The 72,089-nt window shown below is 42.2% G+C and overlaps 1 protein-coding gene across 2 annotated transcripts; it reads right to left on the minus strand.

The window, feature by feature from the left end:
- Positions 1–18,674: 18,674 nt before the first annotated feature.
- On the minus strand, positions 18,675–55,225 carry sfrp1 (Secreted frizzled-related protein 1). 2 transcript variants are annotated; one of them, NM_001140519.1, is given in 3 exon segments: positions 18,675–20,320; positions 42,563–42,643; positions 54,437–55,165. In NM_001140519.1, coding segments are annotated over 3 exon segments (933 nt in total). In that variant the 5' UTR covers positions 54,963–55,165; the 3' UTR covers positions 18,675–19,994.
- Between the last annotated feature and the right edge of the window lie 16,864 nt (positions 55,226–72,089).

Below are 72,089 nucleotides of genomic sequence, written 5' to 3' on the forward strand. Positions count from 1 at the left end.
ACATTGTTAATGTCGTAAATGTGTCCTCAACTGTCAGCTTCATTAAATAGTACCCGCAAAACACCAGTCTCAACATCAACAGTGAAAAGGCCATATCTCAGACTGGCCAATAAAAAAATGAGATTAAGATTGGCATGAGAACACAAACACTGGACAGAGGAACTCTGCCTAGAAGGCCAGCATCCCAGAGTCGCCTCTTCACTGTTGACGTTGAGATTGGTGTTATGCGGGTACTATTTAATGAAGCTGCCAGTTGAGAACTTGTGAGGCGTCTGTTTCTCAAACCAGACACTCTAATGTACTTGTCCTCTTGCTTAGTGGTGCACCGGGGCCTCCCACTCCTCTTTCTATTCCGGTTAGAGACAGTTTGCGCTGTTCTGTGAAGGGAGTAGAACACAGCGTTGTACGAGATCTTCAGTTTCTTGGCAACTTCTCACATGGAATAGCCTTCATTTCTCAGAACAAGAATAGACTGACAAGTTTCAGAAGAGTTCTTTGTTTCTGGCCATTTTGAGCCTGTAATTGAACACACAAATGCTGATGCTCCAGATACTCAACTAGTCTAAAGAAGGCCTGTTGTATTGCTTCTTTAATCAGGACAACTGTTTTCAGCTGTGCTAACATAATTGCAAAAGGGTTTTCTAATGATCAATAAGCCTTTTAAAATGATAAACTTGGATTAGCTAACACAACGTGCCATTGGAACACAGGAGCGATGGTTGCTGAAAATGGGCCTCTGTACGCTGTGGTAAACCGTGGGGTGTTGGGTTGAGCGTGCAGAGATTGACACAGAGACAGGGAGGCTTTAGTCCGCAAAAGCAACTTTACTAAGACAGAAAAAAAACATAACAAAGAAAATCACAGAAGTTTGGCTCGGTCCTTCTTCTCTCCTTTCGCTTAGTGTCGGTCTCTCCCCGTTCTCCCTCGCGGTGTGCCACCGTGCTCCTTTTATTTGGACTCCACAACTTGTTGACACTTTCCTCTAATTATCTCCACTTAGAGCTGTCGGTGTCGGGGTGCCCAGCTCCCGTATTCCCAGCAGAGGGAGCCAACGTCGCCTCACGTACCTCCCCTCTATTACCATCCACCGGGGTAGACCTCCTGGGATACCACAACACCTTAGCCCTGACTGGGAGGGAGGCATGCTCAGGGCTAGGTTTGCATCCCTCCTGGATAGGGCGTCCGCATTGCCGTGCTAGGCCCCCGACCTGTGGATGACAGAGAAAGAGAATCGCTGTAAGGACAGGAACCAGTGGGTGACACGGTCATTCGTGTCCTTACCTCTTGCAATCCACACAAGGGGGGCATGGTCAGTGATCAGGGGGAACATCCTCCCGAGGAGGTAATACTTGAGGGTGTCCAGTGCCCACTTCACGGCGAGGGACTCTTTCATGACAATCGAGTATTTCTTCTTCCTCGGGAGGAGCTTCCTGCTGACATACATGATGGGGTGCTCCTCGCCTTCCTGCTCTTGGGACAAAATGGCCCCTACCCCTGTGTCAGACGCGTCTGTCTGGACCAGGAGGTTTTTTGAGAAGTCCGGGGTGACGAGTACCGGGTGCGAACATAGCGCATCCTTCAGGGCCTGGAACGCCACCTCTGTGTCCTCCGTCCATCGCACCGTCTGGGGTAGTCGTGCCTTTGTTAAGTCTGTGAGGGAAGAAGCTATTGCGGCAAAGTTAGGTACAAGTCTACCGTAGTACCCTGCTAACCCAGGAATGACTTCACCTGCCTCTTGGTTCGGTGGACCAGCCATCCCCTAATGGCAGCGATTTTTTTTCTTGGGGTTTCACATTTCCCCTCCCGATCTGATAGCCCAGGTACTCCACCTCGGCGTAGCCCAGCTTGCACTTGTGGGGGTTCGCGGTCAGACCTGCATCCCATAGCGCATCAACCACGGCGGGATCGTCTCCCTCCTCCGGGTCAGACTTGGGCCCAGTGGACACCTCTCGTGGCGGGGGTTGGGTTGCACAGGCCACCATCCTTTTTCCTTTTCTTCCTAGCTCCAGTCCTCGCCTCCCCAGGCCCCTCCTTCCACAGTGCCTGGAAGAGAGGGCAGTCTCGACCGAGGAGAATGGACACGGGTATGTTAGGAACAGCTCCCACGCACATCTGGCACTCCCCATTTGGGGTGGTTATCCTCACTGGCACCGTTGGGTACCTCTTCGTGTCCCCGTGTACACAGGACACCGCGGTCAGCAATTCCTCCAGGCTCTGGGGGTTCTGCATGCTCACCATCTTCTTCATCTCGTATGGCAGGGCCCGAAGGTATTTATCCAGGATGAACTTGTCGAGCATCAGGAGGGACGGTACTTCCGTCAGTAGCCAGCCCTTGGTCAGGCGCACCAGGTCGCTCATCTGAGCACGGGGGGAAAGGGTGGGATCAAAGGCCCAGTCGTGGACCAGTTGTGCACGGCGTGCGAGATTGAACCCATAACGGATCAGTATCTCCTGTTTGAGTCCCTCATAATTCACGGCCTGGTCAGTGTTCAAGGCAAAGTAGGCCTTCTGGGCCTTCCCAGAGAGGTAGGGTGCCAACAGGCTGGCCCACTTGGGCTTGGGCCATCCTGCCTTCTGTGCCGTCCTCTCGAATGTGCACAAATACAACTCCACGTCATCTTCCTCCGTTAACCTGTCTGGGAACCTGGGACGCTTGTGTCCCACCCTAGTCAACAGCCAGTGGAATGCGTCGCGGGAAATACAAATACCTCATAAATGCTATAACTTCAATTTCTCAAACATATGACTATTTTACACCATTTTATAGATACACCTCTCCTGAATCGAACCACGTTGTTCGATTTCAAAAAGGCTTTACAGCCAAAGAAAAACATTAGATTATGTTAGGAGAGTACCCAGCCCAAAATAATCACACTGCCATTTTCAAAGCAACTAGCATGCATCACAAATACCCAAAACACAGCTAAATGCAGCACTAACCTTTGACAATCTTCATCAGATGACACTCATAGGATATCATGTTACACAATACATGCATTTTTTGTTCGATAAAGTTCATATTTATATATAAAAACAGCATTTTACATCGGCGCGTGACGTTCAGAAAATATTTTCCCTCAAATGCTTCCGGTGAATTAGCTCTACAATTTACTAAATTACTATTCGAAAACATTGTTAAAATGTAATATTGTCATTCAAAGAATTATAGATTAACATCTCGTGAATGCAACCCCATTGCCAGATTTAAAAATAACTTTACTGGGAAATCACACTTTGCAATAAATGAGGTGCTATGCTCAGAAAAATAGGCTAGGCGATACAGGTTAGCGCCATCTTGGCAACATCTAAAATCAAATATACTATTGTAAATATTCCCTTACCTTTGATTATCTCCATCAGAAGGCACTTCCAGGAATCCCAGGTCCACAACAAATGTAGTTTTGTTCGAAAAAGTTAATAATTTATGTCCCAATAGTTCCTTCTTGTTAGCGCATTCCGAAGGCTACTCATAATGGACTGAAGCGCGCGGGACGTGTCGTCACGAATGTGCAAAAAAAATATATTTACGTTCGTTCAAACATGTCAAACGTTGTATAACATAAATCTTTAGGGCCTTTTTCAATCAGAGCTTCAATGATAGTCAAGGTGGACGATTGCATTGTCTTACTAAACGTTTCGGAAAAACAAAAGGGTACCCACGGGCGCCCGTGTCATAGTAGTAATGGCCCTCCCTCTATGACCAACTTTCCAGGCCTCTCGTTCGGTCAGTTTTTACCGGAGAAGACTCAAACCACTTTGTAAAGACTTGACATCTAGTGGAAGCCTTAGGAAGTGCTAAATGAATCCTAACTCACGGTGTGTTTCATAGGCAAAGTGTTGAAGGTGATTCCACAAATCAGATTTCCACTTCCTGCATGGAATCTTCACAGGTTTTGGCCTGCCATATGAGTTCTGTTATACTCACAGACACCATTCAAACAGTTTTAGAAACTTTAGAGTGTTTTCTATCCAAATCTACTAATTATATGCATATTCTAGTTACTGGGCAGGAGTAGTAACCAGATTAAATCGGGTACATTTTTTATCCGGCCGTGCAAATACTGCCCCCTAGCCCCAACAGGTTAACTGAACCAGGAACTGATTCGGGCCAGACTCCTGAGCCCTCCCAACCTTCAACTGGGCTACCTCCGCTACCAGTCTGCGGTTTTGTTGGTGCTGCTCCTCCAGTGCTTGCTCCTGGAGAGCCTGTTGCTTCTGCTGGCTGAGTAGGAACTGAGCCACCAGCTCCTCCATGGTAATCTCCGTACACTCGACCCCATGGTACCCAAAGCTACCGAGATGCCTGCATTCTCCAACATATGTGGTAAACCGTGGGGTGTTGGGTTGAGCGTGCAGAGATTGACACAGAGACAGGGAGGCTTTAGTCCGCAAAAACAACTTTACTAAGACAGAAAATAAACATAACAAAGAAAATCACTGAGGTTTGGCTCGGTCCTTCTTCTCTCCTTTTTCTTGGTGTCGATCTCTTCCCGTTCTCCCTCGCAGTGTGCCACCGTGCTCCTTTTATTTGGCCTAAACGGCTGGTTGGCACTTTCCTCTAATTACCTCCACTTGTCGGTGTCAGTGTGCCCAGCTCCCGTATTCCCAGCAGAGGGATCCAATGTCGCCTCACGTACCTCCCCTTTATTACCATCCCCCGGGGTAGACCTCCTGGGATACCACAACACCTATGTAGATATTCCATTAAAAATCAGCCGTTTCCAGCTAAAATAGTCATTTACAAAATTAACAATGTCTACCCTGTATTTCTGATCAATTTTATGTTATTTTAATGGACAAAAAATGTGCTTTTCTTTGAAAAACAAGGACATTTCGAACGGTAGTGTACATCATTTTTGTCCTGTGTGAATCTGCCAACAGATTACAAATGGCTAGAACAAATCACTTTGGTGTCATATGTTAACAGAATGTATAATATAGCCTATTAAACACATGTTTCAAGTGAGAATTAGACAGGTCTGAAGCCTTCTTCAACAAAATGTTATTTTGTCATAAAAGCAGCGTGTAGTTCCAGTAGTTAGCTAGACCGCTACATGGCTAAACAGGTAATTAACAAGTGAAAACACTACCTAGATCTGAATGTTGCTCAACTACCACCAAGCTACTGTAGAATGAAGTTAAACTACTAGTTGAACTACATCTAGTTCACTAGTCCCCAACACTGATAATAACACACAAAGACATACTAGTGAATGTTAACTTTCTGAAATAATGTATCAACAGAATTGACACATAACAGGAAATAATCCAAATAAGATTAAGTCAATGACCAATCTGACAATAAACTATGCTACAGTATGGTACAGGGCAACATTTCAAGTTGAAGTATACATTTGTGATGAAATGGTGAAGTGCTTTGAATTTAAACTTCAGTTCATGAGTGGTCTATGATACAATAACCTACATATAGTTCATGACTGGTCTATGGTATAGCCTACATATAGTTCATGACTGGTCTATGGTATAGCTACATATAGTTCATGACTGGTATATGGTATAGCCTACATGTAGTTTATGACTGGGCTATGGTATAGCCTACATACAGTGAGGTAATTTTTCATTTGGGGTACCTGCGAATCATCTCTGTGTCATGTACACTCTTCACTGCTGCCTATGGAAATTCTACATCATGCCCTTTCATGATTACAGCTACTGATTCTGTTAATGTTTTTAAAGACCACCTATAACTTTGTCCTGTTCCAAAGAGACGCTGCCAAGATAGAAAAGTAAATATGTAATGTGCTGAATGTTCATTTCAGATGGAAAAAAACTATAAAGCTGTCTTTTTTTTCATAAATATATCAAGATAACAAAGCAACCAGGCAGCTGAAGTTCAAAGCTGTTTTGGAAGGTGAAGGTAGAGTAGACATGGAGACGAATCACTGTGCAGAGCAGAGCAGCCCTGCAGATGTGATGTTAGGAGAAGTAGACCTCTCAGTGTAGCTACCTCTCAGGAACAGAAAACTGAAACAAGAGAAAACATGGTATGCGTCCCAAATTGGATCCTATTCTCTATTTACTGCACAACAGCCCTGGTTAAAAGTAGTGCACTAAATATGGAATAGGGTGCAATTTGAGACACATCCATGGATATAAATCAGCACTGTTTCTGGAAACAGGAAATATACTGCTCAAAAAAATGAAGGGAACACTTAAACAACACATCCTAGATCTGAATGAAAGAAAAAATCTTATTAAATACTTTTTTCTTTACATAGTTGAATGTGGTGACAACAAAATCACACAAAAATAATCAATGGAAATCCAATTTATCAACCCATGGAGGTCTGGATTTGGAGTCACACTCAAAATTAAAGTGGAAAACCACACTACAGGCTGATCCAACTTTGATGTAATGTCCTTAAAACAAGTCAAAATGAAGCTCAGTAGTGTGTGTGGCCTCCACGTGCCTGTATGACCTCCCTACAATGCCTGGGCATGCTCCTGATGAGGTGGCGGATGGTCTCCTGAGGGATCTCCTCCCAGACCTGGACTAAAGCATCCGCTAACTCCTGGACAGTCTGTGGTGCAACGTGGCGTTGGTGGATGGAGTGAGACATGATGTCCCAGATGTGCTCAATTGGATTCAGGTCTGGGGAACAGGCGGGCCAGTCCATAGCATCAATGCCTTCCTCTTGCAGGAACTGCTGACACACTCCAGCCACATGAGGTCTAGCATTGTCTTGCATTAGGAGGAACCCAGGGCCAACCGCACCAGCATATGCTCTCACAAGGGGTCTGAGGAGCTCATCTCGGTACCTAATGGCAGTCAGGCTACCTCTGGCGAGCACATGGAGGGCTGTGCGGCCCCCCAAAGAAATGCCACCCCACACCATGAGTGACCCACCGCCAAACCGGTCATGCTGGAGGATGTTGCAGGCAGCAGAACGTTCTCCACGGCATCTCCAGACTCTGTCACGTCTGTCACGTGCTCAGTGTGAACCTCCTTTCATCTGTGAAGAGCACAGGGCGCCAGTGGCGAATTTGCCAATCTTGGTGTTCTCTGGCAAATGCCAAACGTCCTGCACGGTGTTGGGCTGTAAGCACAACCCCCACCTGTGGACATCGGGCCCTCATACCACCCTCATGGAGTCTGTTTCTGACCGTTTGAGCAGACACATGCACATTTGTGGCCTGATGGAGGTCATTTTGCAGGGCTCTGGCAGTGCTTCTCCTGCTCCTCCTTGCACAAAGGCGGAGGTAGCGGTCCTGCTGCTGGGTTGTTGCCCTCCTACGGCCTCCTCCACGTCTCCTGACACTACGCTGACAGACACAGACACACACTACGCTGACAGACACAGCAAACCTTCTTGCCACAATTCGCATTGATGTGCCATCCTGGATGAGCTGCACTACCTGAGCCACTTGTGTGGGTTGTAGACTCCGTCTCATGCTACCACTAGAGTGAAAGCACCGCCAGCATTCAAAAGTGACCAAAATATCAGCCAGGAAGCATAGGAACTGAGAAGTGGTCTGTGGTCCCCACCTTCAGAACCACTCCTTTATTGGGGGTGTCTTGCTAATTGCCTATAATTTCCACCTGTTGTCTATTCCATTTGCACAACAGCATGTGAAATTTATTGTCAATCAGTGTTGCTTCCTAAGTGGACAGTTTGATTTCACAGAAGTGTGATTGACTTGGAGTTACATTGTGTTGTTTAAGTGTTCCCTTTATTTTTTTGAGCAGTGTATATGCAAAGTAACACTAAAGTTACGGATGAATGAAAGACTGCACATCGAACTACTCCCATAGAAATGCACTTTTTATCTTCACTTTTGTATGAGTATTAGGTTTAGTATCAATAAAGATGTAAGATGGCTCTGCTCACCCCATAATGCAACAGCTGTTGGTGGTTTCTCTGTTGGAAGATTGTTTAGGAAATTCCCTTAAAATTGTTGACATGCAAAGCTGCGGAACACATTTGAGCAATAACTGAACTTTATGATGTCAACATGGGGTAGGCTGCTTGAACGTAATGAATCTGTCCTCATGTGGCTACTGTGCTCTCTGGACAAAACATAGAAGACTTATAGGAGATTATAAACATGTCTTCTACTTGTAGCTGCATTCATCAACTTCATGTGGGCTGTATGGTCTAATGTAATATGAAATAACTGGCTATATGTAAGGCAATAGCGTGGTGTGGTCAAAGTGTCTGCTGTGTCCCTGAACACAATAAGTGATAATGCAAAATGTGAAGGAATTAATTTATCTAGTGTGTAAAATGAACATGCCTACTCGGGAATACAGTACTTATTGAAAAATAAAAGATTTCAGATTCCAGAATACAAAAGTGATCCTTGAATTCTATCACCTGCTATGTAATATGCTACAGCTATCAGAATTTAGTTTTGCCTACAATGCCTCAACCTACCCAGTCCTTTTCAGATTAGTGGTCATTGAAGACAACACACACTCAGGTGTGCTAGACTCAAGTCTAGGTCTTGAGTCATGTTGGCTGCAGCAATGTTTACATTTGAAGCCTGGATAGCAGTCTGTTTCTGCTCTCTTGCAAACTCCTAATGGAATTGTCACACCAAACGCATGACAAGGAGTGACAAGGAGTGACAAGGAGTGACAACAGAGAAGAAATAGACTGGCATCCAGAATAATAAAAAAATTGCGTAAACAGATCTGGGACCAGGCTATTAAATTTGCACACAATTACATAAATAGAATCTCCCACCAACATCATATCATCTGACACTGCAGCTGCAAAGGAATTATTCAGATTTTCATTGCTGTAGTTTAGACAGGTTTGATGCATTTTTCACTGACAAATTATTCAGTCTCATATTTTTACTCAAATATTTGAATAAGTCAGTCTGGAATTTTGGGGGTGGTTGGTCACACTGGTGACAAATATAGAAGAGCTTCCAAAAATAAAATGACTCTGTTGACATTGGCATCACCGCACTTTACTCAGAGGTGCTTATTTGCATTTGCCTTGCCCAGTGCTCAGTGACAGTGAGGAAAATAATCACTGAGAGACTGTTACAGGTAACTTAATGTTGAAAGCTGACAAAGAGGAGTTCTATAAATTAATCAAACTTCACAGTGTCGAAAAATGAGGTGCTAATGTTTTACTTCACGAGGATACAGATTCTTCAGAGCCAACCATTTTAAATTGAACTGGAAGGGTGGAGTGTGTAGCTTACACTGACCTAATGTTTTATATTTTTACTGCTAATATTTCCTTCCCTGTAAATGACATGGCAATGTAACAATCTTTCATGTATTTCGGGAATCCTATCATGTGACAGAGCAGAAACAGGATGGAATGAAGGAATATAGTTACTGGAACAGCAAACCTACCATGACATCATACTCTTAAACTGAACGGCTATTACTCAAAAACACATGGCAGTTGGTGCAGTGAGTTTGCTTCAACATCCCCCTTCTCGCTGTGAACCATCTCAAATGCTAGCCTCATGTTTGAGAAAAACACCTCCCGTGTTTTAACAGAGGGCCATTCGTTGCTGTCTGCTTGAGCAAATGCAGAAGTTTAAAGGCATGATTAGATGCTGCTGAGAACAACAAGGAAACATTTAAAACTATTACAAGTCCAGAAAAGAAAGTGCCTTGGAGGCCTGAGTTGGTCAAAAGTAGTGAGATTAATATGAATGATCTGCCAAATTGACTCCATTCCAAGAATTCTACGGTTGGACCCAAATGCAGCCTGTATTAACCCATTCCTCCCATGTTAGAATGCTGTAGACAATCCCAGGAAAACAACATCAGAATAGCTGTTTTGAAATTAGGATACAGATACTACCTATTACATATCTATTACATTGTGTTTGTATGACAATGTTTTGGATTGTGTAACATGGTTCTCGTGAGAGGTTTGCATGCCAGATGGGCAAAGCAGAGTACACAGCGGAGAGCAGACCACCTCTATTGAAGCTTCATTGTTCATTGGAACATGTATATCGTATACGGTCGGTTCATGGCTGTAAAAGGTGTTGTTCAACTGCAAGAAAAGAACACAAAAAGCTTACTGGGTGGCAGGTAGACTAGCGGTTAGAGCATTGGGCCAGTAACCCAAAGGTCGCTAGTTCATATCCTCGAGCTGACAAGGTGAAAAATGTGTCTATTTTCCCTTAGAGCAAGGCACTTAATCCTAATTGCTCCAAGGTTGCCATTTAAAATGGCTGGCTGTGACCGCACTCTCTGAGGGTGTCTCAGGAAGAGTTGTGATATACAAACAAACTCAGTTCACATACAGTTGAAGTCGGAAGTTTACATACACTTAGGTTGGAGTCATTAAAACTTGTTTTTCAACCACTCCACACATTTCTTGTTAACAAACAATAGTTTTGGTAAGTCGGTTAGGACATCTACGTTTCTACATCTACAATTGTTTACAGACAAATTATTTCACTTATAATTCACTGTATCACAGTTCCAGTGGGTCAGAAGTTTACATACACTAAATTGACTCTGCCTTTATACAGCTTGGAAAACTACAGAAAATTATGTCATGGCTTTAGAAGCTTCTGATAGGCTAATTGATATAATTTGAGTCAATTGGAGGTGTACCTGTGGATGTATTTCAAGACCTACCTTCAAACTCAGTGCCTCTTTGCTTGACATCATGGGAAAATCAAAAGAAATCAGCCAAGACATCAGAAAAACAATTGTAGACCTCCACAAGTCTTGTTCATCCTTGGGAGCAATTTCCAAACGCCTGAAGGTACCACGTTCATCTGTACAAACAATAGTACGCAAGTATGAACACCGTGGGACCACGCAGCTGTCATACCGCTCAGGAAGGAGACGCGTTCTGTCTCCTAGAGATGAACGTACTTTGGTGCGAAAAGTGCAAATCAATTCCAGAACTACAGCAAAGGACCTTGTGAAGATGCTGGAGGAAACAGGTGCAAAAGTATCTATATCCACAGTAAAATAAGTCCTATATCGACATAACTTGAAAGGCCGCTCAGCAAGGAAGAAGCCACTCTTCCAAAACCGCCATAAAAAAGCCAGACTACGGTTTGCAACTAAACATGGGGACAAAGATCAAACTTTTTGGAGAAATGTCCTCTGGTCTGATGAAACAAAAATAGAACTGTTTGGCCATAATGACCATCGTTATGTTTGGAGGAGAAAGGGGGAGGCTTGCAAGCCGAAGAACACCATCCCAACCGTGAAGCACGGGGTGGCAGCATCATGTTGTGGGGGTGCTTTGCTGCAGGAGGGACTGGTGCAATTCACAAAATAGATAGCATCATGAGGGAGGAAAATGATGTGGATATATTGAAGCAACATCTCAAGACATAAGTCAGGAAGTTAAAGCTTGGTCGCAAATGGGTCTTCCAAATGGACAATGACCCCAAGCATACCTTCCAAAGTTGTGGCAAAATGGCTAAATGACAACAAAGTCAAGGTATTGGAGTGGCCATCACAAAGCCCTGACCTCAATTTGTATTTGGTAGCATTGCCTTTAAATTGTTTAACTTGGGTCAAACGTTTCAGGTAGCCTTCCACAGGCTTCCCACAATAAGTTGGATGATTTTGGCCCATTCCTCCTGACAGAGCTGGTGTAACTGAGTCAGGTTTGTAGGCCTCCTTGCTCGCACACGCTTTTTCAGTTCTGCCCACTAATGTTCTATGGGATTGAGTGTATGTAAACTTCTGACCCACTAGGAATGTGATGAAAAAAATAAAAGGTGAAATAAATCATTCTCTCTACTATTATCCTGACATTTCACATTCTTAAAATAAAGTGGTAATCCTAACTGACCTAACAGGGAATTATTACTAGGATTAAATGTCAGGAATTGTGAAAAACTGAATTTAAATGTATTTGGCTAAGGTGTATGTAAACTTCCGACTTCAACCGAATGTGTATTAATACACACTAGAACATTTGTGAAAAAAAGAAAGATATGAGCACCAAATTAATACTACTAACCAACATTTATTTGAAATGGAAGTACTGTGGAAGTCATGTGCATGATTTACCGTTCAGCATGATTCCCTCTCTTGTCTCACATGTCTTGGTGTAGTTTATTTTACGGCTGCTTATATCATGGATGGGTGCCTACTCCAAACACCTAAAATGACCCTTTTATGTTGTTGGTTACTGATGGGGCTCCATAAAACAAGAGAATACAGCTATACCATTAAACACAAAGAATGTTTTTTACTGGAGTTCGAGGAATGGTTTTGATGCCTTTGAAGGCCCTTACGTGGATTAAGAACAGAGAACTAACTGCCTTACTTTTAAAAACCTGCAGGCTCAGCCCTGGTAAAGAAAAGAGAAAACACTCTTTAGGTTACAACGACACATTTGCTGCCAAAAAAAGTCTAAATAACACTTTACGGTTTCCTCCAGTTAATGTAAGGGCGTGGAGTTGCATCCTGAAAACAACAGATAGTAATTACCATAAGGATACAGATGTGGCGAGGAGGGCAGATTGTCTCCCAAATGTGCAGCATGGGCACCTCTCTAAACGGAACAATTCCATACCATGAAAAATACATTCTTCCCCAGCCTTTAATTTATTTCACAGTGGATATATCTGTAAGACTCATCTAACACACGTCACGTCTTAGCGTGAAGATAACATTTAGATTTTAGTCATTTAGCAAACGCCCTTATCCAGAGCGACTTACAATAGAGACCGCATGCATTTCCATACTTTTTTTCTTCACCTGTCTTATTTTTATAATCTATGCAGCCTACTCACTCACTTTTTATAGCTACTGTTTACAGGCCTCCTGGGCCATATGCAGTGTTCCTCACCGAGTTCCCTGAATTCCTATCGGATCTTGTAGTCATAGCAGATAATATTCTAATTTTTGGTGACTTTAACTTTCACATGGAAAAGTCCACAGACCCACTCCAAAAGGCTTTCGGAGCCATCATCGACTCAGTGGGTTTTGTCCAACATGTCTCTGGACCTACTCACTGCCACAGTCATACTCTGGACCTAGTTTTGTCCCATGGAATAAATGTTGTGGATCTAAATGTTTTTCCTCATAATCCTGGACTATCGGACCACCATTTTATTACGTTTGCAATTGCAACAAATAATCTGCTCAGACACCAACCAAGGAGCATTAAAAGTTGTGCTATAAATTCTCAGACAACCCAAAGATTCCTTGATGCCCTTCCAGACTGCCTCTGCCTACCCAAGGACGTCAGAGGACAAAAATCAGTTAACCACCTAACCGAGGAACTCAATTTAACCTTGCGCAATACCCTAGATGCAGTTGCACACCTAAAAACTAAAAACATCTGTCATAAGAAACTAGCTCCCTGGTATACAGAAAATACACGAGCTCTGAAGCAAGCTTCCAGAAAATTGGAACGGAAATGGCGCCACACCAAACTGGAAGTCTTCCGACTAGCTTGGAAAGACAGTACCGTGCAGTATCGAAGAGCCCTCACTGCTGCTCGATCATCCTATTTTTCCAACTTAATTGAGGAAAATAAGAACAACCCGAAATTTATTTTTGATACTGTCGCAAAGCTAACTAAAAAGCAGCCTTCGCAAATGGAGGATGGCTTTCACTTCAGCAGTAATACATTTATGAACTTCTTTGAGGAAAAGATCATGATCATTAGAAAGCAAATTACAGACTCCTCTTTAAATCTGGGTATTCCTCCAAAGCTCCATTGTCCTGAGTCTACACAACTCTGCCAGGACCTAGGATCAAGGGAGATACTAAAGTGTTTTAGTACTATATCTCTTGACGCAATGATGAAAATAATCATGGCCTCCAAACCCTCAAGCTGCATACTGGACCCTATTCCAACTAAACTACTGAAAGAGCTGCTTCCTGTGCTTGGCCCTCCTATGTTGAACATAATAAACGGCTCTCTATCCACCGGATGTGTACCAAGCTCACTAAAAGTGGCAGTAATAAAGCCTCTCTTGAAAAAGCCGAATCTTGATCCAGAAATTATAAAAAAAACTATCGGCCTATATCGAATCTTCCATTCCTCTCAAAAATTTTAGAAAAAGCTGTTGCACATCAACTCACTGCCTTCCTGAAGACGAACAATGTATACGAAACGCTTCAGTCTGGTTTTAGACCCCATCATAGCACTGAGACTGCACTTGTGAAGGTGGTAAATGACCTTTTAATGACGTCAGACCGAGGCTCTGCATCTGTCCTCGTGCTCCTAGATCTTAGTGCCGCTTTTGATACCATCGATCACCACATTCTTTTGGAGAGATTGGAAACCCAAATTGGTCTACATGGACAAGTTCTGGCCTGGTTTAGATCTTATCTGTCGGAAAGATATCAGTTTGTCTCTGTGAATGGTTTGTCCTCTGACAAATCAATTGTAAATTTCGGTGTTCCTCAAGGTTCCGTTTTAGGACCACTATTGTTTTCACTATATATTTTACCTCTTGGGGATGTCATTCGAAAACATAATGTTAAATTTCACTGCTATGCGGACGACACACAGCTGTACATTTCAATGAAACATGGTGAAGCCCCAAAATTGCCCTCGCTAGAAGCCTGTGTTTCAGACATAAAGAAGTGGATGGCTGCAAACTTTCTACTTTTAAACTCGGACAAAACAGAGATGCTTGTTCTAGGTCCCAAGAAACAAAGAGATCTTCTGTTGAATCTGACAATTAATCTGGATGGTTGTACAGTCGTCTCAAATAAAACTGTGAAGGACCTTGGCGTTACGCTGGACCCTGATCTCTCTTTTGAAGAACATATCAAGACTGTTTCAAGGACAGCTTTTTTCCATCTACGTAACATTGCAAAAATCAGAAATTTTCTGTCCAAAAATGACGCAGAAAAATTAATCCATGCTTTTGTTACTTCTAGGCTGGACTACTGCAATGCTCTACTTTCCGGCTACCCGGATAAAGCACTAAATAAACTTCAGTTAGTGCTAAATACGGCTGCTAGAATCCTGACTAGAACCAAAAAATTTGATCATATTACTCCAGTGCTAGCCTCCCTACACTGGCTTCCTGTTAAGGCAAGGGCTGATTTCAAGGTTTTTACTGCTAACCTACAAAGCATTACATGGGCTTGCTCCTACCTATCTTTCCGATTTGGTCCTGCCGTACATACCTACACGTACGCTACGGTCACAAGACGCAGGCCTCCTAATTGTCCCTAGAATTTCTAAGCAAACGGCTGGAGGTAGGGCTTTCTCCTATAGAGCTCCATTTTTTATGGAATGGTCTGCCTACCAATGTGAGAGACGCAGACTCAGTCTCAACCTTTAAGTCTTTACTGAAGACTTATCTCTTCAGTAGGTCCTATGATTAAGTATAGTCTGGCCCAGGAGTGTGAAGGTGAACGGAAAGGCTGGAGCAACGAACCGCCCTTGCTGTCTCTGCCTTGCCGGTTCCCCTCTTTCCACTGGGATTCTCTGCCTCTAACCCTTTTACAGGGGCTGAGTCACTGGCCTACTGGTGTTCTTCAATGCCGTCCATGGGAGGGGTGCGTCACTTGAGTGGGTTGAGTCACTGACGTGGTCTTCCTGTCTGGGTTGGCGCCCCCCCCCTTGGGTTGTGCCATGGCGGAGATCGTTGTGGGCTATACTCGGCCTTGTCTTAGGACGGTAAGTTGGTGGTTGGAGACATCCCTCTAGTGGTGTGGGGGCTGTGCTTTGGCAAAGTGGGTGGGGTTATATCCTTCCTGTTTGGCCCTGTCCGGGGGTATCATCGGATGGGGCCACAGTGTCTTCTGATCCCTCCTGTCTCAGCCTCCAGTATTTATGCTGCAGTAGTTTATGTGTCGGGGGGCTAGGGTCAGTCTGTTACATCTGTTACATTCTCTTGTCTTATCCGGTGTCCTGTGTGTATTTAAATATGCTCTCTCTAATTCTCTCTTTCTCTCTTTCTGTCTTTCTCTCGGAGGACCTGAGCCCTAGGACCATGCCTCAGGACTACCTGGTATGATGACTCCTTGCTGTCCCCAGTCCACCTGGCCGTGCTGCTGCTCCAGTTTCAACTGTTCTGCCTGCGGCTATGGAACCCTGACCTGTTCACCGGACGTGCTTGTTGCACCCTCGACAACTACTATGATTATTATTATTTGACCATGCTGGTCATTTATGAACATTTTAACATTTTAACATCTTGACCATGTTCTGTTATAATATCCACCCTGCACAGCCAGAAGAGGACTGGCCACCCCTCATAGCCTGGTTCCTCTCTAGGTTTCTTCCTATGTTTTTGGCCTTTCTAGGGAGTTTTTCCTAGGGAGTTTTTCCTAGCCACCGTGCTTCTGTTTGGGGTTTTAGGCTGGGTTTCTGTACAGCACTTTGAGAATATCAGCTGATGTACGAAGGGCTATATAAAAATAAATTTGATTTGATTTGATTTATATTGACAGTGTAGTGTGTATGTGTAAAGATGTTATGTTATTGTTCCAGTGTTGAGTGGAATGATCTCGCCCATTTTAAAACCTTGTGCACCATGGGAAACATGCAAAATCTGCACAATTTTCTGCAAACAAATAATTTCATTTTGACAATTGATTAGACAGTGTTGCCTTATTCCCTCAGCATTTCACCGTCAACATGAGTTGTTAATGATGTATATCTCAATTAATTTTGTATAATATATACAACATACCAGGCAACCAACAGCCTGTGAATCCATACTGAATCTTAGTGGAAGAGACAAGAATCTGTATACTTTGAAAAACAAGGTCTGAAGAAAATAAATAAAAACAGCACGCATGAGAGATCAATTCTTTCTATAAATATGGAGATGTAAAAATGGCTTCACCAAGAACAACTCCAATCTGTTTGACAGCCATGACAGTCCTGCATGCCATGATGAAGACTGACTTTGAACTCCCACAAGTTATTCTGTCTGGCACAGGATCTCCTGTTTCTGTCTTTACAGCATCAGATAATGTGCATCACATCATTAGCAAAGCGGAAAATTTAAGTTTACTGAACATTAAGACTTCACACTGTTATTTTAAGATAGACTGCTAGGCTACTCTTAAGAGCAGTGTCAATGCCAAAGGTTTCTTCATACATAGCTGCAAGCTACAACTGAGGTCCTCCTCATGAAGTGGAACTAATTATACGGAAGCTGTAAATCCCTGACAATTAGGTCAGCATTAGCATTAAAACTAAAGTTCAGTATGTTAACCCATTGCATACATGAAGCATACAGTATGTGTGAGGGCACAGGTTTGTGTCAGCGTGTCAGTTCTTTAAGATAAGATAATGACTTTACCATCTCGTGGGGAAATTTTGTTTATGGCTCTGTGAATACTTTAACAAAACGGCAAACACACAAGCCTCAGGTCGCCACGGAGCAGAGCCCTTTGGAAGGTCTAGATTGTACCATGGTCTACATATACAGTACCTATCAGAAGTATTCACCCCACTTGGATTTCTTCACATTTTATTGTGTTACAAAGTGGGATGAAAATGTATTTAATTGTCATTTGTCAACACTCTACACAAAATACTCTGTAATGTCAAAGTGGAAGATTTTTTTTACAAGATTAATGACAAATAAAACACTAATATACAGTACCTTCATTAGATAAGAATTCACCAATACATGTTAGTGTCAATACATGTTAGAAACACCTTTAGCAGTGATTACAGCTGCAAGTCTTATTAGGTAAGTCTGTTAAGCTTTGCACACCTGGACTGTGTAATATTTGCCCTTTATCTTTTTCTAAATTCTTCAAGCTCTGTCAAGGTGTTGGGGATCATGGCAAGACAGCAATTTCCAAGTATTGCCATAGATTTTCAAGCACATTTAAGTCAAAATTGTAACTTGGCCACTCACTGAAACGTTCACTGTCTTCTTGGTAAGTAACCAGTGTAGATTTGGCCTTGTGTTATACGTTATAGTCCTGCTGAAATGTGAATTCCTCTCCCAGCCATTGAACTATGTAGCCGTTTTAAAATCACCAATGGCCTCGTAGTGACATCCCTGAGCAGTTTCATTCCTGTCCTGCAGCTCAGTTCAGAAGGATGACTGTACCTTTGATGTGTCTGGGTGTTTTAATACATAATCCACAGCATAATTCTTAACTTGAACATGCTAAAGAGATATTCAATATCTGATTTGTTATTGTTACCCATCTACCAATCACTGTGATTTTTATGAGGCTTTCAAAAAGCTCCCTGGTCTTTGTAGTTGAATCTTTGCTTGAAATGCAATACTTGACTGAAGGACCTTATATATGCTGTACGTATGGGGGACAGAGGAAGGGGTAGTCATTCAAAAATCATGCCAACCCCTATTATTTCACAGAGTGAGGGAGTCCATGTAAATTATGTGATTTGTTAAGTTAAATGTTACTCCTGAACTAATTTAGGCTTGCCTAAACAAAGGGGGTGAATATTTATGCAATGACTATATTTTATTTATAATTTGTTTTGTAATTTTTTTTTGAATTTTCTTTTCACTTTGACATTATGGAGTATTTTGTGTAGATCAATGACAAAAGAAATCACAATGAAATCTATTTCAATCCCACTTTGTAACGCAACAATGTGAAGAAAAAAAATCCAAGATGGTGATATCCACTGTATGCTTAAATCTTAGAACTGAAAAAATATCAAACTGTACAAGCATAGCCAAGAATTCTCAACATGTGCAAATAGTTTGGAGGTTTGAAAATAATTATGGACATTACACACAGGAAGCTGATATTCCATCAAATAAACTGTATAGTACTGTGCCATGTATGTGGTTTCCCATTTTATTACTGTGTTGAATGAGTATAAGCTGTGGGTATCATTGAAATACAAGCCACACTTGATACTTCATTCCAGCTTTAACTGCTTGAGAGCAAGCAGTACTGGGAGTAATATCTCTACAAAAATGGTATAGGTCACACAATCTGAAATGGAAAGAACATTCCAGACAATATGTCATTGTTTTCTATATTTATGTAAAATGTGTATGTACACAACAACGGGCAGCAATGCACTGCGGCCATAAAAAATAATCTGTCATTTAACATGATAGTGCTAAGATATACCAGCAATACTGAACAAAACATTCAAAAATACAGATTTGTCAAGCAACTATTTGCACTTTCAAAGTTGTCACAAACTTAATAAACATCAATCTGGAGGGACAGCAATTGAAGACTGCATTAACAAAAAAATTAAGAAAACTTTTGGTGAAATATTATCTGACATCATATACAAATGCAAGGGATTTATTTAATTATTCTATACCAGAGTGGCCACTCAAGAGACTGTTGTGCAATTGAATTGAAACACCGAACAACGCATGCATTACAACATACAGAGTTTGGCACACAGTACATTTCAATTACTGTACCAATAGGCAAAAGGTATTTTCACTCAGATGATGCAGTTGATGTACTGGAATTGATTGGATTGACATTTGTATATATTTGTTAAAGTCAAAGAAAATGTCAAACAAATGAGGCAACTGAAGAGAGGACGACATTCTTAATATCAACTGTAGTGCAGTCATTATTTTGATGAGACAATCAGATGAAGGCACACTATCATAATATCGTCAATAAGTTATTCAATGACCCTATCCGTGCCTCCTCTATGATGTGGCTTTTAAAGCTAAAATACACGTTATTATTGATTCTGTATAATCTATTCAATATGATCTAATTGATGATTCTATGATCTACTTATCCATGTTCAGAGCAAGAGAAGCAAGTCCATCCACTTCAGCAGAACTCACTGAATTGTGGTATTTTTACTGCACATTCAGGGAGTGCGTAACAAGTATCTACATACACGAAGTGGAAATGGTTTCAATAGAGGAGGAAGAGGGTGCAGTGTCATTAACTTTTTCAGATAACTGGAAACCACTATAGCAGGAGGTCTCAATGATCACAACGCTCCACTGCAAAATGGATGATGGAAAAATTTAAAGCAGGACTGTAAATATAGAAAGATATACAGTTGATATAGATATATGAACAAAAACAACATGTGGATTGTTGGTTGTGCAAGTTCTTGTGTATCATGATGATCAGATGCTTCTAAAAAAGTTGGGTCTGATTATTTAAAGACATTCTCGAAAGCTGGACACTTGTGGGTCTTGAGTTTCTTGATGGCCTTTTTGAACTCTTTGCTGGACTTGTCCCACTTGTGGATGCCCGTCAGGAGGAACTGCGTGTCCACCTTGCGCCCCATGATCAGGTAAATGTTGCCCAAGTTATCCAGCTGCTGGCAGGGGCAGTCGGCTCCGTTCTTCAGGTACAGAACCAGCTTTTTTAGGTCATTCTTCTTTAGGTTGCCCAGTTTCAATGGCTTCTTCCTCTTCTGCAGAATTACCTTGCGGTCCATGCCTTCCCGTCTCACCTCCTTGATCTTGGTCCTGATAGCTAAGATCAAAGAGACATCAAAAGAAAGAAGGTGGTTGTTAAAAACAATAATATATGGGCACAGACATCAGTTCAACGTCTATTTTTTTATTTACATTTGGTTGAGTTGTCAAGTAACGTGAATTCAACAAAAAAGATCACCATGACATTGGATTTAGGTTAAAAGTTGCGTGAAAGACAAAATTCCCTTACGTCGATGACTTTTTACAAATCCAATCAATTTTTCACGTTGATTCAATATTATCACATTGATTTTTTTTGTTATTGAAATGACAATGCTGATTCAACCAGTTCTTGCCTAGTGGGATGCGCCTTTAGAAAGTATTCATATACCCTTGACTTATTTCACATTTTCTTGTGTTACAGCCTGAATTCAACATTGATTAAATATATTTTCTCACCCATCTAAACACAATAACCCATCATGACAAAATGAAAATGTGTTTTTAGACATTTTAGCAAATGTATTGAAAATGAAATACAGAAATATCTAATTTACTTAAGTATTCACACCCCTGAGTCAATACTTTGTAGAAGCACCTTTAGCTTTGATTTCTGTATTTCATTTTCAACACATTTGCTAAACTTTCTAAAGACATGGAGTGTTTCTCAAAATGCATACAATCGTGCTCTGAGCACACAAATTGGAGCATGGGAGCGTCGGAGTCCAAATCAAAGTATTCGAAACGGCGCATAGAGGGCTCCGTTTGTACATATTTTGAAGCATGCGTCGATGCAAGCTTCAATGGAAAGTATGCAAAGAAATATGACGCGACCAGATAAAAAAAAAACATTTTTTTTCCCAATCAATGGCGGCCGTTATTTGAGCTGAAACGAGAGAAAATACACTCCGACTTCGGAATGAAATGATGCTTATTCAAATATCATATGTTGTCTGACTACAATATTTTATCTTGATACATTAATAAGTACATGCTGTGTTAATTGTGGCATGTTTACCTGCCTACCTACTTTAGATCGCAGGCCCATAATAAATAAATAGGGTTATCTAGTACTGTTATCTAGCTAGATAGCCACAAAGAATTGTTAGCTACCTACCCACGAAGAATTGACATCTAACTTGAAAAATATTAGTTTTAGGTCATTTTTGCCTGTTAAACTATCTGGTGAGCTAGATTATTACGATTCACATATAGCTAGCTGATAGTAATGAAGTAAAACGGTTGCTTAGTGTATATCTTGTTTAGTTTCTACTGCCATTGTTGTCCTGGCTGGAAGATGGTTCAGTGAATGGGTAAGTCCATAGTAAGTCAATAGGGCTAACCGGCTAGCTATCTAGCCATGAAGAATTGGTGGATACCCACAAAAAAAATTACATGTACCTTGGATAACAGTTTTAGGTCATCTTTGCCTGTTTAACTAGCTGGCTCGCTAGATTATTACGATTCACATATCTAGCTGATAATTATGAAGTAAAAAGTTTGCTTTCTGTATATGTTGGAAGAAAGTTCAGTGAATGGGGGGGTGAAGCGTGAGGTAATACATTACGGGGAGCATGAGATTGTGGAGCACGGTAGTACGCATATTGAGAAACACCCATTATTTAACTTTGTCATCATGGGGTATTGTGTGTACTGTAGATGGGTGAGAAAAACATATAAATGTAATCTATTTTGAAATCTGTCTTTAACACTACAAAATGTTTAATAAGTCAAGGGGTATGAATACTTTATGAAGGCACTGTGTGTTGCGGTAAATATGTAGCTCGTGGGCAAGTTCAGCATGTTGAATCAAATCTATGGTTAGCCTGAGGACTAGGAGTGTGCAGAGTAGTCGGACAAAACGAGTATCGTAACGAATTTGGGCAATTTTCTGGATGCGATTATGATCCGAGTATTTTTTTATTATCCTTAAATCGGGAAAAAATATTGCTAGTTTGCCTGTCTGTAAAGAGAAGGGTGGGCTGTACACTGTACACTGCCCTGATTGGATAGAGTGATGCTCTATTTCTCCATCCACTCGCTTCATAATTTCACCCAATCACTTTTTCCTGCATGTTTTTGATCATTTAGATTGCTGCTGCCTGCTACTATATGAATCACATGGCGAGGACAATTGTTATCAAGCGATCAATGTGCATAATATCTAACAAGCAGGGCAAGGGCAGGGAAAACAGATGAAATGCTGATGTGCAATCTGACTTAGTGACAGGAAATTTGGCTGTCCGCTACAAGTTGAGGACACAGGCATACACACACACACACACACACACACACACACACACACACACACACACACACACACACACACACACACACACCCCTCCCCACGCTGCTCCTAATCTGTAGATTTTTTGCAGTGAGAACATGCAAGGAGGTATTTTGCTAAAATCTATTTAAACATATTAAAACACTTCCGTTTTTTTTTTTCTGATCACGAGTATCATCCGATCCGACTGTCAATTTACGGATACGATTAAGAATATGAGTATGCCCATGTCGGCACACCCCTACTGAGGACTATGGTTAGCCTGAAGACTGTGGTTAGCCACTTTCCTTTTAGCTGTGTTAATATTTCATGTCAGAACAGAATGACAGTCATATAAACATTGTGTATGCATTGGGCTGCGGAGCAGAGGGTATCAATGGTTAGATAGCTAGGCCCCAGATGCCCATGACCATTAAGGAAAGATAAGCGGGATTACACAGTGACTGCATCTGCATCTCAAATGGAACCCTATTCCCTATATATGGCACTAGTTTTAATCTAAGCCTTATAGGTCCTGGTCAAAAGTAGTGCACTATAAAGGAAATAGGGTGACATTGCTAGAGGTATGGCTATTCTATATCAACCTCACCCTGCAAGGTCTTGGGGGTAGTTAAGATAGGAAAAGTATTTATGTGTTTCATGGATATGATGACTAAGAGACAGCATCCAGGCGTATTCATCTCTATGGGAAACTGATCAGTCTACATTTGCTGTCCTTTTCCATTGACAGGAATGTTCAAATTACTGCCTGTCTGCCCTGTGCCCCTCCAGCTGTAACAGGACTTGTTTTTTTCCCACCTTGAGTACCTCCTCTCTCTGTCTCACAGGCTTTTAGGGAAGTGGCCCTGTACCTCAGTGAGCTAGACTTCAAATATACTGCTCAAAAAAATAAAGGGAACACCTAAACAACACATCCTAGATCTGAATGAAAGAAATAATCTTATTAAATACTTTTTCCTTTTTAAAATAATCAATGGAAATCCAATTTATCAACCCATGGAGGTCTGGATTTGGAGTCACACTCAAAATTAAAGTGGAAAACCACACTACAGGCTGATCCAACTTTGATGTAATGTCCTTAAAACAAGTCAAAATGAGGCTCAGTAGTGTGTGTGGCCTCCACGTGCCTGTATGACCTCCCTACAATGCCTGGGCATGCTCCTGATGAGGTGGCGGATGGTCTCCTGAGGGATCTCCTCCCAGACCTGGACTAAAGCATCCGCTAACTCCTGGACAGTCTGTGGTGCAACGTGGCGTTGGTGGATGGAGCGAGACATGATGTCCCAGATGTGCTCAATTGGATTCAGGTCTGGGGAACAGGCGGGCCAGTCCATAGCATCAATGCCTTCCTATTGCAGGAACTGCTGACACACTCCAGCCACATGAGGTCTAGCATTGTCTTGCATTAGGAGGAACCCAGGGCCAACCGCACCACCATATGTTCTCACAAGGGGTCTGAGGATCTCATCTCGGTACCTAATGGCAGTCAGGCTACCTCTGGCGAGCACATGGAGGGCTGTGCGGCCCCCCAAAGAAATGCCACCCCACACCATGACTGACCCACCGCCAAACCGGTCATGCTGGAGGATGTTGCAGGCGGCAGAACGTTCTCCACGGCGTCTCCAGACTCTGTCACGTCTGTCACGTGCTCAGTGTGAACCTGCTTTCATCTGTGAAGAGCACAGGGCGCCAGTGGCAAATTTGCCAATCTTGGTGTTCTCTGGCAAATGCCAAACGTCCTGCACGGTGTTGGGCTGTAAGCACAACCCCCACCTGTGGACGTCAGGCCCTCATACCACCCTCATGGAGTCTGTTTCTGACCGTTTGAGCAGACACATGCACATTTGTGGCCTGCCGGAGGTCATTTTGCAGGGCTCTGGCAGTGCTTTTCCTGCTCCTCCTTGCACAAAGGCGGAGGTAGCGGTCCTGCTGCTGGGTTGTTGCCCTCCTACGGCCTCCTCCACGTCTCCTGATGTACTGGCCTGTCTCCTGGTAGCGCTTCCATGCTTTGGACACTACGCTGACAGACACAGCAAACTTTCTTGCCACAGCTCGCATTGATGTGCCATCCTGGATGAGCTGCACTAGCTGAGCCACTTGTGTGGGTTGTAGACTCCTTCTCATGCTACCACTAGAGTGAAAGCACCGCCAGCATTCAAAAGTGACCAAAACATCAGCCAGGAAGCATAGGAACTGAGAAGTGGTCTGTGGTCCCCACCTGCAGAACCACTCCTTTATTGGGGGTGTCTTGCTAATTGCCTATAATTTCCACCTGTTGTCTATTCCATTTGCACAACAGTATGTGAAATTTATTGTCAATCAGTGTTGCTTCCTAAGTGGACAGTTTGATTTCACAGAAGTGTGATTGACTTGGAGTTACATTGTGTTGTTTAAGTGTTCCCTTTATTTTTTTGAGCAGTGTATATTGAGTGAGATTAATGATCTATTTGTGAAATGCACCACCTAGAGTTGGAAAATTCTGGTAACTTCCCCCAAATTCCTAGGGTTTTCCACAAATCCTGGTTGGAGGATTCCGGATTTCCTGCTTATCTCTTCTGGTTCAGGGAATCTTCCAACCAGGCTTTCTGGAAGACCTGGACATCTTGGGAAAGTTACCATTTTGCAACCATACCATACCTTTAAGTTCAATGGACGGGTGGGATGACAACTTTGCAAAAATGATGCGCACACATCTTGGAGGCTGAAGGCTGTGTGTTGTTAGAATTCTGAACGGTCACAATATGGCTAAAATTCGCTAATTGGCAAACAACCCACCCGTCAGTGGAGGCTGCTGAGGGGAGGATGGCTCATAATAATGGTCGGAATGGAGTAAATGGAATCAAACACATGGTTGTGTTTGATACCATTCACTCCATTCCAGCCATTACACCTCATTCCAGCCATTATTATGAGCCGTCCTCCCCTCAGCAGCCTCCACTGCCACCCGTCTATACCACTACTACTACTCCCACTTCAATACCACCACTGATTGGTTACTGGAAGAAAGTGGAACCTTTGATGCTACAGTACATTATAACCCTGACTCTCATTGTCCCTTGATATAAGGCCAAGTATTGCCACAATTTTAAACCCACCAAATGTCTGAATAATCATAATCTGTTTTTATTCACTTAATTCTCTCCAAATCTTACACCAGCCTCTGAATTGTCTTAAATCAGTCTGATCTTTCACTAAACTCAATTTAACCTCCTAATCTCCTTGTTTCCTCCACCTCACCTCTTGAAATGTTACACGAGTCTACCCCATGGTGGTCCAAATCTCAGCCACCATGGATGAGTCCCAAATGACACCCTATTCCCGACATATTGCATTACTCTTGACAAGGGCCCAAGTCAAAAGTAGTTTACAATATAGGGAATAGGGTGTCATTTCAAATCAAATTGAATTTGTCACATTCTCCAAATACAACCTTACCGTGAAATGCTTACCTACAAGCCCTTAACGAACAATGCAGTTCAAGAAAGAGTTATGAAAATATTACTAAATAAACTAAAGTAAAAATAGAAAGTAATACAATTCAAAATAACAATAACGAGGGTATATACATGGGGTACCGGTACCAAGTAAATGTGCGGGGGTACAGGTTAGTTAAGTTATTTTGAACATGTAGGTAGGAGTACAGTGACTATGCATAGATAATAAACAGTGAGTAGCAGCAGTGTATAAACAAAGGGGGGGGCGTGTCAATGGCCATTTGATGATTTGTTCAGCAGTCTTATGGCTTGGGGGTAGAAGCTGTTAAGGATCCCTTTGGTCCTAGACTTGGCGCTCCGGTACAGCTTGCCGTGCGGTAGCAGAGAGAACAGTGTATGACTTGGGAGTCTTTGACAATTTTTTGGGCCTTCCTCTGACACCGCCTATTATATAGGTCATGGATTGTAGGAAGCTTGGCCCCAGTGATGTACTGGGCCGTGAGCACTGCCCTCTGTAGTGCCTTGCGGTTGGAGCCCGAGCAGTTGCCATACCAGGCGGTGATGCAACCGGTAAGGATGCTCTCGATGGTGCAGCTATAGGACTTTTTGAGGATATTTTCAGTCTCCTGAGGGGGGAAAAGGTGCTGTCGTGCCCTCTTCACGACTGTCTTGGTGTGTTTGGATCATGTTAGTTTGATGGTGATGTGGACACCAAGAAACTCGAAACTCTCGACCCGCTCCGCTACACTAATGGAGGCCTGTTTGGCCCGCTTTTTCTTGTAGTCCACGATCAGCTCCTTTGTCTTGCCTACATTGAGGGAGAGGTTGTTGTCTCTAACCCCCTCTCTATAGGCTGTCTCATCGTTGTCGGTGATTGGGCCTACCACTGTTGTGTCAGCAGGAAACTTAATGATGGTGTTGGAGTCATGTTTGGCCATGCAGTTGTCGGTAAACTGGGAGTACAGGAGGGGATTAAGCATGCACCAGAGGGGCCCCAGTGTTGAGGATCAGCGTGGCGGATGTGTTGCTACCTACCCTTACCACCTGGGTGCGGTCCGTCATGAAGTCCAGGATCCAGTTGCAGAGGGAGGTGTTTAGTCCCATAAGTCCTTAGCTTAGTGGTGAGCTTTGTGGGCACTATGGTGTTGAACGCTGAGCTGTAGTCAATGAACAGCATTCTCACAAAGGTGTTCCTTTTATCCAGGAGCATGATTGCGATTGCGTCATCTGTGGATCTGTTGGGGTGGAATGTGAATTGGAGTGGGTCTAGGTTTTCCGGGATGATGACCAGCCTTTGAAAGCACTTCATGGCTACCGACATGAGTGCTACGGGACGGTAATCATTTAGGCAGGTTACCTTCGCTTCCTTGGGCACAGGGACTATGGTGGTCTGCTTGAAACATGTAGGTATTCAGACTCGGTCAGGGAGAGGTTGAAAATATCAGTGAAGACACTTGCCAGTTGGTCAGCGCATGCTCTGAGTACAAATCCTGGTAATCCGTCTGGCCCTACGGCTTTGTGAATGTTGACCTGTTTAAAGGTCTTGCTCACATCGGCTACCGATAGCGTGATCACACAGCCATCCAGAACGGCTCTCATGCATGCTTCATTGTTGCTTGCCTCGAAGCGAGCATAAAATGTATTTTGAGTTGCAGACTCAGCCATTATGGGTATAGGCCAACCTCTTCATCGCCCTGCGCAAATGTAATGTAGGCTACTGCGTGGTAGTAAAGAAGACTACTACACGAGTGAAGGTGAATTTGATACACGGTAATATAAGGAAAACATTTGGTAGGTTGCTGTGATGACCAGATTAGTGACCACCTTGTGATCTATTAATACAGGAATTTGCATCTGCACTTGGTTAAATGACTGCTGCTTGAGATTTTAGTTCTGACTGATCTGTCTTTGAATATCTGATTTAAAAAACAATTATATTCATAGGCATACATGTAATTAAAATAAATTACATTATTATCAGTGTAGCTAACAGGTAGGGGTAAAGACTGGTACAAGAAATACAGGCTACTATATCTGAACTAAATAGGCCCCTACTTAAAATGCAACATGGTCCTCTAAAAAGACTTGAATAGCTAAAGCATGAAACACCGAACATCTCACTGCCAATCGACTGCTGATAGATACCTATCACAGTGGGAGGCCGTTCCTTCTCTTGCAAGAAAAAAAAGTGGTACCTGCTCCGTGCCGACTCGGTAGTGAAGAATCTACTGATTCTACATGGAAAAGCAAACAAAAAAATGGATTTAAAAAATTGAATTTTCTAGCCAAGTGCACAGACACAATGCACACAACACTAAATACACTGCTCAAAAAAATAAAGGGAACACTTAAACAACACAATGTAACTCCAAGTCAATCACACTTCTGTGAAATCAAACTGTCCACTTAGGAAGCAACACTGATTGACAATAAATTTCACATGCTGTTGTGCAAATGGAATAGACAACAGGTGGAAATTATAGGCAATTAGCAAGACACCCCCAATAAAGGAGTGGTTCTGCAGGTGGGGACCACAGACCACTTCTCAGTTCCTATGCTTCCTGGCTGATGTTTTGGTCACTTTTGAATGCTGGCGGTGCTTTCACTCTAGTGGTAGCATGAGAAGGAGTCTACAACCCACACAAGTGGCTCAGCTAGTGCAGCTCATCCAGGATGGCACATCAATGCGAGCTGTGGCAAGAAAGTTTGCTGTGTCTGTCAGCGTAGTGTCCAAAGCATGGAAGCGCTACCAGGAGACAGGCCAGTACATCAGGAGACGTGGAGGAGGCCGTAGGAGGGCAACAACCCAGCAGCAGGACCGCTACCTCCGCCTTTGTGCAAGGAGGAGCAGGAAAAGCACTGCCAGAGCCCTGCAAAATGACCTCCGGCAGGCCACAAATGTGCATGTGTCTGCTCAAACGGTCAGAAACAGACTCCATGAGGGTGGTATGAGGGCCTGACGTCCACAGGTGGGGGTTGTGCTTACAGCCCAACATCGTGCAGGACGTTTGGCATTTGCCAGAGAACACCAAGATTGGCAAATTCGCCAATGGCGCCCTGTGCTCTTCACAGATGAAAGCAGGTTCACACTGAGCACGTGACAGATGTGACAGAGTCTGGAGACGCCGTGGAGAACGTTCTGCTGCCTGCAACATCCTCCAGCATGACCAGTTTGGCGGTGGGTCAGTCATGGTGTGGGGTGGCATTTCTTTGGGGGGCCGCACAGCCCTCCATGTGCTCGCCAGAGGTAGCCTGACTGCCATTAGGTACCGAGATGAGATCCTCAGACCCCTTGTGAGACCATATGCTGGTGCGGTTGGCCCTGGGTTCCTCCTAATGCAAGACAATGCTAGACCTCATGTGGCTGGAGTGTGTCAGCAGTTCCTGCAAGAGGAAGGCATTGATGCTATGGACTGGCCCGCCCGTTCCCCAGACCTGAATCCAATTGAACACATCTGGGACATCATGTCTCGCTCCATCCACCAACGCCACATTGCACCACAGACTGTCCAGGAGTTGGCGGATGCTTTAGTCCAGGTCTGGGAGGAGATCCCTCAGGAGACCATCCGCCACCTCATCAGGAGCATGCCCAGGCATTGTAGGGAGGTCATACAGGCACGTGGAGGCCACACACACTACTGAGCCTCATTTTGACTTGTTTTAAGGACATTACATCAAAGTTGGATCAGCCTGTAGTGTGGTTTTCCACTTTAATTCTGAGTGTGACTCCAAATCCAGACCTCCATGGGTTGATAAATTGGATTTCCATTGATTATTTTTTTGTGATTTTGTTGTCAGCACATTCAACTATGTAAAGAAAAAAGTATTTCATAAAATGATTTCTTTCATTCAGATCTAGGATGTGTTGTTTAAGTGTTCCCTTTATTTTTTTGAGCAGTATACTTCCTCCAAGCTAGCTAACCACTGTAGCTAGTATTGACATTATAACTAAATTACAACGTATTAGCTAGCTTCCATGAAACAGCTGCCTGTGTTAGCTACCGAGTTAGTGCAGTGTCCTTTGCAAGCTAGCTATGTTATGCTAGCTAATGAATATGTAGCATTGAATCTAGACCATAATTAACACTTATGGATACGCAATGCCAAACAACGCTACTGCCACCTTCTGGTTTGGAGTATTTTAACAAGACTGAGTGGCTGAGTGAACACAAAAGAGATTGACTGCTGACACTGTTCAGAGGTGCTAAGCACTGTCGGCAGGCAAACGTTTGACAATCCTTCCAGTGTGTCTTAGCTTTAAAAAGCATAAAATATATCAAAAGTTGTATACAAGCAACTCAAGTGAGACCAGTCTGCACGTTTGAAAGTTTGAACAGTGTTTCTATCTTAAACAGTGTAAGAGGAGAAGCATGCTCAAGAATAATAATAATGACTAAATTATAATTGTAAATTAAATACAATTGATGGGACTTTCTTTAACTCTTTAAAAGTATTTTTGTGGTAGTATTAAAAGTTTAAAAAGGTTTACTTTACTATTTAAATCAAAGCAGTTTTCAATGATTTATGGTTTTGAAAAACGTTATAGTAGTGGTAATTTCGGTTGCCCACAAGTAAAATTATTGCAAAAGTTGTCACTTTGCATATAACTTCTGGGGGGAATGATACTCACAATTGTGATTTCTGTTGTGTGAAGGAAGGAAGCGAAGTCTCCTCCCTCGCAAAAGGAAACTCTCGGCCAAATCCGTCCCTACTGCTAATTTCACCCGTGTTTATGATCCGTGTGGACACGTGCGAAGCAGTAAACATGGAAGAAGTGAGTGAGGATGTTTTCAACACAGCTATTTCCAATCTTATCCACTGTAACAGTTGTGCTTAAACATTTCGACAGACAAAGGGTATGTTTTAGAATGCTTGCCAACTGGCTATGACAAAAGTGTAATATATCAAGTGATGTATGGAGGAAAGTTATTTAACAACCGGGTTCAGCAAGCGGTTGATAGGCCTGGCAGTGGACGAGGTTCACACTGTTGTTCACTGGTAAGTCTACATTTCAGACAAACTCCTGGCTAGCCATTGCCATTTCAGCTAGCTACCTCTATCATTCATCCTACTTTACCATCAAATGGCCAGCTGTATCAGGCAGCTTTAGATGTCAGGGAAAACAAATATATTTGCCAACTATCCATCTGATAGATGACATTGAGAAAATGCACTTAACTAGTTCACTAGATTGAAACTGCTGAGGGAATGCTAGCCAACGTTAATTTCCACCATCAGTCGGAGTTGAGTTCACCATAGCTAGCTAAGTGGACTGCAGTTGGTTTCTATAAAAGAACTAGCTTTATAATTGCTAGCTATATTTTAAGAGCCGATTTCCGAGGCCCCATAAAAATCTGTCAGTTTAAGCTAGAGATATGTTTTCTTGCATTGGATGTGTCTCAATCCACTGCATCCACCGATGTCGCACTTCCGCATCTGGGGGGGGGGGGGGGGGCTGGGGGGGGACTATATGCTATCTGTTGTTCCATGTAGTGAATGTTGTGTTTGTATGGGCTCATACCATGTTTTTGTTTTTCTAAAGTGTACAAAACACTAAGAACACCTGCTCTTTCCATGACATAGCCTTCACCTAGATTCACCTGGTCAGTCTATGATCCCTTATTGATGTCACTTGATAAATCCACTTCAATCAGTGTAGAGGAAGGGGAGGATACAGTGAAAGGTGACAGAGCTAGAGTGGTGCTTGTCAGACCATGATACATCCTGAAAATCGGTGTTCTCACAAAATCGTCTGTAGCATCTGAACGGTTAGGCCTACAAACTATTATGGAAAGATGAGACTCTCATGAACATGATGGTGTTCTCCGTTTTGCTCTACGACCCCTACAGGCGTCTTGGGACTCATCTGAAGTCAGTACAGCCAATTTGCCAACTTCTGTCTGTAGCGTTCAAACAGTTTGGGCTACACACTAATATGAAAGGTGAGACTCACGAACATGTACATGTCGGTTGTGTTGCCCATAGGCCTCACAAGACACGTTTGAAGGTCCCCAGTACCAGTTGAAAAAAATGTATAGAAGTATACTGTATATGGAGACGTTTTTGTGCCAGACATAAGGGCTTAAATATATGTGGGGGGAAAAAAATGACTTCTTGATCTTAAATCTCTCAGATATAGCACAGACACTTCTGAACAAACTTCCATTAGATTTTTTTTTTTTTTGGGGGGGGGGGACCATCTGTTGTTCCATGTAGAGAATGTTATTCAATCTGTTTGTATGGGCTAACAGCAGTTTTTAAATACATGTAAAAAAAATAAAAAATAAATATATATATATATAAAAGAAATGATACAATTTCCTGATCTTCTATCTCTCAGATATAGGAAAGACACTTCAGAACCAAATTCCTTTAGATTTTTTATTTTTTTGGGGGGGGGACTATCTGTTATTCAATGCATTTGTATGGGCTATGCGTTTATAGTTTACAAAACACTAAGAACTGACCAGGTGAATTTGGTAAAGCTATGATACCTTATGGATGTCACTTGATAAATCCACTTTAATCATAGCTTTCCTGTGGCTCAGTTGGTAGAGCATGGTGTGTGCAATGCCAGGGTTGTGGGTTCGATTCCCACGGGGGGCCAGTACAAAAAAAAACATTTTTTTTTTAAAGTGTGAAATGAAATTTATGCATTCACTACTGTAAGTCGCTCTGGATAAGAGCATCTGCTAAATGACTAAAATGTAAAAATGTAATCAGAGTAGAGGAAGGGGAGGATGTAGGTTGAAGGATTTTTGAGACAACAGAGACATGGATTGTGTATGTTGCCATTCAGAGGGTGAATGGAAAAGACAAAAGATTTAAATTCCTTTGAACAGGGTATGGTAGTATGTGCACTGGTTTATTTTCAAGGACTGAAACGCTGCTGGGTTTTTCACATTCAACAGTTTCTTATGTGTATCAAGCATGGTCCACCACCCACGCAAAGGACATCCAGCACAACTGTGGGAAGCATTGGAGTCAACATGGGCCAGCATCCCTGTGGAGTGTTGACACCTTGTAGATTCCATGCCCCAACGAATTGAGGCTGTTCTGAGAGCAACTCAATATTAGGAAGGTGTCCTTAACGTTTTGTACACTCAGTGAATATCAGAACTCTGAATAGGCCTCTACATGAACTAACACTACCAGGATTGAGGGTTCATCTATTGCCCCCTTCACGTATGCTCTCTCTCCGGCGCTCTAGGTCGCCATGCTTCCGCACCTCAGCAGGATCGACAGGTTCCCACGCCTCAGCAGGTGACCGGTCCACTCCTGATCTCTGGGATCGTCATTTTGGTAGGCGTCCTGCGGCTGAAGCCGCGCGTCAGGGAGGGGGTACTGTCACGTGTGCTCCCTCTCCGGCCTCGAGGTCACCAGGCTGCTGATTATTGCGCACACCGGTCACCATCGTCACGCGCATCAGCGCCTCATGACACTCACCTGGGCTCCATCACCTCCTTGATTTCCTGCCCTATTTATGTCGCTCCCCTTGGTTCCTTCCCCAGGCGTTATTGTTTCTGTTTCAGTTTCATGTCTGTGTGTTGTCCGTGTTTTGTGCTATGTTTCATTCTTTTATTAAATTATTCACTCCCTGAACTTGCTTCCCGACTCCCAGCACACACGTTACAGAATATTGCCTCACCAAAGGGAAGCATCAAAGAGTGTTTTTTGTTTGGAGGTGATGTCGGGTCCGTGTATCAGTACCGGAGCTACCACGGAGGCCTCAGCGGGCTCGACAGGCTCCCGTGCCTCAGCGGGCTCGACAGGCTCCCGTGCCTCTGCTGGGTGAACTGGTTCCCGTACCTCGGTCGAAGCAACCGGGGAGTTTTCAGCCGGCTTATCAGGCTCTCACGCCTCATCCGGTTTGTCAGGTTTCTGTGCCTCAGCGGAGGCGACCGGTCCACTCCTGATCCCCGGGATCGTCCCTTTGGTTGGCGTCCTGCGGCTGGAGCCGCGCGCCGGAGAGGGGGGTACTGTCACGTATGCTCTCTCTCTCTCTGAAGCTCTAGGTCGCCATGCTCCCGTACCTCAGCCGGATCGACAGGTTCCCACGCCTCAGCAGAGGTGACCAGTCCACTCCTGATCCCCATCATCATTTTGGTCACCGTTCTGTGGCTGGAGCCGCGCGTCAGGGAGGGGGTACTGTCATGTGTGCTGCCTCTACGGCCTCTAGGTCATCAGGCTGCTGATTATTGAGCACACCTGTCACCATCGTCACATGCCTCATGACACTCACCTGGACTCCATCACCTCCATGATTACCTGCCCTATTAATGTTGCTCCCTTTGGTTCCTTCCCCAGGCGTTATGGTTTCTGTTTCAGTTTCATGTCTGTGCGTTGTTCGTGTTTCTTGTTTTGTATTATGTTTCGTTCTTTTATTAAATGATTCACTCCCTAAACTTGCTTCCCGACGTTACACCCCCTATCTTCCCATTGCCAATTAAAGTGTTAGAAAATGAACAGTCCCAGTGGTTTTCCAGGTATTAACAGTGCCTATGGTCGGGATTAGGACCTTCATCAACCATCTCTGGTCCCTGAAAAGTCTCTGTGAGGAGGCTTAGTGTTAAAGGAAACCAAAATTGGCAGCTTTCATAATTAGCAAGTCATAAAATAATTTCTATGCCACCCCTGAAACCACTTTATCTGGATAAATCTAGCTCAAACTGGATCCAGCTGAACTTTCTTTGCACCTTGGTTGTTTGTGTGCATAATCTCCCTTCCAGCCAAAGTGACTGACCAGCTAGGCTATGGCACTTAATGTTTTAACTGTTAAGGGCAAAAGGCTCAGCCATTGATCAGTTGTTCCTTCGGGGCAGTTAAACTAGAAGTTAATCTAACACATTCTGGGCATGTGCTTTGGAAAACTATTCTCCCCAAACTATCATCTGACACTAGAGTTATAATCATTTCACAATTTTCCTTTCAATGTTACCAGGGTGAAAATAGGAAATAATGCAAAAACAGCAAGCTTCAACTGTCATTCTATATTCAACATCATCTCCATCTGTCAGAGGTCTCAGGTTTGGACAAATTCAGAGCACTTAAACTCTCTCCATCAATCGGCAATGCTGTACATTTTGTGGACATCTAGGCTGCAATCTTTGTCTCCGAACCTCAACCTGATTTCCTCTCCTGGTTTAGAAGGCAAGACAAGCTTTCAGCCAGCTCAGATGGTGTCATAAACCCAGCAGGAAAACAACCATGGAATAACACAGCTCTGGCCCATTCACAACCATGGAACCTGTCTGCCCCATGACCCAAAGTCTGCGTCCCAAATGGCAACCTATTCCCTACATAGTGCACTACTTTTGACCAGGCTGCTATGTTCCCTGGTCAAAAGTAGTGCACTATATAGGGAACATGGTGCCATTTGGGAAGCAACCTATGTAATCAGTTTATAGCAGGGCCAGGGCAGCTGCACTTTTATTTAAAGCATTAGAATGGGGAGGGATGGATGGTGCAATAGCCTATACCACCAGAGAGAAAGTAATCTGTCTGAAGTAGAGCAGGGTGGGTTTGAATTGAAGTGTTCTGACACTGTAACAAAGAGCTGCAGTAATAAAAGCTTAAGTATGGAGATAAATCACAGTGGGGAAAAAGTGTTGAGTTGGATGTACCATAAAACCATCAGCAGGGAAGAAAGCACCAATTGCTCTGTTAAGAAACAGATTCATGAAATCAAAACTGGTTGGTGTTCAGAGATAGATGGGAGGGGTTAAGTGGAGCTGAAGGGTGGGACTAAAAATGACAAGATAACTAATGAAAAATATACTGTGTCCGTAAAATGTATATACAGCGCATTTTGTTACGTTACAGTCTGATTCTAAAATTGATGAAAAAAAGTATTTAATCAATCTACACACAATACCCCATAATGACAATGAAAAAGAGGTTTTTATAAATGTTTGCAAATGTATACATTTAAAAAAAAACTGAAATACCTTATTTAGATGAGTATTCAGACCCTTTGCTATGAGACTCTAAATTGAGCTCATGTGTATCCTGTTTCCATTGATCATCCTTGAGATGTTTTTACAACTTGGAGTCCACCTGTGGTAAATTCAATTGATTGGACATCATTTGGAAAGGCACACTCCTGTCTATATAAGGTGCTACAGTTGACAGTGCATGTCAGAGCAAAAACCAAGCCATGAGGTCGAAGGAATTGTCCCTAGAGCGCCGAGGCAGGATTGTGTCGAGACACTGATCTGGGGAAGGGTACCAAAAAAAATGTCTGCAGCATTGAAGATCCCCAAGAACACAGTGGCCTCCATCATTCTTAAATCGAAAAAGTTTGGAACCACTCCTTCTAGAGTTGGCAGCTCGGCCAAACTGAGCAATCAAGGGAGAAGGGCCTTGGTCATGGAGGTGACAAAGACCTGGGGGTCACTCTGACAGAACTCCAGAGTTCCTCTGTGGAGATGGGAGAACCTTCCAGAAGGACAACCATCTCTGCAGCACCCCACCAATCAGGCCTTTACGGTAGAGTGGCCAGACGGAAGACACTCCTCAGTAAAAGGCACGACAGCCTGCTTTGAGTTTGCCAAAAGGCACCTAAAGGACTCTCAAAACCATGAGAAGCATGATTCTCTGGTCTGATGAAACCAAAATTGAACTCTATGGCCTGAATACCAAGCGTCATGTCTGGAGGAAACCTGGCACCATCCCTACGGTGAAGCATGTTGGTGGCAGCATCATGACGTGTGGATGTTTTTCAGTGGCAGGGACTGGGAGACTAGTCACGATCAAGGGAAAGATGAACGGAGCAAAGTACAGAGAGATCCTTGATGAAAACCTGCTCCAGAGCGCTCAGGACCTCAGACTGTGGGTGAAGGATCACCTTCCAACAGGACAACGACCCTTAGCACACAGCCAAGACAATGCAAGAGTGGCTTCGGGACAAGTCTCTGAATGTCCTTGAGTGGCCCAACCAGAGCCAGGACTTGAACCCGATCAAATATCTCTGGAGAGACCTGAAAATAGCTGTGCAGTGACGCTCCCCATCCAACCTGACAGAGCTTGAGAGGATCTGCAGAGAAGAATGGGAGAAACTACCCAAATACAGGTGTGGCAAGCTTGTAGCGTCATTCCCAAGAAGACTCGAGGTTGTAATCACTGCCAAAGGTGCTTTAATAAAGTACTAAGTAAAGGGTCTGAGTACTTATGTAAAATGTGCTTTTTAAGTTTTTATTTTTTTATACATATGCAAAAATGTATAAAAAACAGTTTTTGCTTTGTCATTATGGGGTATTGTGTGTACATTGATGAGGGGAAAAAACTTTAATCCATTTCAGGATAAGGCTGTAACCTAGCAAAATGTGGAAAAAGTCAAGGGGTCTGAATGTTTTCCGAATGCACTGTAGGTTCATAACTTTTGTGAAGCAGCACAGTTGAAAAATATATGGCAAATAGAAATCAAAACTGCATGGTCTTCAGAGATAGATTGGAGGGGTTGAAGGTAGCTGAAGGATGGGACTAAAAACAAACAAAATATAACTATTGTAAAATATACTGTGTCTGTAAAATGTATATAGTATGTATAAGCTGGAAGTAGAAGCCTAAGTGTTGTTGTCGTCCATTAGTTTACTCTAATTAGGGAAGGGGTGGTAGGGTTACGGGAAAATAATAAAGGAAAATATATATACACACATACATACAATAAAAATAAACAAATTAATCATGATCTCTGAGGGACCAGGGACTGGGAGGGGTTTAACTAGCTAGACTGTTATTTTCCTCATGGTTGATCATGGTCACCAACACGTAACATTTGGTTAACTGAACTGTTGATTTTGTTGTTTGTCTTTGCATCACTCTTCAATTGGAGCTGAAAATGCAGTTCAGTTACTCAGTCAAACTGTGGTCACTACTCAGGTCACTGCTAAATGGCATATATTATAGTACATACAGCATGGTCACACAGACCTTCAAGAAACATCCCATTCTACCTAATAAAAAATAAGAAAATGTATCTATTCCTCCATGACTTCTTTAAACACATGTATTCTTCCTCTGCCCGATTGTCTTGTATCCAACCACAAAGCATAAAACAACTCTTGCCTCATCTCAAAATACTCCAACTTTATCAAGATAAACTCTCCTGAGAATGTCAAAACTGATTGTGAGATTGGAAGGAGGCAATTATTCATGACTTCAAACAATGGCACACAATATTAATAAGCCTCTCGTTCACACTTAACTTTCATGTTAAATGAGAACAGACCTTTCGCAATGAGATGTTTCCAGGAACTGAGTGTTTCAGTGAGCAAAAATGCTCATTCTGTGCCAGCGAAGGCATTTTTTTGACATGATTAGTCCATGCAGATGAATAAAACTGACCTCGATGTAAGTCTCAGATTCCTCCAGCTTGCTGCCCTGACTGAGGTAACCTATCAACTACACAGTCTGAAGTTAGTCAAAATGTACCTTATCCAGGCCTAAGGTTATGATGTTGTCTCTACAGTACATGTAAATATATGGGAATATACAATTACCCTTTATGTGAATAGTAGTGATAAAAAGTGATACATTCAGCATCCCTTGCTTGCCAGGCAGGCAGGATATTTCATAGTGAAAGTCTAGAGTAGTGCATTTAACTTATAAATCTGTGTCTATTATAAGCTATCCCTCCCTCTGATCCATTTTGGTCTGACCAAAAGTGGCTTGATGAAAGCATAATAATAGATTGGCTCACAAGTCACGACTGACATGACCAGATGCTTTGTTGAGGTCAAAACAGATCAAATCATGTCATAGTTGCTTCCACATTTTACTCATATCTCCCTCCTCTGACAAAAATGAATGACAGATCTTTCACACCATATAATAGTTGTTTTCGAGTCAAGCCCATCCTTGCATCAGTTTTAGAGCAAAATAAAAGGGCTCAAGCCAGTTCGTGGGAACATCACGTCAGACAAATTATAATGAAAATGATCTAAATCTGCACAATGTTAATGCTTTAAAAAAAACATGACCTAATTTTTGTCCCTCCAGAAGTTTAATCAAGCTAAAACCATAGGTTACTGCTTACATTATTGATTAACCTGTGGCAGCCATCTTAGAAGCCTGCTTTCTCATTTCTTTAGTCAATTAGAACATCTCTAGGGAGCATAAACATTGCTTGTTTACATGTTGCCCAACCGGTAGAGCAAAGCAAAGTAAACTAACCACCTTATTGCCCATGGCATTGCCACACTGCAAGAAGATCAGCTCATCAGCTCCTGACAGTGTCCCAAATGGCACCCTATTACCTACATAGTGCACTACTTTTTAACAGGGCCTTTTGGGCCCTGGTCAAAAGTAGTGCACTTTATAGGGAATAGTGAGCCATTTGGGACATAAGCCCTGTTTTTTCTCATGGGCGTTGGAACTCTCCCTTTGTGGGCCACTCCTGCTGTGATTAGGTCTTATGGCTGCAATAACAGTCTCATTTAACCCCCATTGTCAGCGGCCATGCTCAGTCTGCCTGGATAAGCTCAGGCATCAAGCGTTAAAGAGATTATGACAAGAAATCAAAACAACATCTATCTTAATCATAGATGAAACAGAACAATAATGTGCCACTCTCTTGGCAAACCATGGACGGTTTCTGAGGACAGAAAAGTGAGGCCCATCATTACAGTGTAACAATGGGACACTTCATTTAAAATACCTAACTTTGTATTAGCTGTTCCTGAGAACCACTCTGAAAGAAAACTTGTTTTTAATGCATAAAGTCTTTCTTCCCAACGTCTGCTGCTTGGAATTGATTTGGAAACCACCAAAAATGTGAGAGGCCAGCAACAAGCAATAAAAAATAAGGCACAGCATCCTGTAAACTTGTGCACATTCTCACTGCACACAATCAATGTCTCAAGGTGGGTCAAATTTACAGTGTCCCTGCATGCGAGAAACTATCAACGCATTTTAATTGCATTCAAAAACAAAACATTCCAACAGCTGTTGCTACTCTGCATTGACACCCTGTGGATAGAATGGCATAAAGACATGTCCATACATGTGACATCACTCCCATGTGACATCAGACAGTCTGTGATATGGACCAATAGGAATTAAGCTTTAAAGTACAACCCTCCTGACACATCCAGAAGGACAGACAGCAAAACAAACATACTGATTTACAGCTTTAAATACCTGCCAAATAAAGACTTTAGGGCCCCAATTCAATAGTTACAGAATATTCGCCTTTAAAATAGTATTTTATTATTTATTTTTATTTAACCTTTATTTAACTAGGCAAGTCATAACCGTGGTAATATAAACCGTGACATGGATTCACAGTGGTTAAAAACTCCCCAGCTCTGTTTTTCTTTGCAATTGATATGTAAAGCTATGAGAATTAAGCATCAGTTGTATGAGCAAGAAAACAAGTTCAACTGTACTTTCTCAAGAAATCTTTCACGTCAGTTTACTTGGTGGTCAGTTGGCGGATCAATCTCTTAGATCTGAAGGAATGATCCTCAGAAGTATACAAATTGTCAATCTTTTCAATTTCACATTCACATCCTAGGATACTTATACTTAAATCTAGAATCGGCTTCCTATTTCGCAACACAGCATCCTTCACTCATGCTGCCAAACATACCCTCGTAAAACTGACTATCCTGCCAATCCTTGACTTCGGCGATGTCATTTACAAAATAGCCTCCAACACTCTACACAGCAAATTGGATGCAGTCTATCACAGTGCCATCCGTTTTGTCACCAAAGCCCAATATACTACCCACCACTGCAACTTGGTTGGCCCTCGCTTCATATTCATCGCCAAACCCACAGGCTGCAGGCCATCTATATGTCTTTGTTTGCTAGGTAAAGCCCCGCCTTATCTCAGCTCACTGGTCACCATAGCAGCACCCACCCATAGCACGTGCTCCAGTAGGTATATTTCACTGGTCACCCCCAAAGCCAATTCCTCCTTTGGCCGCCTTTCCTTCCAGTTCTCTGCTGCCAATGACTGGAACGAATTGCAAAAATCACTGAAGCTGCACTCATATCTTCCTCACTAACTTTAAGCATCAGCTATCAGAGCAGCTTACAGATCATTATGCCCACCCAACTACCTCATCCCCATATTGTTATTTATTTTTTTGCTCCTTTGCACCCCAGTATCTCTACTTACACATTCATCTTCTGCACATCTGTCACTCCAGTGTTTAATTGCTAAATTGTAATTATTTCGCCACTATGGCCTATTTATTGCCTTACCTCCCTAATCTTACCTCATTTGCACACACTGTATATAGACTTTTCTATTGTGTTATTGACTGTACGTTTGTTTATTCCATGTGTAACTCTGTGTTGTTGTTTGTGTCGCACTGCTTTGCTTTATCTTGGCCAGGTCGCAGTTGTAAATGAGAACTTTGTTCTCAACTGGCCTACCTGGTTAAATAAAGGTGAAATAAATAAAATACTCAGACAGAACAACTACCCTGAGCACTGTAGGGTCTGTAAAATGTTGGTCAAAGCCACATAATTTCTCCGATAATGAAACTTTGTTTAAAACAATAATGTCCCATCCATCCAACAAGCATGAAATTGAGCAAATCGTCTAAAAAAATGAAACTATTCTTTGCTGAAAATATGCTAGGACCTTTGACACGTAAAGCATGTTTATGCTCATACATCACTATGCTAGTAAAGCATGTTTATGCTCATTCATCACTATGCTAGTAAAGCATGTTTATGCTCATACATCACTACGCTAGTAAAGCATGTTTATGCTCATTCATCACTATGCTAGTAAAGCATGTTTATGCTCATTCATCACTATGCTAGTAAAGCATGTTTATGCTCATTCATCACTATGCTAGTAAAGCATGTTTATGCTCATTCATCACTATGCTAGTAAAGCATGTTTATGCTCATTCATCACTATGCTAGAAAAGCATGTTTATGCTCATTCATCACTATGCTAGTAAAGCATGTTTATGCTACAGGGTAGTAGAAGAAAGTAGGTTTGTTTTCTTTCTTCACCTTGTAAATCTACAGTCAGCTCGAACTAAATCCATGAGCCTCTATGAGACTTAATGTCGAACTGATCCCTTTTTCTGTTTTTGTTACAGTTAATCTACATTAACTGGCTTTTCTTTTCAGAACCCTTTTGTTTCCAATAGACTGATTAACCCCACTAAAGACCTCACTTTTAAGATCATACAAAGAGATGACTGTGCGGTGCTATGGGCCATCATCTATAGCTGGGATAAAGCTCCAAGCTCATTACTGTAACCAGAATGGCAAGAGTCAGGAATGCTTGTAAGTAAGAAAACCTAGTGGCAAGAGTGTCACTTTAACTTCTCTAAGCTTGATATGTTACTATGTACTTTGTCGACATAAGGTGGGTGGGAGGAAGGGATCATTAGGTCTGTCTGGGGCATATATTTCAGAGCTGTAAGGATAAACATACTGCTGTAGCCTACTGTATGTTGTTCCAGGTGTATAGGCTACTATCCTGTGGTGTTGGCAAACATGATCCACAGGTATGGTAGCCCATAGGAAAACATGTCATGACAAAACGTGTGTGTGCATGTGTATCATCGGTATGTAAATGGTAGTGTTAGGGTTAGGAGATGCTTACCAAACTCGCTGGCACACATGTGCTCTAGAATGATGTCTGTTTTCATTTCATTGTCACATGGGGGACATATGGGGGAATAACCTGTGAAAGGGAGGGAGGAGAGACAGTCTATTTAGAGGGTAAGACATGTAGCACTGACACAGTAACCTACCAGTTAACATAGCTCTGAGAAAAATGGAACAAGACTGAAAGGATAAGCAGGAAATCCGGTATCCTCTTAACAGGATTTCGAGAATACATACCAATTCAAACAGCTGTCAGGCAACACAACTGAATCCCTAACAGACCCTAGCATTGTTCACACCTCTATTTACTTCAACATCAGTTCATTTCTCGTGGTAGTAACACTGTTTTACCACCTATCTCCCTGCCTGTGCTTCACATCAGTCTTGCAGACAAAATCTTATGTAAACACCTACAGCACAGTTCAAAAGTTTGGGGTCACTTACAAATGTCCTTCTTTTCAACCACTGCCCCCTACACCTGTCAAGGTGTAGGGGGCAGTATTTTCACAGCCGGATGAAAAACGTACCCAAATTAAACTGGTTACTACTCTGGCCCAGAAACTAGAATATGCATATTATTAGTACTGAGGTTTCTAAAACTGTTTGAATGATGTCTGTGAGTATAACAGAACTCATATGGCAGGCAAAAACCTGAGAAAAATCCAACCAGGAAGTGGGAGATCTGAGAATTGTAGTTCTTCTTTTGAAACCCTATCGAAACTACAGTGTCTATGGGGTCACGTTGCACTTCCTAAGGCTTCCATTGGCTGTCAAAAGCCTTCAGAAAGTTTTCATCATTCTCCTGTAACCGGGCAGAGAATAGGAGCTTAGTCAATGAGTGGACTGCCTGGGGACCAAGGACTTGGTGATGGAATATTATCGCATTTTTACGTTAAAAATACCATAAAGATTGATTGTAAACAACGTTTGGCATGCTTCTACGAACGGTAATGGAACATTTTGACTTTTCGTGTCTCGAATTACGCTCGTGCATTATGCCTTTGGATAGTGACCTGAACGCACGAACAAAACGGAGGTATTTGGACATAAATATGGATTATTTGGAACAAAAACAACATTTCTTGTGGAAGTAGCAGTCCTGGGAGTGCAGCCTGACGAAGATCAGCAAAGGTAAGAGAATATTTATAATACAAATTCTGAGTTTAGGTGACCCCAGAACTTGGCGGGTGTCTGTATAGCTTGCTTTGATGGCGAGCTATGTACTAAGAATATTGAAAAATGTGCTTTCGCCGAAAAGCTATTTTAAAAATATGACACAGCGATTGCATCAAGGAGTACTGCATCTATAATTCTGAAAATAATTGTTATGTATTTTGTCAACATTTATGATGAGTATTTTTGTAAATTGATGTGCTCATTCACCGGAAGTTTTTGGTGGGAATACATTTTCTGAACATCACACGCCAATGTAAAATGCTGTTTTTGGATATAAATATGAACTTTATCGAACAAAACATACATGTATTGTGTAACATGATGTCCTAGGAGTGTCATCTGATGAAGATCGTCAAAGGTTAGTGCTTCATTTAGCTGTGTTTTGGGTTTTATTGACACATCTCCTTGCTTGGAAAATGGCTGTGTGGTTATTTTTGTCTATGTACTCTCCTAACATAATCTAATGTTCTGCTTTCGCTGTAAAGCCTTTTTGAAATTGGACAATGTGGTTAGATTAACGAGAGTATTATCTTTAAAATGGTGTAAAATAGTCATATGTTTGAGGAATTGAAATTATGATATTTTTGCTGTTTTGTATTTCGCGCCATGCTATTTCACTGGCTGTTGAATAGTGTGGGACGGTCACGTCCCACCTAGCCCAGAGAAGTTAAACTACAGTTTTGGCAAGTCGGTTAGGACATCTACTTTGTGCATGAAACAAGTAATTATTTTCAAAACATGTTTACAGACAGATTATTTCACTTATAATTCACTATATCACAATTCCAGGGGTCAGAAGTTTACATAGACTAAGTTGACTGTGCCTTTAAACAGCTTGGAAAATTCCCCAAAATTATTTCATGGCTTTAGAAGCTTCTGATTGACTCAAATTATGTCAATTACCTTCAAACTAAGTGCGTCTTTGCTTGACATCATGGGAAAATCAAAAGAAATCAGCCAAGACCTCAGAAAATAAATGTAGAACTCCACAAGTCTGGTTCATCCTTGGGAACAATTTCCAAACGCCTGAAGGTACCACGTTCATCTGTACAAACAACAGTACGCAAGTATAAACACCATGGGACCCCACAGCCGTCATACCGCTCAGGAAGGAGACGCGTTCTGTCTCCTAGAGACGAACGTACTTTGGTGCGAAAAGTGCAAATCAATCCTGGAAAACAGCAAAGGACCTTGTGTAGATGCTGGAGGAAACAGGTACAAAAGTATCTATATCCACAGTAAAACGAGTCCTATATCGACATAACCTGAAAGGCCGCTCAGCAAGGAAGAAGCCACTACTCCAAAACCGCCATAAAAAAAGACAGACTACGGTTTGCAACTGCACACGGGGACAAAGATCGTACTTTTTGGAGAAATGTCCTCTGGTCTGATGAAACAAAAATAGAACTGTTTGGTCATAATGACCATTGTTATGTTTGGAGGAAAAAGGGGGACTCTTGCAAGCCGAAGAAACCATCCCAACCGTGAAGCACGGGGGTGGATATATTGAAGCAACATCTCAAGACATTAGTCAGGAAGTTAAAGCTTGGTCTCAAATGGGTCTTCCAAATGTACAATGACCCCAAGCATACTTCCAAAGTTGTGGCAAAAATGGCTTAAGGACAACAAAGTCAAGGTTTTGGAGTGGCCATCACAAAGCTCTGACCTCAATCCTATAGAAAATGTGTGGGCAGAACTGAAAAAGCGTTTGCGAGCAAGGAGGCCTACAAACCTGACTCAGTTACAACAACTCTGTCAGGAGGAGTGGGACAAAATTCACCCAACTTATTGTGTGCAGCTTGCGGAAGGCTACCCGCAACGTTTGACCCAAGTTAAACAATTTAAAGGCAATGCTACCAAATACAAATTGAGTGTGTTTAAACTTCTGACCCACTGGGAATGTGATGAAAGAATTAAAAGCTGAAATAAATAATTCTCTCTACTATTATTCTGACATTTCACATTCTTAAAATAAAGTGGTGATCCTAACTGACCTAAGACAGGGAATTTTTACTTTGATTAAATGTCAGGAATTGTGAAAAACTGAGTTGAAATGTATTTGGCTAAGGTGTATGTAAACTTCCGACTTCAACTGTACATGCACATTCCCTGTTACTTTACACTTTTAAGGAAGATTAGGCCTTATTAATCACAGGAGTCACGTGTATCCTCCGTCACAGGAGGAGACGGTGGCAATGGAAACATATGTCTCCAAATCCCTGAGGCAGGGATACATTCGGCCCTCCACTTCACCTGCCTCCTCAAGTTTATTTTTTGTGAAGAAGAAGGATATGGGTCTGCGCCAGTGTATTGACTATCGAGGTATCAATCAGATCCCTGTGAGGTACAGCTACCCGCTGCCTCTCATCGCCAGTGCGATCGAGTCAATGCACGGGGCGCGCTTCTTCACAAAATTGGATCTCAGGAGCGCTTACAACCTGGTGCGTATCCGCGAGGGGGACGAGTGGAAGACGGCATTTAGTACCACCTCAGGGCACTATGAGTACCTCGTCATGCCGTACGGGTTGATGAATGCTCCATCAGTCTTCCAGGCCTTTGTGGATGAGATTTTCCGGGACTTGCAGGGGGAGGGTGTAGTGGTGTATATCGACAACATTCTGATATACTCCGCTACACGTGCCGAGCATGTGTCCCTGGTGCGCAGGGTGCTTGGTCGACTGTTGGAGCATGACCTGTACGTCAAGGCTGAGAAATGTCTGTTCTTTCAACAGTCCGTCTCCTTCCTAGGGTACCGCATTTCCACGTCAGGGGTGGAGATGGAGAATGACTGCATTTCAGCCGTGCGTAATTGGCCGACTCCCACCACGGTAAAAGGAAGTGCAGCGGTTTCTAGGGTTTGCCAACTACTACCGGAGGTTTATCTGGGGTTTTGGTCAAGTAGCAGCTCCCATTACCTCACTGCTGAAGGGGGGACCGTGCGGCTGAACTGGTCGGCTAAGGCAGACCGGGCTTTTGGTCACCTGAAGGCTCTGTTTATCTCGGCTCCCGTGCTGGCTCATCTGGAGCCCTCTTTGGCGTTCATAGTGGAGGTGGACGCGTCCGAGGCTGGGATAGGAGCCGTGCTCTCTCAGCGCTCGGGCACGCCACCAAAGCTCCGCCCCTGTGCTTTCTTTTCGAAGAGGCTCAGCCCGGCAGAGTGAAACTATGATGTGGGGGACCGGGAGCTGTTGGCTGTTGTCAAGGCTCTGAAGGCGTGGAGACGCCGCCCATGTGCACCTGCAACGGGCCGTGCGGCGGCAGAAGGCGAGCGCCGACCGCCACCGCAGTGAGGCCCCGGTGTTCCCACCCGGGGACCGGGTCTGGCTCTTGACCCGAAACCTGCCCCTCCGCCTGCCTTTCCGGAAGCTGGGTCCGCGGTTTGTGGGGCCATTTAAAGTCCTGAGGAGACTGAACGAGGTAAGATACAGGTTACAGCTTCCCCCAGATTATCGCATTAATCCCTCCTCAGGCCAGTGGTGGCTGGTCCACTCCAGGAAGCTGAGGTGCGGAAGGTTCCTCCGCCCCCTCTGGACATCGAGGGGGCCCCGGCGTATGCTGTTCGAGCCATCCTGGACTCGAGGCGTCGGGCGAGGGGCCTTCAGTACCTCGTGGAGTGGGAGGGGTACGGTCCGGAGGAGAGACGCTGGGTGCCGGTGGAGGACGTCCTGGACCCTTCGTTGCTACGGGATTTCCACCGTCTCCATCCGGATGGCCCTGCGCCTCATCCTCCGGGTCGTCCCTGAGGTCGGTGTCAGCGTGCTGCTGGAGCCGCGAGTCAAGGGGGGGGTACTGTCATGACTTCCGCCGAAGTCGGTCCCTCTCCTTGTTCGGGTGGCGTTCGGCGGTCAACGTCACCAGCCTTCGCCGATCCACTTTTCATTTTCCATATGTTTTGTCTGTCTTACACACCTGGTTTCAATCCCCCAATTACCTGTTCATTATTTAACCCTCTGTTCCCCCATGTTTGTTTGTGAGTGATCGTTTCTATGTAGGTCGGTCCGTTATTGTGGGTTCTGTTTTTGGATTGCATTTATTATATGTTGAGTAAAATACGTTTACTTACTCTTATCTGCTGTCCTGCACCTGACTCCTATACACCAGCTAGCTACACATAGACCACCTGACATCAGGAGCCAGCTAACCTGGAGTTCGAATCAATGAGACGAGGTTGGAGATGTTGGTTAGAGCTGCCTTTCCCTATAAAAAAAACACTCACAAAATTTGAGTTTGCTATTCACATGAAGTATTGCCTGATGTGAACCATGTCTCGAACAAAATAAGTCTCAGAAGACCTAAGATAAAGTATTGTTGACCTGCATAAAACTGGAAAGGGCTACAAAAGTATCTCTAAAAGCCTTGATGTTCATCAGTCCACGGTAAGATAAATTGTCTATAAATGGAGAAAGCTCAGCACTGTTGCTAATCTCCCTAGGAGTGGCTGTACTGCAACAATGACTGCAAGAGCACAGCGCAGAATGCTCAATGAGGTTAAGAAGAATCCTAGTGTCAGCTAAAGACTTAAAGAAATCTCTTGAACATCCTAACATCTCTGTTGACGAGTCTACGATACGTAAAACACTGAACAAGAATGGTGTTCATGGGACCCTCCCATGAAACAAAAACATTGCTACACATCTGAAGTTTGCAAAAGTGCACCTGGATGTTCCACAGCGCAACTGGCAAAATATTCTGTGGACAGATTAAACTACAGTTGAGTTGTTTGGAAGGAACACACAACACTATGTGTGGAGAAAAAAAGGCACAGCACACCACCATCAAAACCTCATCCCAACTGTAAAGTATGGTGGAGGGGGCATCATGGTTTGGGGCTGCTTTGCTGCCTCAGCAAGCTGTCCAGGCCCTTTCATCGACGGAAAAATGTTAGGCTATCTGTCCGCCAATTGAAGCTCATCAGAAGTTGGGTGATGCAACAGGACAACGACCCAAAACACAGAAGTAAATCAACAACAGAATGGCTTCAACAGAAGAAAATATGCCTTCTGGAGTGGCCCAGTCAGAGTCCTGACCTCAACCCAATTGAGATGCTGTGGCATGACCTCAAGAGAGCAGTTCACACCAGACATTCTAAGAATATTGCTGAACTGAAACAGTTTTGTAAAGGAGGAATGGTCCAAAATTCCTCCTGACCATTGTGAAGGCCTGATCCGCAACTACAGAAAACGTTTGGTTGAGGTTATTGCCGCCAAAGGAGGGTCAACCAGTTATTAAATCCAAGGGTTCATGTACTTTTTCGACCCTGCACTGTGAATGTTTACATGGTGTGTTCAATAAAGACATGAAAACGTATCATTGTTTGTGTGTTATTAGTTTAAGCAGACTGTGTTTGTCTATTGTTGTGACCTAGGTGAAGATCAGATCAAATTTTATGACCAATTTATGCAGAAATCCAGGTATTTCCAAAAGGTTCACATACTTTTTCTTGCCACTGTATGCACTGATTGTGCAGATGGAGAGATGACTGAATGAAGCTGGAAAATCTTCCACTCAGGGTTCGAGATACATTTTCAGTTACAGGAGCCAAGTTACACATGAAATGTTTAGAATATTTTGACATTATGATTTAAAACAATGAACGATTGTGACTGTATAGTGTAACAACTATGGATAGTGTCTTTGTCAAGTGACGTTCATGAATTTTCTGATAATAACTTTTCTGTTCTTTCTCAAACAACATTTGGAAGGCTGCAAGGTTTAACTTCTAAATTCTGAACAAATGAACAGATGGTGAAATATAAATCAATACATATTAACACACACTTATCCTGTTTTGTTGTGATTGCTAGTTGTCCATGATGTGTGTTTGACAAAACCTTGTGAAAGTTACACCCAGGTGGAAAGAGCTTGTGAAAACAGGCACTGTTTACAGAGTCAGAGAGTCACTATTTTCTATTTCATCTTGTTTCTACTTTAAATCAATTACTGCTTGCTTTATACATGTTCAACAGCAGTGGAGAGGCTCTTTAAATGACTTTCTCAAAATACATGACCACTGGGCAAAACCTGGTTGAATCAATGTTGTTTCCACATCATTTCAAGACAACAAAAAAATCAATGATGACGTTGAATGAACGTGGAAAATGAATTGGATTTGCAAAAAGTCGTCAACGTAAGGGCATGCGTTCCAAATGGCACCTTATTCCATATGTAGTGCACTACTTTTGATGAGAGCCTTTGTGGCACACATTGTGGATCTCTGTGTGGTCCCAAAGCTCCAACAGTAGACTTTTCTAAGGCTGCTGGGCTACTGCCCAAACAGCACACACACCACCGTGTTGGTTCCACAAACACCACCATGTTGGCCCTCCTCAACCCAACACGTCCCAGTAACAGAGGGACTACCTCAGATATACAGTAAGTGCTGTGTAACTGCAGCACCAAGGAGTGAGAAAGACCGCTTCATCGGGTGCTGGACTGTTAAGTCACCAGTCACCATATCAATTCTGTAATCCTGCTGTAAGACAAGTCATTCATGTTCAGAATGGAGGAAATGTTTGAACACTAAGCTAACACTGTTTTGCAGCATGCATATGTTATACAATGTAGATCAAAACGTAAGGAGGTTGATGATGGAAAGTCCCTTTTAATTTATGAGCAAATCTGGATGAGGTGGTTGTACTTCCCCTTCTCTGGGACACCTCTAGTTAAAGAGCAGAGCAGACTTTCCAACTCGCTCCAAGAGACATTCTACTAATTCCTGCCAGGGACACTGGTATGGCAATAAACTACTACAACCCATGGCAGGAACAAGAATTTTAGACAAAACTTGTCCTTTCATTGTGAAAGGCCTTTCGCAGCATTGATTTCTGTTGTATTTTCGTGATTTTTGTTTTGTTTGTTTCCAAAACATATCTAAACCATTGTTACTACCAAGCTGTTAGGTCATTTTTGTCATTTTGACCATAACTCAGTCCAGAAACTGAAGCTGCATCCCAAATGGCACTCATTTCCCTTTATAGTGCACTACTTTTGACCAGAGACCTAGACAGAAAGGCAGCACGGGCCTGACGTCTTTTGGAGTTCACTGTAGCCTTGAAACACCGTTTATTACATTAGCGAAATTGACATGGCCTGTTTTTTTTTTAATCTCTCCTCATCGTTGTCCCTCTGGTATTCACTTTTACAAATACCACTGTACCTGCTCTTCAAATTAAGCTATAGGGTAATTCCACATTAACAACGTGATACCGAGACTCCGATTCTTCACTTTAAAATGTATGTCAAACAAAACCAATGATTGCAAAGTTAAACAAACCATACAACTATATGCAGAAGGACTACTTTAATAATTTCTACTGAATGTTTGACAAAAACACATGTGTTTGAAGATCTTGGTAACAGAATGACGGCACAAACAGCACAAACTGTTTTCTGTTACTAAGCTTTGCATCTGCACTGCTCTTCACCAGAAGCGGGCGGGCAGAGCAAACAGAGCGAGGCGGTGGAAATGGACGGGACAGGCAGAGCAGTGACTGTATGGATAGTCCATATCTCCAATCATCTTTGTTTATAGTGATGTTGTGTTTCCATAAGTGAATGAATTGGTCTAATTTACAGTGGCTTGCGAAAGTAAGTAACCCTTGGCATTTTTCCTATTTTGTTGCCTTACAACCTGTAAATAAAATAGATTTTTGGGGGGTTGTATTGTTTGATTCACAACATGTCTTTGAAGATGCAAAATATGTTTTGTTGTGAAACAAACAAGAAATAAGACAAAAAAACTAGAAAACTTGAGCGTGCATAACTATTCACCCCCCAAAGTCAATACTTTGTAGAGTCACCTTTTGCAGCAATTACAGCTGCAAGTCTCTTGGGGTATGTCTCTATAAGCTTGGCACATCTAGCCACTGGAATTGTTGCCCATTCTTCAAGGCAAAACTGCTCCAGCTCCTTCAAGTTGGATGGGTTTCGCTGGTGTACAGCAATCTTTAAGTCATACCACAGATTCTCAATTGGATTGAGGTCTGGGCTTTAACTAGGCCATTCCAAGACATTTAAATGTTTCCCCTTAAAACCACTTGAGTGTTGCTTTAGCAGTATGCTTAGGGTCATTGTCCTGCTGGAAGGTGAACCTTCGTTCCAGTCTCAAATCTCTGGAAGACTGAAACAGGTTTCCCTCAAGAATTTCCCTGTATTTAGCTCTATCCATCATTCCTTCAATTCTGACCAGTTTCCCAGTCCCTGCCAATGAAAAACATCCCCACAGCATGATGCTGCCACCACCATGCTTCACTGTGGGCATGGTGTTCTCGGGGTGATGAGAGGTGTTGGGGTTGCACCAGACATAGCGTTTTCCTTGATGGCCAAAAAGGAACATTTTAGTCTCATCTGACCTTCTTCCATATGTTTGGGGAGTCTCCCACATGCCTTTTGGTGAAAACAAAATGCGTTTGCTTATTTTTTTCTTTAAGCCATGGCTTTTTTCTGGCCACTCTTCCGTGAAGCCCAGCTCTGTGGACTGTACGGCTTAAATTGGTCATATGGACAGATACTCCAATCTCTGCTGTGGAGCTTTGCAGCTCCTTCGGGGTTATCTTTGGTCGCTTTGTTGCCTCTCTGATCGCTTTGTTGCCTCTCTGATTAATGCCCTCCTTGCCTGGTCTGTGAGTTTTGGTTGGCGGTCCTCTCTTGGCAGGTTTGTTATGGTGCCATATTCTTTCCATTTTTTTTATAATGGATTTAATGGTGCTCCATGGGATGTTCAAAGTTTCTGATATTTTTTTATAACCCATGTACTTCTCCACAACTTTGTCCCTGACCTGTTTGGAGAGCTCCTTGGTCTTCATGGTGCCGCTTGCTTGGTGGTGCCGCTTGCTTAGTGGTGTTGCAGACTCTGGGGTCTTTCAGAAAGGTGTATATATACACTGAGATCATGTGACAGATCATGTGACACTTAAATCCACCTGTGTGCAATCTAACTAATTATGTGACTTCTGAAGGTAATTGGGTGCACCAGATCTTATTTAGGGGCTTCATAGCAAAGGGGGTGAATACAAATGCACGCACCACTTTTCCGCTTTTTATTTTTTAGAGTTTTTTGAAACAAGTTATTTTTTTCATTTCACATCACCAATTTGGACTATTTTGTGTATGTCCATTACTTGCAATCCAAATAAAAAGTAAATTTAAATTACAGGTTGTAATGCAACAAAATAGGAAAAACGCCAAGGGGATGAATACTTTTGCAAGGCACTGTAGCATGTACAGTATGGTAAAGCCTTAACCCTTAGATAAGTTAATAATGACATTCTGTTTATTGTTTTAATTGGAATTGAGCGAGACAACAAAGCGGACAACCAATCGTCTGCCTGCCCGGGTGGGTCATTACAACTCAAAACAATACATTCTAAAATAAATGGCACACACCTTTGGTGAGTTTAGGCCATAAATGTGTTTTTGTAAAATGTTCTGTGGAAATTGTTAAAAGTAGTCCCTAGGTGTGTTTAACTTTGCAATCATTGGTTTTTGTTTAACATACATTATAAAGTGAAAAATTGGAGTCTCAGCATCACTCACTGTTACCGTGGAAATGCCCTATGCAACTTTCTTGGGGGTTCTAAAGGAAGAGGTCAGTAGTTGAGAGGTCAATACAAAATGGTCATTAATAGATGTATTAGTTATTTGGCTGGACTCCCAGTATTCAACAAACACCTTGAAATAAATTGCTACCATCTGTTAAGGAGTATTACAATATAACTTGTTTGTCAATAGCGAGCAACTTAACATTTGCTCAAAAGAGAGGTTATCTCTTGGTAAAGACAGAGGAGCGTATATTGCTCTGAACTAACTAAATAAATGCTTTACTTTCTCACTCTCATATTCTTTGAGATAATCTAATCGAGAAATAATCTAAGCAGTCATGGGAAAAATGATCCCAAAAGGTTGGCAATGGTCATTTGCATGAGGTTTGAGATCAACAAACAGATTTTAACCCCTGAAACAACATTCTGCTGCCTGTAGAACTACATGGGTGTTGATTCTCACACTATGTCAAAGCAGTGACTGAGTGTTATCTCAGTCAAGTACTGCAGCTCTGTATAGCCTGCCCTATAGAATAATATGTTGAGCCTGCCCTATAGCATAATATGTTGAGCCTGCCCTATAGCATAATATGGTGTTCACATTAGTTTGTGTTTCCCAATCCAGATATTTGATAATGATTAATACAGATTATCACGTTTTATCCACAAAATTGATTCAAAAAATGTTCTAAAATTGAAAATAAATCATAATAAAAACTGCTTCCAAGTGAAGAATGTAATGTCAATTGAACAATACAGTGTACAAACTCCTAGCCAACACCTCAGTTATTTAAGCATCATGCCAAGCAATGGCTCAGTTTCAGATCTGGTACTAGGCTGAGAGATCTTATAAATCACATAGGGATTTTATATATATATATATATATATATATATATATATATATATATATATATATGATATGATAGATAGATAGATAGATAGATAGATAGATAGATAGATAGATAGATAGATAGATAGATAGATAGATAGATAGATAGATAGATAGATAGATAGATAGATAGATAGATAGATAGATAGATAGATAGATAGATAGATAGATAGATAGATAGATAGATAGATAGATAGATAGATATGATGACAGGCATGATGCCTGCTGGTAGGTAGGTAGGAAGGTAGGTAGGTATAGCCTTACCTGTGGGCTTGGTAGCTTCAGTGGCATTGGGTGCAGTCATGGCAATGCACACGTCATCCTGGGGAAACTTGTCACAGGTGAGCATCTCAGGCCAGGGGAAGCCGAAGGACTCCATGATAGGGGTGCAGCCATCCCGTACAGCCTCACACAGCCAGCGGCAGGGGTATATGGGGCGCTCCAGGCACACTGGGGCAAACAGGGAGCAGAGGAACACCTGGGTACCCGGGTGGCAGCTCTTATGCACCAGGGGCACCCAGCTGCCCGCCTGCTGCTTCACCTCAGCCATAGTCTCATGCTCCAGTAGGTTAGGCAGCAGCATCTGGTTGTAGCCCACATTGTGGCACAACCTCAGGTCCTCTGGGATATCCACACACTGAGGAGGCTTGCCATAGCTGCGGCCACCATTGTACAAGTCCGATTTCCAGCTCAGGTATTCATACTCAGAGGCTCTGCTCATAGACACCACTGCCATGGTCAAAGCCAGAGGGATGATTCTCCAACCGCACAAACGTTCAATGGACCTCATTTTTCACAACAGAGGAGAGTCTACAGGATAAAAGTAAAATGCAGCTCACTGGAGCTTTCAGTATAGAATAGAACAGACCTGCTACAAGAGAAAAAATAAATGGTGAAAAGCTTCAAGAGTCCAGTGGATAAATGTTCTCTGAATCGAAAGTTTCAGGTTTCAGTACAACTCCACTCCTGCCTCCTCTTGTTGCACCCCCGCTGTTCCGTTCCCTTCTGCTGCGACTGACTCACACAACCGCCTGTAAAGATAACTGCCTGGAGTAGCTTGGAAACAAGAGGAAATTGTGAAGTGTGCTTCGGCCAATCCGAAATCGTCTGCGCCTTTTGGCACTCACATGTCAATCAAAGTGCTCAATTACCCACTGCGTAGAAAACGGCTCAACTTTCCCTACCCCCTTCATTAGCCTTTCTCTGCCTTTGTCAAAACAAAGACCTTGCCTTGACACCAAACAAAAAAATGATTTAATAGTTGGTCAAACGGACGCGCGCAATCAATTGACAGCCATTACGCACAGTAGCCTACATTTTTAAAATGATTTTGGACAGTTATTTGGAGAATTATATTTGACAAGAAACCGTATTTAGTTCCAACGTCAATATGCAGAAATACAGTATGCTCAAGAAATATAAGGAACTAGGCGAAAAACTTTCAAAAGTTTTAAGTCAAAGTTTTAACTATGTTAAATATATCTGAAAACAAAATTAGTTCAGACCAGTAGTGTTTAAAGATACATAACGTCACACATTCTAAATGTAAATGACAGTCATATTGTCCAGACGTGAAGAACAGATAATACTGTTAAATTAAATATACATTGTTATTTCAGTCTAGGCTACTTAGATGTAATTCGATTTTGTTAAAGTAAAAGTGGCCATCTGCATGTCACTCCAAGTCTTAACAGTTTTCCCAGGTTAGACAGGACTAAGACAAGAGGTGGATAATCTACCAATTTAAATGTGCATTCATTTCCATGCCATTGTCTTGTTAATGATGATAACCCAATTAAACACTCCACATTAGAAAACAAAGCAGACAAAGGTGGTCCCTGTAGCCTAAACATTAAATAGCCTTGATCTTTACTTTTAGAAGAAATACTGTGAGCTTTAAAATAAAATAAAAATGCAACTAGATTTGACATCACAGAGGACATGGTCTCCATTGCCTCATTATAGGCTACATTATAATATAAGAGAAGGGATGTTTTATGCTATACCATTTTGCCATACCAAATATATAATGTTGTACATTTAATGTGATCTAATATACATTGTTTCACAGTCATACCATGTAAACAGGTCTTTTAAAAGTCATTCCTGGAGAACATATTGTTATTTTTTGCCATGTGAGCAGAATATTGTCTACAACTATAGCCACATGTGATTACTTTAGGTGACATGTACTTTTTCATTTATTACACAATTCCAATCTACAGGATCATCGTAGAACTGCCAGTGCCATGGCCATATGATAGGAAGGTTTACAAAAGTATTTTAGAGATTGTACATTTCCAATAAACTGGGATGTAATAAGGGTTATGCTGACACTATGTCTGTTTAGCAGTGCTGCTACATAGACAGCTTAATGAGGTTCAGGCACCTAACTACAGTTTGCACACAGTAGGGATTGCTAAAACAAACTCCAAGTATTTAAGACTGGGGTGGAGGTGAGGGGAGTTTAAAAAAATGTATTTTCTTCTCTCATCTCTAGACCTGGCTTCCTTGGCTGCAATCCCAAATGGCCCCCTATTCCCTATAAAACGTATACTACTTTTGTCCAGGGCCTGTAAATCTCTAGTTAAAGGAAGTGCAATATGTAGGGAATAGGGTGCCATTTGGGATTCCTACCATGTCTGTCAGGAATAATGTGCCTAACTGTGAAGCCAGCAGCTGAAAACAGTCTGTGACTGGGATGTTCCACATACATGGAGCTAGATAGCAGCAACCTAAAATCAGTTCAGAGTACAGCCAAGACTAAACACAAAATTACTATAGACCAATATGTCAGCTTATGTGACATTGGACGTCAGAGTCTGGACAATTTCTAATGATACCATGTTGAGTCTAAACATACAGTACCAGTCAAACGTTTGGGCACATCTTCTCATGCAAGGGTTTTTCTTTATTTTTACTATTTTCTACATTGTAGAATAATAGTGAAGACATCAAAACTGTGAAATACACATCATGTAGTAACCGTAGCCACCCTTTGCCTTGATGACAGCTTTGCACACTCTTGGCATTCTCTCAACTAGCTTCACCTGGAATGCTTTTCCAACAGTCTTGAAGGAGTTCCCACATATGCTGAGCACTTGTTGGCTGCTTTTCCTTCACTTTGCAGTCCAACTCATCCCGAACCATCTCAATTGGATTGTGGTCAGGATATCTGATGCAGTGCTCCATCACTCTCCTTCTTGGTCAAATAGCCCTTACACAGCCTGGAGGTGTGTTGGGTCATTATCCTGTTGAAAAACAAAAGAAATTCCCACTTAGCGCAAACCAGATGGGATGGCGTATCGCTGCAGAATGCTGTGGTAGTCATGCTGGTTTGGTGTGCCTTGAATTCTAAATAAAACACTGACAGTATCACCAGCAAAGCAACCCCACACCATCACACCTCCTCCCCCACGCTTCACGGTGGGAACCACACATGCAGAGATCATCCATTCACTTACTCTGCGTCTCACAAAGACATGGCAGTTGGAACCAAACATCTCAAATTTGGACTCATCAGACCAAAGGACAGATTTCCACCAGTCTAATGTCCATTGCTTGTGTTTCTTGGCCCATGCAAGTCTCTTCTTCTTATTGGTACCCTTTAGTAGTGGTTTCTTTGCTGCAATTTGTCCATGAAGGCCTGATTCACGCAGTCTCCTCTGAACAGTTGATGTTGAGATGTGTCTGTTACTTGAAATCTGTGAAGCATTTATTTTGGCTGCAATTTCTGAGGCTGGTAACTCTAATGAACGTATCCTCTGCAGCATAGGTAACTCTGGGTCTTCCTTTCCTGTGGCAGTCCTCATGTGAGCCAGTTTCATCATAGCGCTTGATCGTTTTTGCGACTGCACTTGAAGAAGCTTCTTGAAATATTTCACATTGACTGACCTTCATGTCTGAAAGTAATGATGGACTGTCGTTTCTCTTTGCTTATTTGAGCTAGTATTTCCATAATGTGGACTTGGTATTTTACCAAATAGGGCTATCTTCTGTATACCACCCCTACCTTGTCACAACAAAACTGATTGGCTCAAACGCTTTAAGAAGGAAAGAAATTCCACAAATTAACTTTTAACAAGGCACACCTGTTATTTGAAATGCATTCCAGGTGACTACCTCATGAAGCTGGTTGAGAGAATGCCAAGAGTGTGCAAAGCTGTCATTAAGGCAAAGGGTGGCTACCTTTTGCCAAATATAAAATATATTTTGATTTGTTTAACACTTTTTTGGTTACTATTCCATATGTGTTATTTCATAGTTTAAATATCATCCCTATTATTCTACAATGTAGAAATTAGTACAAATAAAGAAAAACCGTTGAATGAGCAGGTGTGTGCAAACTTTTGACTGGTACTGTATGTATATTTTTTTATTATAGAAGTAGACATTACATCTGTGAAGTGGCTTGCAATCTTATCTTACGGCACACCACAACAGTCATTTGCAATGTAGATATGCTGGTTTTTGACAGAGAAGAAAAGGATATTCAATATACTATAGGCCTAGTTCTCCAGTGGAAGTCATTGTCATCAACACATTGCTAAGCTAGAAAGCTAGACTGATTCATATTCATGTTGTATGAACTTCAAAAGGAGCACTTAGATTGGGGTTGCATATGTTTTAACAATAGAGAGACTAAATATTTGAACTTTCAGGGCCCAAGAAAAATTTGTTTGCCATTAGATCTTTAACAATCATCCATCTCAATTCAACAGTGTTTAACTACATAATCTCACATACAGTACATGTTCATGCATAGTATCCTCATTTTGGTTGAGCAGAGCTAACATATATGTTGCCAAACATCAGTCATTAGTGACTGTTAGCTAAACACCAGATCTCCTCTAGGCCATAATTTCTTAGTAAGTGTGACAAGTTGTATGTACACTGAACAAAAATATATGTTTATTGAGCTGAAATAAAAGATACCAGAAATGTTTAATACACACAAAAATATTATTTCTCTAAAATATTGAGCACAAATTTGTTTACATCCCTGTTAGTGATCATTTCTCCTTAGCCAAGATAATCCATCTACCTGACAGGTGTGGCATATCAAGAAGCTGATTAAACAGCAGGATCATTACATAGGTGCACCTTGTGCTGTGGACAATAAAAGGGCTCTCTAAATGTGCAGTTTCATTACACAACACAATGCCACAGATGTCTCAAGTTTTGAGGGAGCTTGCAATTGGCATGCTGACTGCAGGAATGTCCACAATATCTGTGGCCAAATAATTGAATGCTAACTTTCTACGATAAGCCACTTCCAATGTTGTTTTAGAGAATTTGGCAGTACATCCAACCGACCTCACAAGCGCAGACCAAGTGTATGGCATTGTGGGGGCCGAGCGGTTTGCTGATGTCAACGTTGTGAACAGAGTGCCCCTTGGTGGTGGTGGTGGTGGTGTTATGGTATGGGTAGGCATAAGCTATGGAAAACGAACACAATTGCATTTTAACGATGGCAATTTGAATGCACAGAGATAACGTGACAAGATCCCGAGGCCCATTGTCGTGCCATTCATCTGCCTTCATCACCTTACGTTAGTAACGTTCAAAGAGTGTTCTAAGAATGTTATTTTAAAACATACATTCCATTCTCATCTTCAACAACACTCTCTCCATCCTCTATCTTATTAGGTGTGTTCAGGTGTGTTGGCCATGCCCACTAATTGGCCACACCTGATCTTAATGAGTGCTTGTTTCCTTTGAAATGGGGTCTGTTTGAATAGACTAAAATGAACAGCTTTGTATGAGTTAAGAAAACATGGCATGCTAGCTCCATCCTGGTGGTGAATTGAGCTAATTACATGTATCGAATACAGTAAATCTCAGCCTCCAGCCTCCAGTATTTATGCTGCAGTAGTTTATGTGTCGGGGGGCTAGGGTCAGTCTGTTACATCTGGAGTATTTCTCTTGTCTTATCCGGTGTCCTGTGTGAATTTAAATATGCTCTCTCTAATTCTCTCTTTCTCTCTTTCCTTCTTTCTCTCGGAGGACCTGAGCCCTAGGACCATGCCTCAGGACTACCTGGCATGATGACTCCTTGCTGTCCCCAGTCCACCTGGCCGTGCTGCTGCTCCAGTTTCAACTGTTCTGCCTGCGGCTATGGAACCCTGACCTGTTCACCGGACGTGCTTGTTGCGCCCTCGACAACTACTGTGATTGTTATTGTTTGACCATGCTGGTCATTTATGAACATTTTAACATCTTGAACATGTTCTGTTATAATATCCACCCGGCACAGCCAGAAGAGGACTGGCCACCCCTCATAGCCTGGTTCCTCTCTAGGTTTCTTCCTAGGTTTTTGGCCTTTCTAGGGAGTTTTTCCTAGGGAGTTTTTCCTAGCCACCGTGCTTCTTTCACATGCATTGCTTGCTGTTTGGGGTTTTAGGCTGGGTTTCTGTACAGCACTTTGAGATATCAGCTGATGTACGAAGGGCTATATAAATACATTTGATTTGATTTTGATTTAAATCGCAAGTTAGAATCTCACCGATGATGTGCCACAATAAAAAATAAAAGTGCTTTCCATTTGTCCTATCTGTGCTTGCAGTTCAAAACAGTTAACCTATGCTAGTCTTATTGAAATAAAGTTTTAAAGTTTTAAGGAAGAAATTCTAAAACCTCAAATTCAAATAACCTTTACATTTACTTTACCATTGCATTTCATGGGTGGCAGGTAGCCTAGTGGTTAGAGTGTTGGGCCAGTAACCGAAAGGTTGCTAGATTGAATCCCTGAGCTGACAAGGTAAAAGTCCCTGAACAAGTCAGTTAACCCACTGTCATTGTAAATAAGAGTTTGTTTTTAACTGACTTGCCTAGATAAAAAAAATGTTCTGAGAACATAATTACAACCTCCCAGGTAAACTTTCAGGGAACCATAGTAAAATGTTCTCAGAACCCCAAAAAATTCAGTTCCCAGAGCACGTAAAATGTTCACTTCTGTTCTCAGAATGTAAAGAAAAGTTTTGGCGGTCAGGAAACGTATGGCTTCGTTCCCAGAACCAATGGGAAACCAAAAACATACATTCCCACAACTTCCTAGGAACCAAATGTGCTAGCTGGGATAGCCCTGATACTGTATGTTGTGGCCAGGCACTCTCTACACAATGTGGGCCAGATAAGCAGTGTGCTCTCCCCTGCTGAGCAGTAATCCTGGAGTTATGTGAGAGGTATTTTGGCCCCAATCTTCAGGAGAACAGAAGCTTCTGTAACCTTGAGTAACTGGAGCAGCCTTTTTTTGTATCCAATCAAAAATCTCAAATCACCTGCATTAGTCATGGACAGGGCAACGCATCCAGACAAGCCATCACAGGCCGGCCGCGCTGCCATGCTACCTTACTGTCTTGTGAAATTCCCTCAAGGTATAACAGAAACATGTGCTTTGATTTGGCGATCACAACCCTTTAAGTAGCAGCAGAATGGAAATACAATGGCAAGGTGTGGGGTTTTCAGTATTCCTCTTCTTCTGCACAAACAGACATTTAAAAAAAATGTCAATGCATATTTTGATAGGATTGTGATCTGTTTCAGTTCTATTCACTTCTACCAAGTTAAAAGTTCTATTTATCTTTACAAGCTTATCATTGTAAAGATAGGGATCCAATCTGCATTTTACCCCCTAATTGACCTTTCACAATGGGCCAGCTTCCTATGTGTCAATACTGTTTGCGGTAAGAATAAATGGTTTTGTTATCTTAGCAAGAAGATATGCATAATTTGATAAGGATCTTCATCATTACTCCTACAATAGCCTTACTTTAACATTAATGGACCATCAGCATGGACCTCCAGCTGTTAATCTTTGTTTATTCTAATGTCATGCAAAGAGTCTTATCAAGAGGCTGTTTTCCGTCTTATGATAAGTCAAATACCCACAATGCAGGTATTAAGCAGTAACGTTAGCTTAACTATCTCAGACTCTACTCAATGCCCATGAGCACAACCCACAAATGTTGTCAACTCTGACAGAGACAACACTTGACTCTCTAAAGTAAGACATGAGAGAGGGCCACAGTCTCCCAGCGTTAAGGGAAAATTCCACCCCAAAACTATGTTTTGGTATTTGTTTTGTTAGTCCATTGTTGATACAGTCCTATAATATTTTGCATGTCAGCAATCAAGTTTTCAAAATGTAGATCTTTCAAAATACAGCCGGAATAATGCATTATGTATGACACATTTTAGCATTTGGTTTTCCTTTACGTGGTACCTGACAAAAAGCACTTGTGGTTGCTGTGCCAAAACATTTAGATTTTTCTCTCCCCCTCAGACGTTCCAGAGTTATCCAAGCTGATAATATTCACGTATACAGTCTCAAATCTCTGGAAGACTGAAACAGATTTCCCTAAAGAATTTTCCCATATTTAGTGCCATCCATCATTCCTTCAACTCTGACCAGTTTCCCAGTCCCTGCCAATGAAAAACATCCCCACAGAATGATGCTGCCACCACGCTTCACTCTGGGGATGGTGTTCTCAGGGTGATTTACAATTACATTTTAGTCATTTAGCAGATGCTCTTATCCAGAGCAACTTACAGTAGTGAATGCATACATTTCATCCATTTTTTTTTCTGTGCTGGTCCCCCGTGGGAATCGAACCCACAACCCTGGCATGGCAAACACCATGCTCTACCAACTGAGCTACAGGGAAGGTGATGAGAGGTGATGGGTTTGCACCAGACATAGCATTTTCCTTGATGGCCAAAAAGCTACATTTTAGTCTCATCTGACCAGAATACCTTCTTCCATATTTTTGGGGAGTCTCCAACATGCCTTTTGGTGAACACCAAATGTGCTTGCTTATTTTTTTCTTTAAGCAATGGCTTTTTTCTTGCCACTCTTCCGTAAAGCCCAGCTCTGCGGAGTGTGCGGTTTAAAGTGGTCCTATGCTGTGGAGCTTTGCAGCTCCTTCGGGGTTATCTTTGGTCTTTTTGTTGCCTCTCTGATTAATGCCCTCCTTGCCTGGTCTGTCAGTTTTGGTGGGCGGCCCTCTCTTGGCAGATTTGTTGTGGTGCCATATTCTTTCAATTTTTTTAAATAATGCATTTAATGGTGCTCCGTGGGATGTTCAACATTTTAGATATATTTTATAACCCAACCCTGATCTATACTTCTCCACAACTTTGTCCCTGACCTGTTTGGAGAGCTCCTTGGTCTTCATGGTGCCGCTTGCTTGGTGGTGCCCCTTGCTTAGTGGTGTTGCAGACTCTGGGGCCTTTCATAACAGGTGTATATATATACTGAGATCCTGTGACAGATCATGTGACACTTAGATTGCACACAGGTGGATTTTATTTAACTTCTTTGGGATCGGTGTCCCTTCCACGAGACTGCTGAACTAACATAGGCTAATGCAGTTAGCATGAGGTTGTAAGTAACAAGAAAATTTCCCAGCACATAGACATATCTGATATTGGCAGAAAGCTTCAATTCTTGTTAATGTTCTGAGAACCTGACTTTAAATAGTACCATGAGGAAATCTGCAAAAAAGTAATGAAACACCAAGTTCCGTAAAGCAGAAATCCGCTGGTCGCGGGTGACCCTATTCCGCCCCACTTCTTGTGTAGTGGTTTTATTTTGAACAAAATTAACTGGGTTGAGCCCTGAGTCTTTGGGCTGGCCTTCTGGGCAAGGTGTGTCTTTGCGCTAATCAAGCCTACTCGAATGACCCTGCTGCCTTGGAGCTGGAGAGGAAGTGAAAGTCAATTACACCCTAACGTTACAGCCACGAGATACAAAAAGAGCATGCAGACGAAGCCAACAAGCATCATTCTCTGTTCTTGGATCTGAATCAACTTGACCCCAAAAGAGAAGAAGAAGCAAGAAAAATACCTTTCTCACCAAACTATAAGAAACATATGGTTCTCAGAACGTTATGTGCTAGCTGGATTTACTGCCTGTTGTGTAGACTGACTCACCAATGGAGCCCCACAGTGGAGGTGTCATAATACCCATAAAACCTAGCGGTCAAACAGGGAAATGTTTTTTCCACCCTTCGTACTGTGGTACTATATAAGGCCCTATGATATCAATTCCCAATTTCTGTGGAAATGATGGGTCAAGTTAGTTTGCATGTTAAAGTCATAAATGTGAAAGAAACAACTCGAGTTGACAGAATTAATTAGAACAAATCTAATCACACTCTGAAACAGAAACCATAAAGTGGATGTTCTGTAGGTCTATTGAGTAAGAAAATCCTCTCGAACATATTATCTTTTACTTTAAATAAAAAATGTCCTTGACCTCACTGCAAAGTCAGCTTGAATGACATATTCTGAAGTGAACTGCTCTTATAATTGATTTGGGATGTACTATTGATCTGCACACATAAATATTTCAAGTAACCACATTTAGGCCTAATTAGGTTTTTTGAGCTAATTGAGCTAATTGTGACAATATCCTGATTCATGGTGAAATCACTGAGACCATGCATTTTATATGATATATATTTCAGTTGAGCACAATGCACAGCATGCTATCAGGGGTTGCCAATACCAGACACTGGTTATCTAACCCTCTCCACGTAAAGTATCTTGACACAGCACATTTTTTAATTATCCCTCAGACAGAAATGACAGATTGGTTTGTGTAGAGGAAAAAAACAACAAACAAGTCTTTGCTTTTATTTCTTATACACTGGTATAATCTGTTAGCATTGGCTGTCCTGAGATACCATTCAACTGAGAAAACATAATCTTTTCACCTAGCTAGCCGCACAAGGTGGAAGGACCCTGAGCAGGTCTCTGGGTCACTGCCTAAGCCTGGACTATCAATGGAGGTACATCCCAGCTAGCACATAACATTCTGAGAACCATATGTTTCTTAGAGCTTGATGAGAGCGTGATTGTCCTATGGTTATTTTGTATACAGCCAGTTGTGGAAAAAATGTACTAAATTCTCATACTTGAGTAAAAGTAAAGATACCTTAATAGAAAATGACTCAAGTAAAAGTGAAAGTCACCCAGTAAAATACTACTTGAGTTAAAGTTTTAAAATATTTGGGTTTAAATATACTTAAGTATCAAAATTAAATGTAGTTGCTAAAATATACTTAAGTATCAAAAGTTAAAGTTAAAAATTCCTTATATTAAGCAAACCAGACGGTACAATTTTCTTGTTTTTTATTTATTTACGGATAGCCAGGGTCACACTCCAACACTCAGACATCATTTAAAAACAAAGCATTTGTGTTTAATGAGTCCGCCAGGTCAGAGGCAGTGGGGATGACCAGGGATATTCTCTAGATCTCTCTCATCACTCAATGCCTAGGTTTACCTCCACTGTATTCACATCCTACCATACCTTTGTCTGTACATTATACCTTGAAGCTATTTTATCGCCCCCAGAAACCTGCTCCTTTTACTCTCTGTTCCAGACGTCATAGACAACCAATTCTCATAGCTTTTAGCCGTACCCTTATCCTACTCCTCCTCTCCTCCTCTGTTCCTCTGGTGATGTAGAGGTGAATCCAGGCCCTGCAGTGCCTAGCTCCACTCCTTTTCCCCATGCGCTCTCTTTTGAAGACTTCTGTAACCATAATAGCCTTGGTTTCATGCATGTTAACATTAGAAGCCTCCTCCCTAAGTTTGTTTTATTCACTGCTTTAGCACACTCTGCCAACCCGGATGTCCTAGCCGTGTTTGAATCCTGGCTTAGGTAGTCCACAAAAACTCTGAAATCTTCATCCCTAACTACAACATTTTCAGACAAGATAGAACAGCCAAAGGGGGCGGTGTTGCAATCTACTGCAGAGATATTCTGCAGAGTTCTGGCCTACTATCCAGGTCTGTACCCAAACAATTTCAACTTCTACTTTTAAAAATCCATCTCTCTGAAAACAAGTCTCTCACCGTTGCCGCCTGCTATAGACTACCCTCTGCCCCCAGCTGTGCTCTGGACACCATATGTGAACTGATTGCCCCCCATCTATCTTCAGAGCTCGTGCTGCTAGGTGACCTAAACTGGGACATGCTTAACACCCCAGCCATCCTACAATCTAAGCTTGATGCCCTCAATCTCACACAAATTATCAATGAACCTACCAGGTACCAGCCCAAAGCCGTAAACACGGGCACCCTCATAGATATCATCCTAACCAACTTGCCCTCTAAATACACCTCTGCTGTTTTCAACCAAGATCTCAGCGATCACTGCCTCATTGCCTGCATCCGTAATGGGTTAGCGGTCAAATGACCTCCACTCATCACTGTCAAACGCTCCTTGAATCATTTCAGTGAGCAAGCCTTTCTAATCGACCTGGCCCGGGTGTCCTGGAAGGATATTGACCTCATCCCGTCAGTAGAGGATGCCTGGTTATTTTTTTTTAAATGCCTTCCTCACCATCTTAAATAAGCATGCCCCATTCAAGAAATTTAGAACCAGGAACAGATATAGCCCTTGGTTCTCTCCAGACCTGACTGCCCTTAACCAACACAAAAACATCCTGTGGTGTTCTGCATTAGCATCGAACAGCCCCCGTGATATGCAACTTTTCAGGGAAGTTAGAAACCAATATACACAGGCAGTTAGAAAAGCCAAGGCTAGCTTTTTCAAGCAGAAATTTTCTTCCTGCAACACAAACTCAAAAATGTTCTGGGACACTGTAAAGTCCATGGAGAATAAGAACACCTCCTCCCAGCTGCCGACTGCACTGAGGATAGGAAACTCTGTCACCTCCGATAAATCCACTATAATTGAGAATTTCAATAAGCATTTTTCTACGGCTGGCCATGCTTTCCACCTGGCTACCCCTACCGCGGTCAACAGCACTGCACCCCCCACAGTTACTCACCCAAGCCTTCCCCATTTCTCCTTCTCCCAAATCCAGTCAGCTGATGTTCTGAAAGAGCTGCAAAATCTGGACCCCTACAAATCAGCCGGGCTAGACAATCTGGACTCTTTTTCTAAAATTATCTGCCGAAACTGTTGCAACCCCTATTACTAGCCTGTTCAACCTCTCTTTCGTATCGTCTGAGATTCCCAAAGATTGGAAAGCAGCTGCTGTCATCCCCCTCTTCAAAGGAGGGGACACTCTTGACCCAAACTGCTACAGACCTATATCTAACCGACCCTGCCTTTCTAAGGACCGCAGCTTCTCCGCTATGCAATCTGGTTTCAGAGCTAGTCATGGGTGCACCTCAGCCACGCTCAAGGTCCTAAACGATATCGTAACTGGCATCGATAAGAAACAATACTGTGCTGCGATATTCATTGATCTGGCAAAGGCTTACGACACTGTCAATCACCACATCCTCATCGGCAGACTCAATAGCCTTGGTTTCTCAAATGATTACCTCGCCTGGTTCACCAACTACTTCTCTGATAGAGTTCAATGTGTCAAATCGGATGGCCTGTTGTCCGGGCCTCTGGTAGTCTCTATGAGGGTGCCACAGGGTTCAATTCTTGGGCCAACTCTTTTCTCTGTATACATCAATGATGTCGCTCTTGCTGCTGGTGAGTCTCTGATCCACCTCTACGCAGACAACATCATTCTGTATACTTCTGGCCCTTCTTTGGACACTGTGTTAACAACCGTCCAGATGAGCTTCAATGCCATACAACTCTCCTTCCGTGGCCTCCAACTGCTTTTAAATACAAGTAAAACTAAATGCATGCTCTTCAACCTATCGCTGCCTGCAAAGCATTCTTCACTCATGCTGCCAAACATACCCTCGTAAAACTGACCATCCTACCGATCCTCGACTTCGGCGATGTCATTTACAAAATAGCCTCCAATACCCTACTCAATAAACTGGATGCAGTCTATCACAGTGCCATCCGTTATGTCATCAAAGCCCCATATTCTACCCACGACTGCGACCTGTACGTTGGCTGGCCCTCTCTTCATACTCATCGCCAAACCCACTGCCTCCAGGTCTTCTACAAGACCCTGCTAGGTAAAGTCCCCCCTTATCTCCGCTCACTGGTCACCATAGCAGCACTTACCTGTAGCACGCGCTCCAGCAGGTATATCTCTCTGGTCACCCCCAAAGCCAATTCCTCCTTTGGCAATCTCTCCTTCCAGTTCTCTGCTGCCAATGACTGGAACGAACTACAAAAATCTCTGAAACTGGAAACACTTATCTCCCTCACTAGCTTTAAGCACCAGCAGTCAGAGCAGCTCACAGACCACTGCACCTGTACATATCCCATCTATAATTTAGCTCATACAACTACCTCTTCCCCTACTGTATTTCTTTATTTATTTTGCTCCTTTGCACCCTATTATTTCTATTTCTACTTTGCACTTTCTTCCACTACAAATCTACTATTCCAGTGTTTTACTTGCTATATTGTATTTACTTTGCCACCATGGCCTTTTTTGCCTTTACCTCCCTTATCTCACCTCATTTGCTCACATTGTATATAGACTTATTTTTCTACTGTATTATTGACTGTATGTTTGTTTTACTCCATGTGTAACTCTGTGTTGTTGTATGTGTTGAACTGCTTTGCTTTATCTTGGCCAGGTCGCAATTGTAAATGAGAACTTGTTCTCAACTTGCCTACCTGGTTAAATAAAGGTGAAATAAAATAAACAAATAAAATAAGTGTGCGATTTGGACCATTTTCTGTCCTGCTAAGCATTCAAAATGTAACAAGTACCTTTGGGTATCAGGAAAAATGTATGGAGTAAAAAGTACATCATTTTCTTTAGGAATGTAGTGAAGTAAATGTAAAAGTTGTCAAAAATATAAATAGTAAAATAAAGTACAGATACCCCAAAAAACTCCTTAAGTAGTACTTTAAAGTATTTTTGCACCACTGCATACAACCTCCCACAACTTTCTAGAAATGGTGCAGGATAGTTGCTTGGCTTTGTAAAACTCTCACCCATTTAAGGAAATTGACAAAACATTTTGATTTTCTTGGTATTTCATTACTTTATCAGAATGTTTCCTAAAAGTTCAAACATGATAATTTTCTAGGAGCATTTTCCAACTGGCTTGACATTGAGAATGTTTTCAAATTGTTCCAAGAACGTTAAGAAACAACGTTGTATTGTGAGAATTTCAGTACTTCAGCATAATGTTTCTTACAGGTTTCTTTATGGTTCTATTTAAAGTCATGATCTCAAATTGTTCCGAGAACGTTAAGAAACAACTTTCGTCTGTGGGAATTTCAGAACTTTCACAGAACATTCCACACAAGATACCATGTGGTTCTATTTAATGTCATATTTTTACTACCTTCTGGGAACATAAAAAAAATGGAGTAACTGAAGCAATGTTCTCAGAATGTTCAGAGAATGTAAGGTTCTCTTTTATGTCAGTTCTTGGCAATATTCTGGGAATGTAAAAAAAAAATGTATTGTACACATTAAGATCAATAAGCTCTAAATTCTGTTCTCAGATCATGAAGAAAACATTCCAATCAAAATCACAAGAAAACTTTAGCAACGTTCATAAAATGTTATAAGAATGTTATTTAAAAACATATTTTTATATATTTTTATTTTTTTATTTCACCTTTATTTAACCAGGTAGGCAAGTTGAGAACAAGTTCTCATTTACAACTGCGACCTGGCCAAGATAAAGCAAAGCAGTGTGACACAGACAACAACACAGAGTTACACATGGAGTAAACAATAAACAAGCCAATAACACAATAAACAAGTCAATGACACAGTAGAAAAAAAAGAAAGTCTATATATAGTGTGTGCAAAAGGCAATGAGGAGGTAGGCAATAAATAGGCCATAGGAGCGAATAATTACAATTTAGCAGATTAACACTGGAGTGATAAATGAGCATATGATGATGTGCAAATAGAAATACTGGCGTGCAAAAGAGCAGAAAAGTAAATAAAATAAAAACAGTATGGGGATGAGGTAGGTAGATTGGGTGGGCAATTTACAGATGGACTATGTACAGCTGCAGCGATCGGTTAGCAGCTCAGGTAGCTCATGTTTAAAGTTGGTGAGGGAAATAAAAGTCTCCAACTTCAGCGATTTTTGCAATTCGTTCCAGTCACTGGCAGCAGAGAACTGGAAGGAAAGGCGGCCAAATGAGGTGTTGGCTTTGGGGATGATCAGTGAGATATACCTGCTGGAACGTGTGCTACGGGTGGGGGTTGTTATACTGACCAGTGAACTGAGATAAGGCTAAGCTTTATCTAGCATAGACTTATAGATGACCTGGAGCCAGTGGGTCTGGCGACGAATATGTAGCGAGAGCCAGCAGACTAGAGCATACAGGTCGCAGTGGTGGGTGGTATAAGGTGATTTGGTAACAAAATGGGTGGCACTGTGATAGACTGCATCCAGTTTGCTGAGTAGAGTAATGGAAGCTATTTTGTAGATGACATCGCCGAAGTCCAGGATCGGAAGGATAGTCAGTTTTACTAGGGTAAGTTTGGCGGCGTGAGTGAAGGAGGCTTTGTTGCGAAATAGAAATCCGATTCTAGATTTGATTTTGGATTGGAGATGTTTAATACGAGTCTGGAAGGAGAGTTTACAGTCTAACCAGACACCTAGGTATTTATAGTTGTCCACATATTCTAGGTCGGAACCGTCCAGGGTGGTGATGCTAGCCGGGCAGGCAGGTGCGGGCAGCGAACGGTTGAAAAGCATGCATTTGGTTTTACTAGCGTTTAAGTGCAGTTGGAGGCCACAGAAGGAGTGTTGTATTGCATTATGTTCTCAGCAATAACAAAACTCTCTCTATCCTCTATCTTGTTAAGTGTGTTCAGGTGTCTTGACCACACCAATGATGTCTTTGCATCATTAATACCTAAGGAAATTCATTTCCATGTGTCCTATCTGTGCTTGCAGAATAAGCTAGCAGTGTTATTAAAAGTCTTACTGAAATGTTTGGCTAAAGAAAAGGAAGTTATTAAAAAACCTCCACATAACCCTGTTCTCTGTTCTCAGAGCGTTAATAAAACCTCCCAGGAAAACATTTAAGGAGCCATAGTAAAACCCTCTTAGAACCTCCCTGCAACCATTTTCTTTTTTTTTACAGAACACGCGAAATATTGACTTCTGTTCTCAGAATGTTAAAAAAATGTGTTTTACCGGTCAGGAAATGCATGGCTTCGTTCCCACAACCAAAGTGAAAACAAAAACATACTTTCCCACAACTTCCAAAGAGCCAAATTTGCTAGCTGGACAAACATTTAGTGGCTTCTTCTTCTACCTTTTTCAGTGGATGTTTTAGGTACCTTCTTGAAACTTTAGTCTTCCCTGTGGCTCAGTTGGTAGAGCATGGTGTGTGCAACGCCAGGGTTGTGGGTTCGATTCTCACGGGGGGCCAGTACAAAAAAAAAAAAAAAATGTATGCATTCACAACTGTAAGTCGCTCTGGATAAGAGCGTCTGCTAAATGACTAAAATGTAAATATTTTGAAATAAATGGCTCTCTTGTTAGACATAATATTAAACAGTGGGGTGTTTATTACAAGTGAAGTTTGTTGTCGAACAGTAAGCAGACTCAAAATGTGGTGACTACCAAACTGCTGAATATCAATATGCTATTAACGATGACACAAAATCGCACGATGAATGACTTGACTTAGAAAGCACAGACATAAAATATTAGATTGTTTCTCTGGCTACATTATGCTGTTCTGGATATTATCATTCACACACAGCAACTAACATTTCCTGACTGGGAAATGTCTCTGAAAGTTCTCTCCAGGCTGACAGCTAGTTGTGATGAGTTACAGATTTATTAACTGCCTCAGAGAACAGTGTGGTGGTAGTCGTTTGGGGCGTGACTGTAGCTTTTGACATCCTCTATATATGTAATTACTTTTGCTCTTCATGACCATATTTGGATGTATTTATTTTCATCTGATATTTATCTTTGCGTCATTTATTGCCTTTTTAGTAATATGAATCTATTACAATCCTTTAAGTGGAAATCAGCCAATAAATAAAAGAGAGACATTTTTACTAGAGGGTGA

This window comes from Salmo salar, chromosome 20 (genome assembly GCF_965601325.2).
Source record: "Salmo salar chromosome 20, fSalSal1, whole genome shotgun sequence".
Classification (NCBI taxonomy): Eukaryota; Metazoa; Chordata; class Actinopteri; order Salmoniformes; family Salmonidae; genus Salmo; species Salmo salar.

Coding starts and splice junctions, on each gene's coding strand:
- sfrp1 (XM_045702916.1), bottom strand. CDS start 54,962: ATGAGGTCCATTGAACGTTTGTGCGGTTGGAGAATCATCCCTCTGGCT. Junction 20,321..54,436: donor TGAAGCTACCAAGCCCACAG/GTAAGGCTATAC, acceptor CTTTGATCTTAG/CTATCAGGACCAAGATCAAG.